Genomic DNA, 72,089 nt, shown 5'->3' on the forward strand with positions numbered 1-72,089 from the left:
CCTGCACCATCATTTTAGTAGATCATAACACCTCTTTATCTTTCTTATGTTTTTCCCCTTAATGTCATTCCTCTGCCTTTATTCCGAATTCCTTAATACTTTTACTTCCTCTATATCGTCCTCTTAAAGGAATTGTAATGAGCATATTTAAAGAGGGCACTAAATGTAATTCGGAAGTGTGTGATCATAATAAAGTCTATTACTTTATATGTGGCTTTACTGTTGAAAACCAGCATTGAATGAAGAAATCTGAAGAAGACGCTGTTTTAAATGCTATTAAAGGATTCAATGCACATACAGTCTTTTTTGTGGCATGAAAGAAAAATATGAGCAGCGGAAATTCTTTCTTGGTATTCACAAGGTCATGCCACAGCTCAATGTATCACACACTCTACCTGTATCTGTACTCATTGGTCAGTATCTAGTTTCATTCAAACTGCACAAATAGTCTCTGTTTAATGGGACAAAAGCTTCATTCATTGCAAAACTCTGAGGAATTTCATTAGTTGGAGAAGGTTCTTGATACAGCTTTTGTTGAACCTTGCTAAAGGACATGCCACATTGAGTGTGCTCACTGCTTAGAAGGCAGATTTGTGTAAATATTGTTCTATTTGGGTTTTGCCATTAAAAGTAAAGCAAGTTTTCGGGTGACATGGTGCATGGGTGCTCTGACACACTGAGCCATGGGGATGGGGACAGGGCACAAAGGATGCTTAGTGAATTCCTTATCTAGGTTGCAGACTTCTGCAGCGCAACCCTGCCTTATAGTATAAGGTTCTATAAATCTGGTCATTGCATTGTAAAACAGTAGTTCTCTAGTTTGTGCAGTTAGTTACATGGTTGACTTTTGTCCAAACACTTAAGTAACTGGAAATTATGGATTTGAAGTATTTACAGTGCTGATTCCCTTCGGGCAAGAATTGGAAGCCATAAATCATAAACAAATGCTGCTGTGTGGTATCAAAGTAAGATCCATTCTAGTACTATTTTATTTCTGTCATGAATATAAGTATGGTGAAAATGCATTTCAAGCCTGTTTTATGTCAGATTATTCTTAGTAAGAATGTCTTTTCAAGAAGCTTCTACAAATCGTATTATTTTATGCCTCACACAATAGACAACAAATAGCATAAAACTAGATCTGTTTTTCAATGTGATTTTTATTCAACTCCTTTTTTTTCAAGGAAGATTTCAAACCAAGTTAAACTGGTAACCTTTGTGGAATGCATTTTGTTAAATACTGCATGTACTGCTTTTTCCAAATTTATGTCAACTTTTGCTTCACTGAGTGGTTCTGTGTTTGAATGAAAGGTATGGCTCATGAGGTTATTCAGATCAGGATCATTTTGGGCATTCTGTTTAAGATAAACCTGTTACCGCAATCTGCTTCTTACTGATCAGGAGTTAGAATGAGTCTCAGGAAATGAAGCCATCCTCTGGCCAGCTCCACAAAAGTAGCAAACTTCCTTCTCCTCACCTCTTTCTCCTCAATATCCAGAACGATCTATTGCTTATTATCCTGCAGCTCTCTTAATTCAGGGTTGTATCGGATCATGCTCCTTGTCAGTGTCTTGGCTCAGAGTATCCAAAATCTACACATGTGCACCTTCTAGCAGGGGGCTTCAGACAATGAGAAGCCTACCTCTGCAACCTCCTAACCCCCTACCATCCTGCCCGCTACCTCCGTTCAGTACATTCCGGCCTGCTACACGTCCCCCACCTTGCTCGCCCCACCATTGGTGGACAAGCCTTCTGCCGCTCTACCCCAACCCTCTGGAACTCCATCCCACAGTCCTTCTGCCTCGCACCCTCCCTTCCGCCTCGCCCCCTCCTTCAAGACCCATCTCAAGACCCTCCTCTTCACCCTGCTTTCAATCATCCTGCCTCCACCCTCCCTGATCCCGACTTCCAGCACAGGTCCAAAACTCGGACTGTCCACTGCCTTGGGACGTCCTCCCGACATGAACGGCGCTATAGAAATGTAATTTTGTTGTTGTTGTTGCCATGGGTGGTCTTTATGCTTTGCAGTCCGTCGGTTCAGGCTGAAACATGCATCAGACCTGTCATTTGTACTTTCTTTTCTTACTTATCAAACTTGAGACATTATGTTTGAACAGTCTGCATTCAACTCCTGCTAACCAACAGATAAGAAAAGCCTATTCAGATGCTGCTGGCTTCTCACAGGGATGGCAAATGCTGACTCATTGGTACTCTGAGACATCCTTATGGGAGCAGGGGTTGAAAAATACCATCAGCTGGGTATTGTGTTATTTCAGAGCAATTCATTGAATAAGCAGTGACATCCGTCAATAGTATATATCTGTCGTTTTATAACATTATTAATCCGGCTTGATTCATGAGAATTTGGCTTTTATTGCGGTGATCTCTCAATCTTAAATAACTAGTTTTGTGCAAGTTTACCAAGTCATAATCAAGATGGGTAGAGAGACTGGCAAAGGCATATACTTCAAATACAGGTCACTGGAAAGTAAAAAGACCGTCAGAATACTTGAAGAAGAACTTGATCCTACTTAGCAAATTCTGACGCAACTTAGTCCCAAACAAAACGTTCTGCTAAACCTATATCACATAATGCTGCAGTGAAATTAATTCTGAAATACAGTGTTACATTTCGTATGCACTATGGGAATCTCGATTTAATGCATTTTGTAAAGGATAATATCACTGGGACTGTTTGTGTTCTAGAAGAAAGTATTTCACAGAGTATGACATTAAATACCTCTGTTCCTTAGGATACAAATGTCTTGGGACTCTTTTATCATATACAGGCGGGTTACAAATCCGTTATCCTTTGCAGAATATCAGAGAGAAGCAGTGTTTAATTTCAAACTACAGCAGGATACCCATTTTTCTGGAATAAAATAATAAAATAATGTATTCCCACTACAACGTTAATGGTTAATGGTTGGGACGTCCTCCTGACGTGAAAGGCGCTTTATAAATTGAATTTTGTTGTTGTTGTTGTTGTCTTCACTTGCTGTGGTTACAGTGGCTGATTGTAGCTATACTAAACTGCATTGGCAGAGGACCTGAAATAGCTGAGTTCCCATACAAAATAAAACCCAGATACCAACAAAGCACTTTGCAGACAGGGCATCAAATATAGCTTGAGAGAAGAAAGTGAAGAAAGAATGTGAAGAAAGTTTTCACTAAAGTTTTTTCGAAGGTACAAATACATATTATTTTATAAAAAGTACTAAGTAGTGGTGAAGGAGTACAGTTAGATCTATGTCCTGTCATGAGAACGTTATGTTTATCTGGTCAGGTTGAATTATGTTTGATGGATATTCATTTGATTTTAGCTCGACTGTGTTAAAGAGTTGAGAGAAACTGTGCAGAGAGTTTCTTACGGTGCTGGTGGGGGGTGGGTTGAGGAGAGGCGAGAGGTTTACCTGTAGTGACTTGTCTACCTTTAGGTGATAAAATGAATTAACCAGTCCATGCCAGCCTGGATTACACGTGGCTCAATGAACGAAGTAGGCTTGATGAACCAAAAAAGGCTTTTTCGTACACTCTTTCCATGTTCTTGTAATATCGGATTTCTAGCATCTATCTACCTATGTTTCACTGAGCACTTGACAGGCCATTTTCCTATCACTTTAGAAAGAAAATTGAAGGAAGGAGATGAGTCTTACTTTTTGTCTACTTCCTGGAATTTAGTGCAAAGATTATATCATTTTCTTACAAACAGTTTGCATCTTGAAGGGTGCAAAATATCTTCGATAAATGCATCCACTTCTTCAGTGAGCAGATGCTCCAACTCTACCAGCTAAACGTACGTTGCAATTTACACTTATGTAACGGGAGGATAAACATCTCAAAGTGCTTCACAGAGACGATAGAGAGCAGAGGATGGAAGCACAGAAAACATCTGTAAAGGTGTAGGTGGAAGCATCACAAGGGAGAAAAACAAGTGATCGTGTTTGGAAAGGTAATTCTTTATTCTCTCCTGTTTCCTCTTTCTCAGCTGAGGGGTGAGGCCGATGAGTTGCTTCAGGTTGTTTTGAAAAGCTTCTATAACCGTGGGTACATCATACAACTAAAATGGAACAACCATAGATTTCACTTGCATAAGGCTTCTGAACTGCATTGTAGTCTTCGAGCGATACAAATACTGTACAGGGCTTTGGAGTTCTTTCTTTTAACACAAATTCTACATCCTTATTGTTTCTTTCTATGTATCTGATGTGGATACCAACAAATGTGGTTTGTTGACAGAGAATGACGGCTGAGAAAAAAATCAAAAAAACAGGAATGGAAGTTTGAAGGTAACGTAATTTGAAATCCTCTGGTTTTCCTGAGGTTTGGTGTGAAGCACATCAGTGTGAGCCAGTGAGTGTTTTTGTGCTGCAAATTTGGAGTCTCACAGTCTGTGTCTTCATTAATGGCCATTAATTTATTCCCCCGGGTTCAACCAGGCATGTCTGCCTCAACAATTAATGATGGGAAAAAACATTTATATCTGTTACTAAATGTGCCCATCACTGCCCACAGCCACAGAATAAATGTCCCACTTTCTCTTTGTCTTAATAGGGACTGAACACTTAGGCGGATGTCGCATTTGTCTGAGTCTGAATTTCCATTTGAGAACTTGAAATGATGTTACCAAAATTAGCAGTGGATTCTGTGGCAGTTTCTATGTTTTTCCCAAACGGTTATTACTTCAACTCAATACAGGGACTTTCTGACATCCATCTAAGGGATCTCAAGATGTGATGATAATCTTGTTTTTTTTTACAGCCTTTTGAAATCTCAACCATGCACATCCAATCCACATGCTCTAAAAATACTGTGTGCCTCTTTTCATTTCAGAAGTTAATAAGGTCTAGATAATCTGGTCTGCATGACATAGTGAATTAAGCATTCTTTAATGTTCTTTTCTGTGTACCATAATAGGAAAGAACTGACTGAATGAATTTGCAGCCAAATTCTACTTTTCTAGAAGAGTTACACATTTTCTTCAGTTTCCGGTAATGAGTTGGCTGCTCTACAGTGGGGTAAACCCGTGGTAATCATTCTGAAGAAAGATGACAGATATATAAGAATCGCTTCAAAAATCATGTTCATTACTGCCCAGTTGTCTGCCTATATCAGCCCAATGCTGAATGTTGCAGCTCACTGGCAGCTGCCAGTCTGCATCAAACTATGTCTCTTGCCCCTGAGCTCAAGGTAATCCAAAGCACTTAGGGCAGGACATTGATGAAGATGGGTCACTAGATACCAGTGACCATCCTCTTCAACATGGAACAAGACTATCACTCAAGCAGCAGCACAAGGATTTGCTAAGCCTTTAGCAAGACTGCTGTATCTGAAGGACAGCTCCTGCACCAATGCAGTGCTCTCCTAGCACTATATTGGAGTAAGTCCTGACATGGCGCTTGAACCCACAACCTTCTGATTCAGAGATGAGAGTGCTACCAAACAGCTATGCTGACATCTACTGCAGTGAAAACCTATTGTGCCAGTCTTATCGGGCATCAGGCGGCGAAGATTCAATTCTGATTGGCCAGTAAGGTCACCAAGCCCAAAGTGCCTTACACTAGTACAAAGCCCCATTCAATTATTTGGAAAAAATGTTTTCACTTAAATTATTTTTCAATTTCGTTTGTATGTAAGGAGAGAAGTGGCTTGGAAACAGCGTCGGCAAAATGGTGAACTACCCGCCAGGGTATTTCCACTCAGTAATATGAATTATTAGCTTCAGATACAGTGCAATACATCTCACTTCAGACAGAAACAATATATAGTTATGTAGTCCAAGTTACTCCCTTTCTCAAACCAATATTAACAGGTCATTGAATGAGCACATTGCATTTCAAGGTGCTTTCAGTCATCAGTCTTCATTTCATTCAAGAAGGACAACTAACATCTCAACTAGCGCTTAAGTCATCCTAAACTGAGTGGTAACGTATGGAAGTATGGAGCAGTTGTGGATAATTTTACATTTATTTTCTTTTGCTTTACTTTATTGCTTTAGAAATAGATTTAAAATCTTCATCAATTGTCTCTGGGAGTCTTTTAATATGACAATCCAACTTCTCTTGTCAATACCTTATCAGTAATTAGAATCCTAAGGCTATTGATGTACACAGCAGAAAGGACGTGCTCAAGTCAGGCTGGAGCTGATCCCTGCAGGAACAGTTTACTGTGAATTGCTACAAAAGAGCATTTGTCAGAAAGTTAAATATTTCGCACTGGCAGTATTGAATAATAATAATCCTTCCATTGAATCTCCTTGTATGGTTATTTATGGATCTCAGTGAAGGTAACCGTAATGGAATTTCTTTGATTTAATGTCTGTGCGTACAACTGCTGCACCCGATAGTTTCCCCAGACTTCAGTAAGTAGAATTTGCATTATGTGTTATACTATTGATGGCACCACCTCTAATATTTTGACCTGTGAAATGGCTGGTAACCTGGTACTAGTTCCTGAGAACTTAACATTGTCTAGTTGCCCAGGGAGTACTGGCGAATTAGGAAAACAAAATGAGTGATATACCATAGTGCATGATCTATGTTTGTATCTTTTTATCATAGTAAACAATCATCTGCAAATGTAGTAACTGTATTTGTAGGTGAATATGGCAGCCAATTCGCACACAACCAAGTCCCACAAACAGCCATGAAGTGAGGAAAGGATATCCGTACCCACATCTCACCAGTTCTGGCCAGGCTCCATCGAATTGAAGAGCTGCTATATCATGATTCATATGATTATGTATGTTGGTATTATGTATCACCAAGGTAACTACCACTCAGTGCACTAATTATTTGGTCTGGGAATCTGACTTGTCCATCCATGTGTGGAGGCTGAACCAAGTGGCATTGCACCTAAATAACAGGCAGGAAACCTCAGAGAAAGAGAGTAATAATAATCCCTCCAAAACAAAAAAAATAATAAAATTGGTCATTTTCAATCCACGACTATTTTTGGGACACTGCTGTGCACAATTGGCTGCCGCGTTTCGCCCACATATATACAGTCAATTCACTTTACAGCATATTTTGTGAAGCTCTTTGAGACGTCTAGAAGATGTGAAAAGCGCTATATCAAATGCAAGGATTATTATTATTATTATTATTATTATTATTATTATTATTATTAGTGGTATAAATGGAGATCAAAGCCAGGAAAACAGGAACACAAACTAATTGAACTTAGAGACACTTCCTTCACGTTAGGACAAAACCACTGAATGTTTGATTCAGTAACACACGTGCTTCTTTTTATAGAAAATGGGGCAACTTTTGGGGCCAAGTTGACACTACAATGATGTCTGACTTGTGCTCAACCGAGCAGTTCTCTTTAATGTGTAAGGCTGGATTTGAATGCAGAGGTTGAATTGTAGCATTGTGTCTCATTTAAGCAAAGTATCAGAGATCGAATGCTCCCAGTGGAATGAGTTGTGGTAACGACGGAAGCAAATACAGCTATTTTATCTGAGGCACCGAGCATTATGACAACAGGAGCAGCTTAACGTCAATTGTGCTAAGTGACACAGTCATACTTTTCAGCCTTATTCCTGTATCAATTATACTGGATTTGTTTCAACAGCTCACTGCTGTGACTTGCTTTGCTCAACCTGGCTTGGTTTGGTCCAGACTTGGGTGAATACAGTACCTGAATCATAGACTGTTCCAAGCACATGCGTGAAGAATAAGCCTATTGCACACCACCAGATGCTAAGAGGTTTTACTTGAAAATGCACACTCTTTGTTTCGCAAAATGCTTTGGCTGCTGTCGGTTACCAGTACTTGAATGTCTGAGGCAGTGGATTGAGTGACTCAGAGTGCAGCAGTTGAGAGCAAGCCTCTGATCAAAATCTGCCTGTCAGTTTGCAGAGTTGTTCGCTGCACCAATGCCAACAATGATTCAGTACAATTTCACAGAACCTGTACTGTAGTATTGCTGAGCATTAAATGGGCCACATTATAAAAATGACCTTGTTATCTGTATCGTCCTTTACCATCCTACTTTGACATCAGGTTTGCAAACTCCCTGGGGGAAGGGCTGTACTTTTTCTTACACTAATAATAATTGTTTGATATAGACCCTTATCACACCATCGAGATGTCTCAAAGTGCCTCATAGGATTTACTGCAAAGTGGTGCGACTTTGTATTTTATGGATGCCTGGGTGAACAATGCATCAGAAGGCTTTCATTCCTTAATATTTATTGACTGTTAAGATCCTGGATTCCCACAAATAACCTTTTACATAACTTTGCTTGCTTCTGTTCAGCAATGCAAAGCAGCAGGTCAAAGCACAGAATATTTACAAGATTAACACTAACCCACATCGGTCTGCTCTGAGTGACATATCGTGAAACAGAAATCAAGCTGTTTGTGCCACTCTGTCATAGCTCACTGCTATCACTCTCAATGTTTAACTCACTGAGACAAATTTGTCTCTTAGAACGGTGCTACCTTTTGGAACCAGGTTTAATTCCCACTCCAACCTGAAGATTGAGAATTTCTGTAACGATACAGCTATAATAATGAATAATAATAATCATAAAAAATCTCTTATTCAATACAGTGCCTACTAAGTTGCAAAGTCTCAAATCACTCCATAAGAAATTTCTGCAAAGTGTAGTGACTGTCTATTTGCAGGAAAACACATCACCCAATTTGCGCACAGCAATGTTCTGCCGATAGCCGCGAAGTGAATGATCACTTGACTGACCAATTTTATCTGGGGAATTGTTGTCCTCGAGACTGCAATAAAACTGTTATGTTTACCGCATTGGAGAAATCTGTCTTCCACCACTACATTGGGATCTCAAAGTGACGATTTGAAGCTGGAATCCTTCATTCAGGATACTGAAAATCTACTTCCTAGAAAATCCAATCTACTTTCACAGCAAAGCTCTGTATCATATGTGTGACATACAAACAGCAACCAGAAGGAGCCCCCACTCAGCTTTATTATTCAGGAACTCGAGTTGAAATCAACATGTTTTAGACCCATTATTCCTCTACTAATGCACACTCTGTATGTACTTCACTTTTCTGTTGCGTAATATCTTATGTTAATTTATGTAACAAGAGTCAATCCGACTATGCTGGATCTATATTTTTAAACAGGATATTGGTCATTCACTTGGTGGCTGTTTGTGAGACATTGGTGTGCACAAATTAGCCAACAAATTTGTCTACAAATACATAGACACTATACTCTTCAGCAAATCCTGTGAAGTGCTGTCAAGACATTTTGATGATGTGTTGACTATATAATCAAGTGCAAGAATTATGATGTGAAATTTCTTGACGCCTAACACTTGAAGCGACTGTACAAAAGAGTATCAATGTGACGTGGCTGCAAAATCATTTTCAACACGGACAAAAAAAAATTGCATGTGGGACATTTTAAACGAGTTTCTCTTTTGCAACTGCAGGCGAACTTCACAAGCCTCCTGGGACTGAATTCCTTCGATGGATCTTCAGTGGAATTTGTGTCCAGGAGAGGAAAGCAGCTGCTCGGTGCTGAATTCACATGTGGGCTACAGGTCCAGTTCTGCTGTCACCTGCAGCTCGGCTCTGCCTCCTGTCAGCTTCCCAGGAACCCTGAAAGCCAACTGGAGCAAAACAGACTATGAAAAGGAAACCAGCTTTAGCTACATTTTTTTTTTACGATTCCCAGTGAGAATAGCACCAGATTTGTGGAGTTGTTGTGTTTTTGGCAGCGGTGTTTTGGTGCACAAGAGTAGGGTGCTAGATCAGTCTTAAAGCAATAAAGGATTTTGGTCAACAGCCAATTACAACAACAACAAATTACATTTATATAGCATATTTCACGTTGGAAGGACGTCCCAAGGTGCTGGATTAATTAAACAATTAAATAAAAATTGGTTATCTAAAAAACAATTTCTGCACTTGATATAGCGCCTATAATGCCAACCATCTCAAAGGCTTCCGCAGGGAATTGCTGTTAAGGGTAGTGATTATGGATTTGTGTGCACCTGTGCTGACAAACTTCCACTCAGCCATGTCCTACAAACAGCAACAAAGTGAATGCCCAATTTTATCTGGGGGCCTGATTGAGAATCTCCCTTCTCTTTTCGAAGCACGCCATGAGATCTTTAACAAATAGGCGTACAAGACCTTGGTTTAACGTCTCACCTGAAGGATGGACACACGGAAGCAAAGCATCACAAAGTACAATTGTATCCAATGACAGATTTTAGGAATTTACTTTATTTTCCATCACTGGTTTTCTTCTTCCCTTTTTCCTTCCACCAATGTAACATCCTTCTCCAGTATCTCATCCAAGTGACTATTCTTAATTTTGAGCTGCGACAGTGAGTTAGTTGCCTGAATCGGAATTTAATACTGTCCTAACCCGTTCTGCCATCCACTCACTCACACTTCCCGCCAGTGCTGTCGGATAGTGATGGGCAGTGGGTTCCTGGCTAATTTCCTCTCCTCACCCCTAACCCCAAGCTGCTGAGGCCAAAGGTACCATTGCCAGTTCCACACTGGCTGAGATCAGCTGACTCACCACAGAAAGGGGATTGGAGCTGAGGCACTTCGCAGACTCAAGTTACTCAATGAAAAAAACACTGAACCAGTCATTTGCTGTTTAAAACTGGAGCTTGCTTCAAAAATCTTGGCTGCAGAAACCAATTCAGAAGGGGAGGGTGGCGGTTCGATATCACTCACTGAGATTTCCTAAATATGCTCCTTCTTGTTCCTTCCTTTATTTACACTTTAAAATGTGCTAGGGTAGAAGTCTCAGTAACAGAGTGTTTGCTAGCCAAACAGAAGAGTGTGCTATAGTGAGGGGCACCTTACAGGGGCTGTGGGTTTGTAACAGCTTTTCTACAAACTGGAAATGGTTTCTTAAACTGTCCATCCTTCAGGTGAGACATTAAACTGAGGTCTCGTATGGCTATTTGCTAAAGATCCCATGGCACTCTTCGAAAAGAGAAGGGAGGTTCTTAAACTGTAGTCCTTAAACTGTAGTCCTTCTGCAAATGCAGCCACTTCACCAGATAGCTGTCAGCTTTGAAGCACTTTGAGACGTTTTGATGTTTAGGTGCTATATCAAACACAAGGATTTATTATGCTATTATTGCATCCATTTTTGTTGCACTAAAATGGGCAACAGAATCTATTGTACCATTCATGCTCTGTTATAAATCATTCCTTTTAAAAAAAGGCCTTTGTTCACCCGAACAAATAGATAATTTGGAAGCTGATTCAAAAACTCCAGGAATGAGCTGAATAACAAATAGAGCTGACATAAATTAAAAGCTGTCATGAGTCCAAAATGAAGACTATGTGAGTGAGAAAGAAGATTTTTTCAATATTCTACAGCATATCATTAGAATAAATAGCTGTCTATAATTAAAAATAAACCTAAGTGGTGCATTCAGCTCGAGCAGACACAGGGCTCCCTTCAGCAGCTGGACTGGCCTGGGAATGGATGTTAACTGGTTCACTGTTACTTAATGCTGAATGATTTCCTTAGTGCTTTAAAAATTAACTGTTGTTGTAATTTTCATTCTTTCCTGGTATGTGTTGTAAACTGTTGTAACAGAACATCAACAACAACTTGAATTTATATGGTGCCCCACATATATATTTATATGTATATATATGACCTCAGCTCGGGTCTGAAATGCTGTACACTGTCCAGCGCCTTGGGACGTCCTCCCGACATGAAAGGTGCTATACTGTTGTTGTTGTCTTGGAGCATTTTTCAGGGACGGGTTGGACATCGAGCAAGGGGTGGGTGGTGGGGAGGTGCATTTGAAGAGCTTGAATTTGAGGTGGGACTCAGACAGAAAGAGAAGGGGTGAGACAGTTAGGCTAATAGCATAACGCAAAATACTGCAGATGCTGGAAATCTTCCATAGATTTCGGTGAAATGTGCCACCCAAAACATCCGTTTGATTCATACTCTGATCACATGGCTCTGCATTTGCTGAATTTTCTGTCTTTATTTCAGATTTCCAGCATTTATTCTTGGGCTTATCATTGTGAGTTGATTTGCAAGTTCATTATTTGCAAAAACACAGAAAAGAGATTTTTTAAAGTTTAAAATCTATTGTGGCACTAATTGACGCCTTACTGGCTATGGCTATAATAATTGACCTCTAACCTAGTTACTGCTGAATTCATTAACGTCTAATTTGGTTACCACTATATTAATTGACCACTGACCTGGTTACTGCTGTATTAACACCACAAAAAACAATTTATGAATGAAACAAACTTTCCCGTATAAAGGAAATAAGAGGTCTTTGTGTAAATTGTTGTTTGTTACTTTATCCCGAGCCACATCACCATGCACAATCTAACTTTGCAATTATTTTGTTGCAAACATCACATTGTCTAATAACTCACATATGTTGTTTGCATCCAAGCTCTGTAAAATACAATGCTGGAGTGGATAGAACCTTATAGAATAAAAACGTTCATTACAGCATTACAAAATAATGGAAATAAATTGGTCATTCATCTCTTGGCTGTTTGTGGGGCACTGCTGTGTGCAAATCCGCTCCTGCAATCTCCTACAAAAAATACAGTTATGCTACACTAATGAGGCGCTTTGAGACATTTCAACATGATGGGTACTGTATCAAATGTAAGCACTACTTACATTTACTGTATCAAATTTCAAATCACGGCTATTGGCACAACACAATTTAATAATAATAATCCTTGCATTTGATATAACGCCTTATCGCATCACTAGGATGCCTCAAAGTGCTTCACAGAATATATTGCCAAGTGAATTCACTGTGTATTTTATGGGCAAAACACCTGGATATCACAAAAAAGACCTGCCTTCCGTTTCCCATGGACATTTCAGTATAGGCAGAGCTAAATACCCTGAAAATAGTTGAGAATCCAGGAGTCCATTGTGAAGCAGACTGTGGTTCCTGTAGCTATGTCATTGTGCAAGTTGGAAGAGGGCACAGTCACTGAAAGCAATGAGCCCCTTCTGAACCTATTTGCTATACAGCTTCTTTCCCTTCGGTTGCAGTGGGTCCCTCCTGACTGTATTACTCTTCTTTTCTGTGTGTTGCTGGGAATGGAAAGATTGAGTGAGACAGGAAGGAGAGTATTGGCAGAGCCTAAGAAAGGGCTGCACTGGCAGCTGTGTGCTGTGTTTGCACACACTGATAAACGTAGTGAAATGCATCCAGAAGGGCAGAGCCAAGGCTCGTCTGGCTGACTACTTTGTCGGGTGAATTGAGGGCTTCATTCACTGCAGCTTTGGATACTTTAAGCAGTGCCCTGCCAGCCAAGCCATCTGTGTCATCCCTCTGCACTGAAAGGAGCCGAAAGACCTTTCCTGGAGGTAAAGTGAGTTTAAGAATTTGCAGAGTTAACAGCAAAAAAACTGTTTAAAAACTGACCTCCCCTCAATATTCAGGGAGCTCAGGCACAGACATTGAGTGATTTAATGCGAGTGCTTTGGAACTACGTCCTCCTGTCTGCCTGGTCTGTGCAGGTATTTGGACCAGCAGTCGTCTTGTCTCTTTTGTGTTGCTTCAAGTGTTTGAGTTCTTGCACCCTGGTTAGGAGGCATTTGCTGCAGCTAATGCCCCAGGTCTGATTTGCTCTGTGAGGCTGCCCTGTGTTTGCTGGAAGTCTAAAAGTAGAGCTTACTTTAATCTGGGGCTCTCACAAGCAGAGAGTGAGGTTGTAAAACAACAGCACAGTCTGGTTCCTCTGCTGTTTCACATGGTGTGTGGTGTGAAGCATTCGAAACGCATGTGAGTCTTTCAACCAACTCAAATAAATTCCTTGAAAAACCTGGTGCAAGTGGGACTATTCAAGCCTTGACGATTGTCCTAAATTAACGTGTTGTTTTTTTTTAAAAAAAATTGCATTGAACGTGATTAAGAGACGCTAACGGAATCCTTGAATTATGTGTATGAAGTCGGTGGGGAAGCAACAGTGATTAATTATGTAAGCACCTTAGACCACTGTGGATTGCTGAGCTAAATCCAGACTTTATTTACACAGAATTAGGATATCTTTGCACTTAATGCTATTTTTGTGAAAGCTCTCCCGTTTAATTTAAGAGTATGGTTGCATTTTTACAGCTATTCAATAGATATTTCTATGTTGTGGTTATTGCTATGTTTGCACAGCTGGCAATTATAAATTATATAGACTGAGCTATTCATGTGATGCTGAAGACTGGAGTAGAATATGTGCGACTATGAAACTTACTGAGGCTTGTGCTTATTTGGTATGAAAGTCATTTCAACGCATTTTAATGCAATATTTGAATCCTTTTGATGTGTCCATTTGGCTCTGTTAGTAACACTCTCGCCACTGACTCATAAAGTTATGGGTTCAAGCACAACATGGGGATTTGAGCTCACAAATTCTTTGTTGGTTGGGAAGTGTTGAACTGTTGGACTTTTGAAACTCAGGTGAAACTTTGAACCAAGATCCTGTCTAGCTGGTTAGCTGGATATGAAAGTTGCTTTGGCAGTATTTGAAAGGAAAATGTGTCCTAGCCAAAAATCCTCCAGATAAATTAGTCATTCATCTCATGTGAGACTTTACTTGCACAAATCGTTGCTCCATTTGCCTACTAAGCCAGTCGCTCTGCTTGACAGCAATACTTGTCGAAGGCTTTGAAACGGTTCAATATGATGAGAATAGATGTTTTTTCCTCTTCTGATGTTGGAAATTGAATCATATTGATGTAGTAGAGAAGAAAAACCATTGTTAAACCTGAGCAGGGACTGCTCAATGGTGACATTGTGCAAAAGGTAGAAACATATCCCCTTATCCAGCAATGACGAGCACAAATGTTTCATATTTTTATGGTTCTGCAGAGATATGTATGCTTTTTGTATTGCTCTGTGCTCAGCACAGGATTATCCGCCAACAACTTCTGGACTGCGGCATAGACAGCCTTTCCTACACAAAGTGGTTATAATCACATTCACTAAAAACCTGTTCTTATGTTTGAGGGGGGAGGACACAGACAAATGGATAAATATTTGTGGTACTCCCTAATGTAATCAGAATACATGCTTGTATCATACTTATAGCAAGTGGGATTTCTGTCCCCAAATGAGTTCCGAGAATATAATTCTCTAGGAATAATAGCTTTGAATAATTCGTTGAAAGGTACTGATTTTGTTGCTTCCTAGATGACTGCTGGCCAATTTGAGTCTTTAACACAAAGCAGATGTTGCTGGCATAGAAACAACTTCCAGTTAATTTGAGACTTAAGTAGAACTGAGCTCCTAAACCCAATGCTATGGCAATGAACCAGCTGAGACTCAGAATGCTGACGTATAACTGCGCTCCTACACCCGAAGCTGTGGCATGATGAACCCATAAGACTCGGAATGTTATCACTGCAGCTTTGAGAGAAAGCTGTTGCCAAGAAGACTAGACAGCCCCAAATGTTGGTGAGCAGTGGTGTATTGGTGCAGCAGCCTGCCTCTGGCCTGCTCGTTACCAACTTTGAGGTGTTCCTGAGCAGCCCCCTTCATTCCACCCCCCCCAACCCACCCCAGCTGGGACTCCCAGTCAGCTGTGTGAAGCACTTTGAAATGTCCTCCTGTGTGAAAGGCACTATATCAATAGTAAATTGTTGTTGGACTATTCTACTTGTTATTAAATTGAACACAAGTGTGTGGGTGGGTGCATTGGTAATTGGATTTTCACCATTAGAAATGTTTGATAAATTTACTGACCAGCAGAACATAACCCTCAGAGTGCCCTGTACGGTCAATTTGCAGCTGTTGGTGTCTTAATCTCACTCAGTGATTGCAGCAGGATGTGAGCTGAATCCTTGCCACTGTACAAACGGGTGTTTACTCCTGAGCATTGCTGCTGAGTGACACATGGCATGGATCAACAGAGCCCTGATCATTGACCCTCAAAGGCAGAACTTAAGAGGTTGAAGCCTTTTGTCACGGATTATCTTCCTACAAAGCACATTCAGCCCCTCAGGTCTCACTGACCTAAGGTACGAACTGGACAAAGGTGTCCTGTGTTATTTCATAGCAAGCAGACTCCTTCCTGGTGTCTGTGCTACTTTTAACCATGTCCTTTAACAGCTTCAGCAAATGGAGATCTCCACTCTCCCAATGTGTAGCTTGCGTTAGCACACAGGTTCCTATAAAGAGAAGGGAGTTATCCTTTCAGCCCATTTATTGCAACTTTTCTCCTTTCTCTGTTGTGTTTTCATGACATCGTTGATCTTCTTGAATTCCAAATGTTCCTCACATGGTTTCTAGTAGTTTTTTTTTGATGGAATCACCATTGAATCTCTGAAAAAGGAAACTCCCAACATGTCGAAATGTTATCGAATTGCAAACTTTAGTGCCCTCCAAAAGATGATTGACATCTCATAATAAAATGCAATTTTAATTGGTGCTTAATAATAATTCAAAAATGGATTGACAAAATACCTGATGAACAAAATAACAACCTCCTGCAAAAAGTAGCTATTTTAGGAAGCTCAAATATATTTAGAAAATATCACCCATTCATATATAAAGTGACAGTGTTATTGGTCTGGCTGACCCATCACTGAACACCATTCAGAAATTACCTCTTTAGAGTGATTTTAAACCATACTAACATCATAATAATATTAGTTAATCCTTGCATTTGATATAGCCCCTTATCGTGTTGAGACATTCAAAGCGCTTCACAGGATATAGTGTAAAATAGTGTGACTGTGTATTTTGTGGGCCTGAAATTTCACTCAGACTTATCCTGAAAGACTATTCTGTCTTAAAATAGAAAGTTGTGCAGCGGTGTAGAAAATTCTTAAATTCAGACGTAATTTGAAAGCCGGTTCTTGTCAAGCGCTGCACAAAAAACACAGAGACACACAGTATTTGACTCCAGAGGAAAGGCGAAGGGCTCTTCACGTATTAGGTTTTCTGACAGTTTGTATCAAATGAGCGTTTATCTTTTATCAACAGCAAATAATTAACAACAAAATCACTTGTGTATAGCACCTTTCACATCGGGAGGACGTCCCAAGACTCTGAACAATCAATGTTTTGGACCGAGCTGGGGGTCGGGATTGGGGAAGGCGGAGGGCAGGGGGGAAAGGAGGGTAACCAAAGGCATGGTTGAAGAGGAGACTCTTGAAATGGGTCTTGAAGGAGGCAAGGGAGGGGCTGAGGGACTGCGGGATGGAGTTCCAGAGGGTGGGGGCAGAGTGGCAGAAGTTTGACCCGACTGCCAATGGTGAAACGGGTGAGGCGGGGGACGTGAAGCAGGCTGAAGACCGCTGAGCGGAGGGACTGGGCAGATTGGTAGGGAGTTAGGAGGTCGCAGAGGTGGGAGGGGGAGCAAGGCCATGGAGGGCTTTGAAGGTGAGGACCACGATTTTGAACTGTATCCTCTGTGATGGGAAGCCAGTGGAATAGGGCGAGGATAATAATAATAATAATTGGGGGTGAGAGGGTTGCAGAGCCTGGTGTGGGAGAGGACATGAGCTGCAGAGTTCTGGACGATCTGCAGCCTATGGAGGGAGGAATTTGGGAGGCTGACAAGCAAGGAGTTTGCGTAGTCAAGCCTGGATTTTACAGATTTGTGTATGAGGTCTCGGTGGCCTGAGGTGTGAGACAGTGGCAGAGCCAGGCTATGTTGAGGAGGTGGGGGAATGCAGAGCAGGTCATAATAATAATAATAATCCTTGCATTTGATATAGCGCTTTTCACGTCGGGAGGTCATCCCAAAGTGCTTCACAGAACACCCTGTGAAGTGAATTGACTGGATATATTTGTGGGCGAACGTGGCAGCCAATTGCGCACAGCAATGTCCCACAAACAGTCGTAGATTGAAAATGACCAATTTATTATTGTTTTTGTTTTGGAGGGATTATTATTAGGCTCTGTGTGAAGTAAGGAAACTTGCCCAAGGTTTCGCCTGGAATTGAACTCGGGTCTCTCGCTTGCGAGCTACAGGACTCCACAGGACTCCATGGCACTGATGTGGGGTAGAAAGCATAGTTGAGGGTCAAACAAGAAGCCAAGGTTCTGGACCGGCTTAATAAGGTGGAGTGTACATCCTCGGATGGTGATGCTGTCAGTGCCTGAGGTGCGGAGGCCCTAATTGGAGCCAATCAGGAGAGCCTCGGTCTTGTTGACATTCAACTGTAGAAAGTCAGCTCTCATCCAGGACTTGATGTCTGACAGACATTCTGTCAGGACAGCAGTGGTCCTAGAGTCGAGATTGGAGGCAGAGAGATAGAGTTGGGTGTAATCTGCATAAATGTGGAAATTGACCACATGTCTTTGGATGATGTCACCAAGAGGGAGCATATAGATATTGAAAAGGAGGGGACCAAGGACAGAGCCCCGAGGAACTCTGCATGAACCAGTACAGGTAGTGGAGGAGAAGCTGTTTGTGGAGATGAAGTGGAGATGGTGTGGGAGGTACTGTCTGAACCATTCAAGGTTGAGGTGAGAGGAGAGGTGGATTGAAGCGTTCTGAGACGCCATCAGGCGTGGAGGGCGCTATATAAATCCAAGTTGTTGTTGTTGATTGAGGAGGATAGAGTGGTAAATGGTATTGAAGGTAGCAGAGAGGTAAAGGTGGATGAGGAGGCAGAGCGAGCCCTGGTCACAGATGGACAAAATGTAATTAGTCACTTTGACCAAAGCTATTTCTGTGCTGTTGGTGGCACGGAAGTCCAATTGGAGGGGATTGTGAAGGGGGTGGTGGGAGAGGAAGGAGCGAAACTGGGAAGCAACAAATTTGTTCCAGGACCTAGAAAAGGCAGGTTGGAGATGGGGCCGTAGTTTGAGTGCAGGAATGGGTCCAGAGAGGTTTTTTTAAGGATAGGAGTGATGACAGCCTTTTTAAAGCCATGGGAATTGTGCCAGTGGACAGGGAGTGGTTTATGATATCTGTGAGTGGGGGGAGGGTGTAAGGAGGTGGAGCTGGGAGGTAAGGAGAGGGTAGGGATGGGGCGAGGGAACAGATGGTCGGTTTCATGTGGGTTATAGTAGTGGTTGGAGAGGAGGGGGAGACAGGTTTGAAGTTGTTGAGGGAGGAATGGGTGTGGTGGGGAGATGGGGAGGAAACAGTGGTCAGAAGGGCAAGGGCAGCTGAGTAGATCCCCTCGACTTTGGTTTCGAGGAAGTCCAGCATCTCCTCGCAATTGGCGTTGGAGGAGAGGATGGGCGAGGCATGAGAGTGTGGGCGGAATAAATAAATAAATTTAAAAAAAGCTGTTGCTTGTTATTTTAAGGTGAGTCTGTGAAAGACTGCGGCTTATCATTCCAAAATTTTAATCTGAACACATTGCACTAGGGTGCAGCATGCGCAAGAAGTGAGATGGAATTTTCCAAAGGGGAATGGCTTTGGAATTTTTGCTACAGAAACCTCTTTTCTAACCGTGGTCACTGTGCAGCAGCAACACCAGGGGCGGTGGAAAAGGAAGTGAGCCCAGCAGTCAGCACCTCACCATTCAGAGAGCACCAGAGGCTAAGGAGTCTTTGCGTAACATGATTTGCCAGTGCATTAAAAAGGAAAGCCTCTCTTAGTTAAATGGAGGAGAAATATTCTGTTACTTCTATTCTTTCTGACGTTTAAAGCTTCAGTCTCCTCTAGGAAGTCAGATCAATGTCATTCGATAAGAGATTAGTCAGATCAATATCATCCAATGAAGATAGAATCTTCTCATGGTCTGCAATGACCTTCTTACATTTTAGCTTTCAGTGAAGTCCAAATTGAGGAGGCCATTGTGGGTTATTGTTTTAACAACATTCTGGTGTTATATAAGCCGAGTGCTTTAACCCATGTGTTACACCATTGTTCCGACTTTCTTCTGCCATCATCTTGTCCCTTCCAACTCCCTGCACCAACCTGAGGGCCAACAACTTCTCAGCCTTTGAGATCTTTTCATGTGATCTGAATTGACTCCCATCACATGGTGCTTCCTTCAACTTGTTGAAGGCAGCAGGCCTGAAATTCCACCCAGTCCCAGTCTATACAACCATTTGCTTTACAATTCAATATCGCACAGTATGATAGAAAATTCTCAAATTCAGTCTTAGTTTGGAAGACGCTGTCTCACACTGCAGGCCGCCGAAACCCTCATACACACCTTCATTACATTGAGGCTCGACTATGCAAATTTACTGCTTTTCGGCCTCCCCAACTCCTCTCTTCACAGGCTGCAGGTCATCCAATCTCTGCAGCCTGTGTCCTTTCTCGCACTAGGCTCCGCGACTCTATCACCCCCATCTTTGCCCAACTCCACTGGCATCCCATCACACAGAGGATACAGTTCAAGATCCTGGTCCTCACCTTCAAAGCCCTCCAAGGTCTTGCTCCCCCCTATCTCTCCGACCTCCTAACCCCCTACCACCCTATTCGTTCCCTCCACTCAGCGGGCTCTGACCTGCTTCACGTCCCCTGCCTTGCTCGTCCTACTATCGGTGGACGGGTCTTCCGACACACTGCACCCACCCTCCGGAACTCCATCCTGCAGTCCCTCCATCTCACCCCCTTCCTCGCCACCTTCAAGACCCACCTCAAGACCCTCCTCTTCGATTGTACTTTTGATCTCCCCTACCCCACCCCAACCCTCAACTCGTGTCTGTAACTCTGTCTCTCCCGTGCCTTGGGACGTCTTTCCGACGTGAAAGGCGCTATACAAATGTAATTGTGTTGTTGTTTTCAGGAACTGCAGAAAACAGGCTTCCAAATTTAGACCAAAATTAAGAATTTTCTAAAATTCTGTGTGACCTTAAAGTTTTAAGACAAAAAGTTTTAAGACAAAATGGGATTTACAAGCTAAAATTAGGTGAAGTTATGGGCCTTTTGTTTACACCATATTCCTGAGTGATACAGGATAAATATTATAAATTGAATCCCTGAGTCTTGCTGATTATAAAGCTTACTCCATGCGTGGAAATTATTCAACCCACCTTCTACCGAGGTACCATTTCACGGGGATCTGCACCTTCCAGGATCACCCCAAAATCCATCATCCACAAACAAGCCTTGACATTGTATTTGGTGGGCCAATTTGAAAGAATGGGCTGTGCGATCTTCTACTGTGTCATACATATCTGTGATTTGACTGTAGTACCTTCACTGCCGAGCCTGATCTTATCCTCATGACATCCGAATGTGCATGTATTTTGTAGCAAGAGTGATTGGAATGTGATCGAGCAGGAACCCTAGCTGACAGTGTATGTTAAAGCCATATTTAACATGTTATCCCAGCTGAGATCAACTAATTTGTCACAGATCACTCTCCTCAAACCTATGTCCTCCTAGTCTGAATGTCTCATGGCTACACCAGGCATTGCCACTTCAATGGGGAATCTTTACTTTCTCTTTCTATTTCCACATAGTGCTGGGTTCTGCAATACCTCCGAGAGTTGTCATATCTAATTCTGTTGTTTAGCAACACTCACTGCAGCTGAAACATGGTTCCCTAAATTTGTATTCAGAAAGCATTGGCCTCTCTCTCCTTGCCCTGCTCATGATGACAAGAGACCCAGGATCCAGTCAGAGTGGAAAATGTGTCAAAATATTTGGATAGTTGTAAACATAAATAATGCTCACTATTACAGCCACAGCAACCATCTGGAAGGTTCGTAGAGAATTGTGTCCTTGGAGTTGATCTTGTGTGGTCTTGCTTGCTTCTGTTCAATACGTCACGTCCAGTAATAGAAACACCACATTAATTTTACAATGTAACTTTGCCAAACATAACTTTCATTATAAAATGGATTTTAAGGAACGAAATGACTTGCCCAGCATTTGCTGTGACCAGGAATTAAAGACATTTCCGCCTCTGAAGAGCAATGTTTTTAGATAGCCAATGTGATGTGGAACTGCTCAAGAGCTTCCACAGCAAAGATTAAGACATTTTTTCTGTTTTTACAAATAAAGGCTTGTGTAGCCCAGTGAGAGCAGAATTTATATCAGTAACAGCAACTTGCAATTATATACAGGAATGCCTTTCACACAGTTAAACATCTCAAAGCGCTTTATAGAGATGGAGTGGGAACAAGAACAAACACACAGTCATTACACTTTACAGTAAAATCTTGTGAGACACTTCGAAGACGTGATAATGTGCTATATCTAATTACTGTTAGAATAATTTAAAGTGAAAGCTGATGTGTTGACGTGCAAGACTGTTATTACAGCATTTACATAAAGTTCATTCCAGTAAAATTGAAAACTGTAATCAAGATCAGATGTTTTTTCTTCACTGCTTGGTTAAGCTATTGATAGACTGCTTCAACAAATATATATGTACATATTTTAATTAGATTCCATGGCCAAAAGACAACCACTGACTGCTGCCAATAGAGAATAACAATGTCAATGTTTAATTCTGTCAGACTAGACTTTCCCATTTTATACAGTTTTATTTTCAATTACTGTAGTGGGGGAAAGAGGTTCTTAATTAGTCTAGTTGAGGCTGGACTCTTCTTGTATATGCAGATAATTGTATAAAATGTATTTTTTTATTATTCCTCATTACTTGTTTTTCTACATTCCTCTCCAGCATTTAATGGATTTTGCTTTGTCCCTTCATTTCACAAGATCGGTTCGGATGAAGAAGGCGCTTCCTGGCAAACCGTTCCAGTTGTTAATTAAAGCTCATCTCCTCTCCCTGTGCTCCATTCCTTAGTGAGACTGTTGGAAAGTATTCCCAGTGCTGTGTTGAAGGTGCCCCTGTAATAATAATAATCCTTCCATTTGATATAGCACCACATCATGTTATTGAGACTCCTCAAAATGCTTCATAGGATATACTACCAAGTATATAAATATATAAAAGTGTGTATATATATATATACAATCGATGTAAGCCTATAGTGACTAACCAATGTTTGAGAGTAACAATGAAGTGCCAAGCTTCCCTTTAAACTCTACTCCGTACCACATGGCAGAGTACTGGAGCTTATTTTGTGGGCAACCATGGGTACATTCCTTTGCTCTGCCATTGTATGGTCTGTTGTGGCATCATATGAACCTTGGCTCTGACCTGGTTGCCCAATGCTTAATTGTAAAGCTCCTCTGATTTCTCCCAGTTTGTTTCTATCGTCTGTTGTATCAGTTGAAAATGCCACTGTGACTTATTGTTTCACTTAAGCAAAAACTCTGAGTTTCTTTTCATTGAAGTTTGTGCATACGCTACGCAACAACATGTTTTAGAAATGCTTCATCTTACAAATGCTTTGTGCTCCTTTAACAGGAGCAAATCGCAAACTGCAAGCGGGTGTTTATCAATTATAAAGTGCTTATCTGTGCTGAGAGTGAGTCATAAAACTGTATTTTGAATAAGAGGTTTAAATAAAGTTCCTGCATCACTAGAACAGTTTATAAACTCTGACAGTAGATAAAGCTTTGAATATGCTGGCTGTTATCTGTGTGTGTTGTATTGTTACCACTGGAGCTTAGCAGCGGTAAAGCTGCTGGCTTACAGCACCATAACTCCAACCCAGGCTGCTCCACACAGAGACTTGTTTATTAAAAGGCAAATCTCCCTGCCTATAGTAGGGGGAGTTTCATATAGCATGAGTGGGCACATCATACTGGTTAAGGTAATAATAATAGTAATGTTTGCATTTGATATAGCACATTATTACTCCGTTCAGACATCTCAAAGCGCTTCAAACAAAGAATATACTGCAATGTGATTTGACCGTATATTTTGTGAGCGAAACGTAGCAGCCAATTGCACACAGCAGTGTCCCACAAACAGTCATGGATTGGGTGACCAAATTAAAATTATTATTATTATTATTTTTCTTTTGGAGAGATTATTACCACCAGAAAGCGATCCACTAATCGACTAAAAACCGGGTTCCTACTCAGTAAACAGGGACGTGTGGTGTAAGGAAACTTGCCCGACATAGGGTATGGTTATATGTGAAGGAATGTGAAACCGACATGCTTCTCAGAACGCAACTCCACACACTGGCCGTCCAGCCAATCCCAGCTGATAGAAGGATGCTTAGTGGTAGCATTCTTTTGTGGGATTTCTTTGCTCAAGCATCAATTAATTCCCAAAGTATTCAAATCAATATTCATGGGTTCTTCTCAATGAAGCGGCATAATTCGATTTCAGCTTGAAATGAAGCATGACCTTTCGAATTAACAGCCCGTATCTCTGTGCTTTTTCTTTTGTGCCGGAGAATATTTTATACAGGACCAGTGAAAAGTATCTGTTCGGCACTTTGCCAGAAAAGTGCATGGGAACCCGTTTCAATTCAATCCAGGCATTCCCAGCTTTGATTCTAATGATGAGCTAAGTACCAAAACTCCAGCTAATTTTCAAGCAGGAATGTAATATGAACTACTACAGCTCCCACTGCAGTAGAAAAGAAAAAAAAGTTCAGGGGTCCTTTGGGTCTGAATTAGAAAAAAAATGCAAATATTTGGACTGAGCTCTGGTATTCATTTTATGTTTAGCAGAGCATTAGATGCATGCGGGGAAGAATTTACAAACTTAATGCCCAATTTCTGCTCAGATCAATAAAGCTCTGGTGATTTTGCCCTCCTCATTCTGGGCAGATTGGAACAAGAGGCTCAGTCACAATGCATAGAGGTGCATAGATTCTCCTCTTCTAATGACCTGCCACCTTCAAGACCCTCCTCTTCGACCGTGCTTTCAATCTCCCTGCTTTCCCCCCTGCCCTCAACCCTCCCCCACCCCGACCCCTAGCTCGGGTCCGTAATTCTGTCTGTCCAGCGCTCTGAGATGTCCTCCCAATGTGAAAGGCGCTATACAAATGTAATTTTGTTGTTGCTGAAATATCTAATCTTCATAAATACTCAGTAGACCACAGTGGGTTTTTTTCACATTGAATTGTTTCCTATGTTTCGTGCTGTGATTTCTATTTTGAATTAATGAGTGGATGGAGAGGAAAGATGCCCCTGTTCTTGGGCTGTGGTGTAATCCATTACCAGGCTCCTCTCGGGTTTGGGTCATTCAAACTGCAAAATGTTTTGCAGCCTGAATGTTAAGTAATGATATGAAAAAGGCTGAATATATTTATCGATTTTTTTTCTTGCAATCACAAAACCTAGCTGAAGTGAGACTGTAGCATCAAATGCTCTTGGCTTTATCTTGAGTATTTCCCAGTTAGAGAGAGAGAGTGCAAGACATCCTATTACTATTGCTTTGCTAATATCCTAAAATTTTTCATCATTCCGAAGACAGTAACCGTTTCTCTTTGCCTCTCCTACTCATTTCACGGACAAAATACACAGTCACCATACTTTACAGTAATAATATAATAATAATAATCCTTGCATTTGATATAGCGCTTTACACGTCTTTTCGACATCTCAAAGTGCTTCACAGAATATGCTGTAAAGTGAATTAACCGTATATTTTTTGTGGGCGAAACGCGGCAGCCAATTGCGCACAGCAGTGTCCCACAAACAATCGTGGATTGAAAATGACCAATTTATTATTGTTTTGTTTTTGGAGGGATTATTATTAGGCGTGTGGAGTAAGGAAACTTGCCCAAGGTTTCGTCCTGCCTGGAATTGAACCCAGGTGTCTCGCTTGCAAAGCGAGTGCTCTAACCACTGAGCTACAGGACTCCAGGCAGTAAAATCCTGTGAAGCGCTTTGAGATGGCTGCCCAATGTGAAAGGCGCTACATCAAGGGTTATCATTCTATTATTATTATCCAATTGCAATTGCCAATTCTTGATGACCTTTGCATGTTAATATATTATTGATTCCTATAAATGTTTACGGAGCTCTACAATGCCGGCTGCTGCCCAACCAAGCTGATTCTCTCTCTTAATAGACTATAGAACATGTGAATGTGCTGGCTTTCACTTGAGGATCTTGTTGCATGTGACCTATATTAGCATTTTTGAACCATTTTGTGAAATAGCAACCAGGAAAAATCTTAAACAAAAGTCAGTCAGATATGGACAACTGCCTGGTACCTACAAACCGAACTTGATTTTATAATCAAGGTTGTAAGTCATTTTTAACTACATTATGTCAGTCCTGTTGGTTTGGGAACATAAGACACTTTAACAGACACGTGGGATTATCTTTATGTTCAAACTTTACAAAGTAATATTTTTTGCATTTGGTACAGCGCCTTATTACTTCAAGCACTTCATAGGCATTACTGTAAAGTGTAGTGATTGTATTTTTGAGGGTGAATGTGGCAGCCAATTTGCACACAATCAGACCCCACAACCAATCGTGATGTGAATGACCAATTTTATTTGGGGAATTGTTGGCCAGGACACCGTGAGAAACTCCCTTCTCCTTTTGAGCAGTGCAATGGGATCTTTAATATCCACCCAAATAGTCAGACAGAATGGCGGGTTAATGTGTGCTCCAAAGGATAGCACCTCTGGCAATACAATCGTTTCTTAACACTGTATTAGAGGGTTAGTGTAATCTATGAACAAATGCCCCAATGTGGGTCTTAAACCCATACCCTTCTGACTCAGTGTTACAACTGAGCCAGGCTGACACCTACATGTCAGCTTTGTCTTTAGTGCCCAAAGCAAAATTAATCCTTGTATTGAGTTGAGGTTTGTCTCAGTCCACTCCCCACCTACCTTTAAAGATCATTATTCAAAATATACTTGAAAAGCTTGAGATACACTCAGCAGAATGTGTGGGTGGTGCTGTAAGTTTTGCCATTTTTGTTCATTTCTTCAGCCTCTTAAAATTAAACCCACATTTAGCTAGACTTCCCTCAAGCCTCCAGATGCTCTTGATTGCTTTTGGACGCCTCTCAAATTCATGCGGGCAGATGTGTGTGTTAACATATTTAAGTGATTAAAACCATGTCTTGCTCAGCCGCAAATATGCAGCAGCGAATGACATCACAAGCAGCCGGGTAGTGCTGAGCAAAATCTCTTGCACTTGTATGAACTTTCTGTACTCCGGAGCTGATATTACCAGTGTACTATTGTGAGGGTTTTGGTTGCAGTTAAAGAGACAAACCATCTTCTCTGGGGTGGGGCTGGGGGGGAGCAGCATCACTAAAACGTATAACACAATTACCCGTCCAAACTGATATTTCACCCAAAATAAAATGGGAAGAGTTAAGTGATAAAATTCTCATTTAATGAAAATTTCTGATGGATTTGCCGTCTGATTCAGTGTGTACTATTTTGAGGGTGAAATTGCCAGTGTTAATTAGGAGTTTAATTTGCTTGTTGTGTTAACAAACCATATGTTGTATGTGCAAAATTTGCAGGTTGGGTTAACTATTTGCTATCATATACAGGTTGATGTAATTATGAATTAATGTGAATCACTTGGGATCCTTTTCTTTGACTGTTAAATACTGTTTAAAAGCGTTAAAATACAAACCATTACACGGATAAATGTGACCCAGAGGAGCAAGCTACTCTGACCAGAGGACAGGTTGTCTTCCCCTTTTAGCTCTCTGGCATGAACCAACAACTCTTATATTCAAGTACTGTATTCCCAAACAGTTCACTACTGCTTTTGCCTCTTTCTTTATATGAAGCTCTACTTATGAGGCATTTTGTAAATTTGACAAAATCGTGCAGTTAAATGATGCAATCAGTTCTGCTAAAACCTAAACTATCAATTCAGTTTGAAAAGTTCAACAGGTACAATCATGACTGTATTTTCTGACCAAAAGTAAGACCTAAAACCTGACAAATAAATATCTGGTGAGGATTCCTATGTGACTCCCGTTACATTTTATTAAAGTCCTGGGTATTGCTTGTCTTTAACATACTTGACCCTCTGTGACAGAGTGCAAAGACAACTGGGCTCATGCAAAAGGCAGAACCAGATCCTTTTAAATGAAGCATGTGGAATGTTGATGCCTCATTACAAATCAGAATGAGGTAATTCACTCATGGTGAATTCATGTGTGTGTGAAAAGGAGGAACTCTGTACTTGGCAGTGCAGGTTTATAATAATAATAATCCTTGCATTTGATATAGCGCCTTATCATGTCATTGAGATGTCTCAAAGTGCTTCACTGGATATACTGTAAAGTGGAGTGACTTGTGTATTTTGTGGGTGAAATGCAGCAATCAATTGCGCACTGCAATGTTCCACAAACAACCATGAAGTGATTGACCAATTTTACATGGAGGATTTGTTGGCCAGGACACCGGGATAAAATCCCTACTCCCTTTGAATAGTGCTATGGGATCTTTAACATCCACCTGACCAGGCAATACATAATTCAACTCAGTTTAATATCTCATCAAAAGGACGGCACCTTCCCAATAAAAGCACACACCCCAGCACTGAAATGTCAGCTTAGGTTTTGAAGGAACTGTGGATTTTCTGTTGGTTTTGACAAAGTTATTATTTGGCTTTTGGAACAGGTGTTTGGTTAGTGTCCAAATAAAACCACTATTAACTTCAACCTGCTGATGGCGCTTTATTTGGCTCCACCCAAGGATCACACTTTGACACTCTCTCTTTTGTGCAATAAGCCATTTGGCCCACTATCAGGCAGCTCAATATCACTACCCTTTCCACTGCTCACAGAGACAATACTGAGAAGTGCAGAGCCATGCACCTGGTATGAAATTAATGTAATTGTTCTGGAAAAAACATTCGTTTTAATCTGCCACTCTTTTCCCTGATCTTCATAAATGCAAACACTCTTAAGAAACCATCTGTATGACAAAGTACATGAGGTCAATTTGAATAGTTTTGAAGAAGCAGCTTAATAATATGTGGCATATTGCACAGAATATGAACGGGTTATTGGAAAGCTTCTGTAGTTTCTCGTTTGCAGATGGATTATAATACTGAGTGCATGTGCCTGTCTCTGCATTAATTTGGGTATTCACCTGCCAGTTAAAGCTCTTGAATTTGGATCAGTATCATTCATGGATATGAATGCGGAACTTTATTATTTCCTGACACTATTATGCCGAATCCTCTTGGGTCATAAATTGCGTACTATTCTATTTGGTTAAATGGTTCTTTGTAGTCGTGCACTTTGAATCAATTGAACCTTGACAGAAAAAATATATTCTTAAGTCAGTGCCGTGATTGCTGTAATAACGCAGTGAAATGGAACTGGCTAACAGAGTACTAAATAAGAACTGTAATATATAATTCAACTGCAGCAGATCTTTTCCTGTGCAGTACACACTCTACATAATGCTTGTGCCATGCATTATGTAGACAAGCGGCTACTGTCATAACCCAATTGACCACCAGTGCTGTACAGTTAATCTGAAGGGGAAGCTGTTGTCTTAAGATATGGAACCCAAGACACAGTGTACGAGGAAATCAAATTGCTTCCACCGCACATGGATGTTTACAAAAAAAGTGAATTACATGGACTTTTATAAAAGAAATTAAAGTAATGGGAAAACAAGGAGAAGGAAAAGAGTTTTAAAATGTGTTCAACTTTTTTAAAAAATAGCTTTCATCAATGTTTTATACTTGTTAAATGCCATGTGTTTGTCTCAGTTATACAGAGTACCATAACAAAGTGGTTAGTGAGCTCGCCACGTGAGCGAGAGGACCCAGGTTCTATTCCCAGGAGTGTGAAACCATAGGCAAGTTTCCTTTCTCCACATGCCTCTGTTCACTTAGTAGTTAGTAGAAACCTGGATGTTAGTCGACTGATGGATTGCTTTCCGGGTTAATAATCCACATACACAAAAAATTAGTCATTCACACCAAGCCTGTTTGTGGGATATTGCTGTCTGCAATTGGCTGCCGTATTTCACCCACAAAATTACAATATATCCTGTGAGATGTGTTGAGAATTCTCAACGATGTTATAACCAAATGCAAGCATTATTATTATATGGCTTTACTGTACATTGGATCCAATGAGGCAGATTTTTTTTATTCTCAAGGTATCAAGCTAGAGACAAAAGGTACCATGTAAGTGAAGAACTGGAATATATACAGTGGTAAGTAACGGGCAAAGAAACAGCAAGCAAAGGGCAAGTGAGGACATTGGGAAATTAATTACAATGAATATCAGTGAATTGAAAATTTCAATCTCCGAGTAGATCCCTCAACATGAACATTAACGCGAGGGAGATTGGGAGGGAACGGGGACAGGATCTAATTTCTACCTTCTTTACAATCTCTAGCAGCATCTGTTATTCTAAAGGTATTTTATGTCTTTTAAAAAAAAACACCCAGAATCAAAATTCAAATCAAAGAGAATAATCATATTTCCTTTTCACGGTATGTTTTTGGTTTCTTTCATAGTCGAGTCATTTGGGCTTGGGAATTATCTTTTCTCTGCTCTTATAAGAGTATCTACCTTCCATTTACTGTGTGATAACCAAACAGATTACTACTGTATTTTCAAGTAAGTCCATTGAGAGATGTGAGAGATACGATTACAGTAGTTAATTTGAAAGTAGATACATAAGGGAAAAGAGATTAGAGGAGAATAGGAAAGGGAGACGGTATTAGGAGGGGATGGAGACTGATGTGGAGTATGAACACTGGCACAGACGAATTGGGCCTAATAACCTGTATTGGTGCTATACATTCTATGTAATTCTATGTAGTAAATTCAACCAATGGTCATTTTCAGAACCTTCATGTTCCTAACTGCACAATGCTGAGTTACAATGCCACCAATAAAGTTGATTACAGAAGAAGGCTTCTTCTGAATGATGTGCTTTGTAATTCTATTTATTGTGAATCTATTATTATCTATTCTATTTAAAACTACAGTGCTGAGGAATTTTCAGACTGGGTGAAAAATCACCATCACCAGTTCCTTATTTTCCATCACCTTCACAGTGCAACATAATATTTAGTGTGTTTGTAAATATTGGTTTGAATTTGACATTAAACATGTTTACTTGACCAACTGTTTAGCCTCTCGATGCCTCTTGTGAATGTTATTTTTCTCTTTACAGGTTTTCTTACTGCCCCCACAATTTAAAATCATGAATGAAACTTAAGTCGGAGTGGCTCAGTTGGTAGCACATTTGCCTCTGAGTCAAAAGGTTGTGGGTTCAAACGCCAAGTTGGGACCTGGAGCTCATGGTATAGGCTAGCACTCAAATGTAGTGCTGGGGAAGCACTGGATTGTCAAGGGTGCTGTTCTTTTGCAGTCAAGTGTAAACCAAGGTCCTGTCCGCCTTCACAAAAGCTCAACTACATAAGAATAATGCTGGACTTGTTTGATGAAAGACACATCCTCGTGATAGGATTGTGTTAGAATCACAGACATGACAACACCCAGTAGGCCATTCAGCCCATCGAGCTGTCAGCTCCTTCACTGGAGCTATTCACTCTAATTCTTATGTACGTGATTGCTCTAAACCCAGCAGCAATAGACCTGAACAGGGTAAGTTCCCTAAAGGAAACACTCAGATGACGAGTTTAGCCATTCAACATGAGTTAAACTGGTTACTTTCCCTCACTCTCCCGCAATCCCTCGACCTTGCTCCCCTTTGTCAAGTCCCGCCTGAAAACCTTCCTCTTCAACTGTGCATACGGCCACCTCCCACCTCTCCCGGCTCGGAGTCAGGCTCCGCACTGTTAAGCGCTCTGAGACACTACCCTGCGTGGAGATTGCTATAGAAGTCCAAATTGTTGTTGTGGTACTTTATTTTTCGGAGCCTAGGAAACATGCATGTTTTAATGTTACAGTGGAATCATTAGAGGAATCTGCTCTGCTCTGATTGTTTTTCCAATATTGATAAAGACAGTTTCAGTTTGAATGAGGAACAACGGAAAGTCACAGGAAAGGGAGAGGGAATGGATTTTCAATAGGTGTCAAGAAAGCTTTACAGAGTCTTGGTCTGTAAGAAAGCTGAAGCTAGTGAAGGGTAATTAGACATGCCCAGGGACCCATAATATTTATTCTGTTCAATAGAAGACTCATTTGTTACCAGACCAGCTTAACTGTAAACGACTGCTGCTCAGAGTTTCCTAAGAGATGCCAGATGGTTTAAATTTTTTAAAAGATTGTTTGATGTCATTAACTAATTCATAAAAAAAGCTTAACAAACCTGCTGGGACCAGCCATCAGCAATCGAGCTCGAAATTTGTTACAAAGTATGGTTGTAAATGACTCGCAAATTCAGGCTACCTTTGCGATAGATGGAATAGACATGCAGGAGAGCTTCTGTACCAGTTACAATCTGCCTTATTGAAGTAAATGTGAGCAATGGGGGAAATTCAGTCTCTCCAGGCCATTGAATGTGTTCCAACCCAAGTGGCTCCAACTCACTGAATGTGAAAGCGCAAAATATAAATACTATCGTGTTGGTGAAAATGTTAATATCATTTATCAATCCTGTACATTTATTAATAGGTTACAGGAGAGTCACAATAAAAAAATTGTGATAGATTAACTCATAGCTTTAAGAGTGCTGTCCCCTTTGAACATCCATTCAGAATTGCCTTTCTCTGTAGCTGCAGTCTGCCACTTCAATTTTCTGCTGCCGCAGAGCGCATGGTATTCCACTTAATCCTGTTTAAACTGAGTAAGTAGGACATCTAGAGAAACTTGGGATTATTAAATGTAACTGTTGTTTCTCTCGAACAGTATCATTTTAAAACATCTGCTATTTACTGGTAACAGTGGACTTGAGGATGTGCATGCATTGTGACTTTTATTGTAGCAGTCGTTGCTTTTATCAGTATTTTACACAGTCCGTGGCCCAGTCATGTACCTGTATCTCAGTATATTCAGATTTTGTGGGTGTTTTGCCCACAAAATATACAGTCAATTCACTTCACAATATAACCTGTGAAGCACTTTGAGTTGCCTCAGCAACGTATGTCAAAGGCAAGGAGTATTATTATTAACTGCCTTTAGTTTGTGTAGCTCTTTTGCTTAATTGCAACAATCTTCCCACAAGAAATCCTCTTAAAGGCGATCATGGAGGCTCATTAGTACTTTGCCTTATGCCACTAGTATACATTTCAATGTCTGTGCTCAGATCTTAACAGATCCAAGTTAAGAGTATGTGAGACGCACATGATATCTGTATAGCAAATGCTAAGAAATTTCGATATGTACAAAAGCAGAAGAACTTCCATTATTTTTCTCCTTTGGTCGGTGTTTGTAGTCTTGCTTTGTGTCACAATGTTGGTGGAGTACGAAATAATGATAATTTGCATTTATATAGCCCATTCACATAAAAGCAAATGCCTTCAAGTCCTTTGCAAAATTCAATGAAAGTAAATGTTGTTATACAGGCAAACGCGACAGCTAATCTGTGCCCGCAGCGTTCAATGAACAACAATGAGATGAATAGTCAATTATTTTTAATTTGTGGCTCAATTTGTGTTAGGTGGGAAATATAAATCAAGTTGTATTGGAGAAATGCTCCACATTTCTTTGAAATAGCATACTTTCACGTCAAAGTGCTTCACGGGATTTACTGTAGTGTGGTGACTGTATTTTGTATGCAAAAACCACAGCCAATTTACTCACAGCATTGTCCCATAAATAGATAAGAATATGGCTGAGCAAAAAGAAGAAACTAGAAGAGGAAAAATGAAGAGCGCTGAGCTTTTGCAAAGTCATGTACTGCAGGATGCACAAACCTTACGGCCCTTATCCCTCCTGGAAAATGTATAGCAATCCACTTGACGAATACATTTACATAATTATGACATTATTACAGTTCACCTTGTGCTCTATGCTTCAGTCCAATTATTCAAATTATGTAAATTTTTACAAACGCAGAGAACGGTTTGCTAATAACTCTTTCCTAGAACCACTGAATATTTGGGCACAAAACAAGGCAATTCAAACCACTTTCAGTGGACTCAAAATTCTACCTGGTTTTAATCCACAAGACCATTTTGTCTTGAAGTTTAAGAGGAAGCAGAATTGTGGAAAATTCTTAAATTCATTCTGAAATTCTAGAAACAATTTTTTGAAAAAATGCCTAAAATATGCTTCCAGATTAGGCTGGATATTCTGAAATGAGAAAACAATTGAGTAAATGTATAGGGTCTCCACAAAGTCCCGTTACACAAATGTTTTTTTTACACAGTGCATTGACGGACAACTGAAACGTGTGGAAGAATGACAATAATTGTATTTGGAACTACTTAATTGTATTCAGTACAAGTGTTTAAATGTATTTAGACGTCCGGAGGATCGGTGTCAGTGCTGTCATTTCCAGGGCAGATAATGATCTGTCACCATGTCCAGTATGACATTTTCCGTAATATGGATGGAGGGACATGGAAGGTACTGGTATCAATGTGATACTTGTGTCAAATAGCTCCAAATTGTAAACGGCTCTTAAGAGTGAAGAAAAATACATATTGTATAGTGTAAGTTGAAATAATGTACAGGATTCCTTTCTTTGGAGTCTAACTTTACATAATTTTAAGCTTTTATAAAGTAGAAATTCCTGCCTGTGTTTCAGTATTTCCTAAAATAAAAGAATAACACAGACTGAAACCATTGCAGAAAAATTGCCCATGATAGCACAAACGCTTACATTTTTTTGATTTTTTTTAATCTATTTTCCTTCCAGTGAGAAAATTGAAAATGCAGTCAGTGGAAATGCCACATTTGAGACGAGACTTGCAGAGTTTGAAATGTTATCTGCCAACCTAACATCTCGGTTAATGCCCTTTCAACTTTCTGACTGGGAAAATAGATTAAAAAAAGAGAACAAAACAAAATTGTCCTATTTGCAATCCATTAAGTATTTTTAAATAATCTCCCTCTTTCATATCTTCTCATTTTGAGGTTGAAGGGAAGGTTTTCCTATTAATATGGTTTCCTTTTCACAGATTGCCTTATTTCCGTTCTGCCATTCATTGCATTGTAACATTCTCAATTTATAGCATTCATTTGAACCCATGCTACAAAGCTCATGAAGGTACTCATTTGTAGTTGCTGAAAAACTATGTTTCTCACAGACATCATCCTCTCCACTGCAAGCTACATCAGACTCAGGGAACCATCCCAAAGCCACGCCTTCCCTCAAAGATAAGTAGAACATCTGTACATCTTACCATGTCACAGGACGTGGAGTCCTGTAGCTCAGTGGTTCGAGCACTCACTTTGCAAGTGAGAGACCTGAGTTCAATTCCAGGCAGGGCGAAACCTTGGGCAAGTTTCCTTACTCCACACAGAGCCTAATAATAATCCCTCCAAAACCAAAAACAATTATTAAATTGGCCATTTTCAATCTACGACTGTTTGTGGGACATTGCTGTACGCAATTGGCTGCCGCGTTCGCCCACAAATATACAGTCAATTCACTTTACAGTGTGTTCTGTGAAGCGCTTTGGGACGTCCTCCCGACGTGAAAAGCGCTATATCAAATGCAAGGATTATTATTATTCCATGAGGCCTCAGTGTGTGAGGCTGGCTGCACACTGACAACTTGTGGGCTTTTTTTTCCCAAGACCTTGAAGTCACCTGATGCTGGATTGAGAGGAATCAGACAGTAATTAGAGTGAGGAGACCTTAATTCCATCAACCTGAAGTCATATATTCCCAGCCAGGTCCCAGAGGCACAAGAAAAGTACACTAGTACAATGCTTCAGCCGACCAGTTCCCATGAAGCCTATTACTGCTTTAAAAACATAGAATGAGAGTTTGGTTTGATTTCAAATTATGTTTGGATGGTACGCTCTGGATTGAGGAATTTGAAGGCAAGGACTTTCCATGAAAAATTTGGCATGAAAGGCTGCCCAGTAATGCTTCTAAAGTGAAAGGAGAGCACATTTCCTGTTTTGACAGACAGATGGGTGGAATTAATTCTTGTTCACTCTGAATCTTTTCAGTTCACCCTGAATAACCTATTTTCCTTCCGTGCACATAAACTTCACACTACAATGCAACGGTAAAGAATGCTCATGTGTTACAGCAAGATACATAGTCTAACAATGTAAAGCAATAGATGTTGTGATAATAATAATAATCCTTGCATTTGATATCGCGCTTTTCAGGTCGGGAGGACGTCCCAAAGCGCTTCACAGAACACACTGTAAAGTGAATTGACTCTATATTTGTGGGCGAACGCGGCAGCCAATTGCGCACAGCAATGTCCCACAAACAGTCGTAGATTGAAAATGACCAATTTATTATTGTTTTTGGTTTTGGAGGGATTATTATTAGGCGTGTGGAGTAAGGAAACTTGCCCAAGGTTTTGCCCTGCCTGGAATTGAACTCAGGTCTCTCACTTGCAAAGCGAGTGCTCTAACCACTGAGCTACAGGACTCCACCTGTGATGCAGGAAAATAGTGGCAGGTCCCATCTTTTGACTTTGACTTTTGACTTTGGATCTTTCTGTTTTAACCTATATTCCCCTCTATTCTTTGCATAGATTGACCAGCCACAATGGCTTCCTAGGTATCGCCCCTGGTTCCCTGAACCAGGTGTGTTAGCCTGGCTCAGGTAGTAGTACTCTCACCTTTGAGTCAGAAGGGTAGTACTCTCACCTTTGAGTTATGGGTTTAAGATGCATGTCGGGAATTTCAACTCATAGTCTAGGCTGATACTCCAGTGCAGAGCTGGCATTATGTTGCATTGTTGAAGGTGCTTCAAGTAAGATGTTAAACCAAGGTCCTGTCTGCCTGCTCAGGTGGATGTTAAAGAACTCACAGCAGTACACTATTTGAAACGAGAAGAGTTTCTCCCAGTGTCTTGGACAATAATCTTCCAGATAAAATTGGTCATTTACTTCATAGCTGTTTGTGAGACATTACACTATGTGAAAATTGGCTACCATGTTCAGCTACAAAATACAGTTATTACATTTTATAGTATATCTTGTGTAGTGCTTTCAGCCATCCTCCCAACATGAAAGGTGTGATATCAAATGTAAGGATTAATAGTAAAAGAACTGTCACTCACTGGCAATGTTTGGCAAGGTTGCTCCATCCACACAGGTGGAGGAAGGGAAGAGAAGTGGTCATTTATTTTCCATCTATCCTTTAGTTTGCTTTTAAAATAATTTTCTTTGAAATAGAAAGTGCTGGCGTTCTCATTTGGGGGAATGTTCTGAAAGCATTTGCGGTCATACAGTGTGGACGTGCTGAATTAATGCACACATAATTAAGTAACCAGGTGGCTGAAATAGCTCTCAACAATATCTCAGTTTGTAAAGTTATTGTCTAGAAACTCAGAAATTCTGTTTGGAGCTCCAAGCAGCCAGGTGAAGCGCTTTGACTTGAAAGCATGAGAGCAAATTGGTCAGGTGAAAATGCTTCAGGCAGTAGAGTGTCAGCTCTGTATTGTGCCCACTTAGAATTTATTCTGAATTGTTAGAAGGTAGGATCAGTCAGTTTTGCACATTTTTCCCCTTTACAGCATAATCTATTTTAAGCCATTGATAATCCTGAGGGTAATATTCATGAGCAGCTAACTAATGCAAATATATTTGGGATATCACACACGGAGAAATGATTGCATTAGGCAGTAACACAGTGCACTGGAGTAGGAAATAAGTTTGGACTGGGTTAAGGTCCTTGAAAGACCTTAAAAAACACTTGTTATAAGCATCTCATTGAAGTCAATGACTGTGAAGTTACTGGAAAATTTCCAGCAGAAATAGGGCTCTTAGCTGAAATGACTCCTGTTAAGAGTTGACTAATTGATGTGAAAGCAATGAAAGCGTTTTAGTCCGCTTACACCAGTTCCTTTTAAGTGATGTACCGAGAGACAGCACAGTATATTCAGAAAAGGCAAAGTAAACATTGCCTGATAGTCATGGTAAATGATAACTAAATGCTGAATCACTGGTAACAGCTTATTATAATAATAATTCTTGCATTTGATATAGCGCCTTATCACGTAGCAAAAGTGTACGTTTGGGTAATGAAGAAATGAAAAATGATTAGAAATTAACCATGAGTGTGTGAAATAGTTTGACATCTCTTCCAAGTAGATTCTCATGCAAGGAACAAGAAGGAAGTCCAGAAATGGGATTGGGTGCAGTGGGATTCAGGATTGATTGTTATAAGCAAGGATAGCTGGAGGAAATGCAACTTTGGCCAAGCTAAACATTTTGAATGTTGACCTTTCTTATATTAATTGCAGATTTGACTGGGATTACCACAGGAGAACAATGGCTCAGACCAATACTCAGCAAAGGTTCAAGGAGAAGGTATGAATCTAAGGCAAAAGCTCATCTTTATTATTGTTTGTGGCCCCCAAAAGTATGAAAGCTGTATGGAAGCTTTATGTCTTATGCAATGCACAAATTTGCAATTCTATACAGAATGCTAAATTGACAAGAGGGTTGAAAATTCGATATTTGCAAACAAGAAATTGCTATAATTACAGTGCACTCTGATTTGCAGATTAAACTTTGGGACTCGCTCCAAAATTTGATTAAATTACTGAGGAAAAATTCTGATTGTGTTTATTTCTCAATCAAGAAATAGCCCAGAAGTAGATAGCCCAATGTGATCTGAAACTCTAATTTTCAAATATCATATTTTGATCCCCAATTGTTCTATTTTTTTCCTAAACATAATAAAGATTCTCTTGTGATTGTGCAAGATGTCTGCAGTGTGACGCTGTGTTTCTGAGTTCTGGAGCACAATTATAGTGGGTGACATAAGTTAGATCTGAGTTTGCCCTGGATTGGGAGGTGCTGAGCCAAGTCCAAGCATTTATCTGCAGAAGGGAAGGAAATGAATCTTGGACAGTCAGCCACTACTCATCTCCAGTTAGACACCTTCTGGAGAGAGGTCAACATTGCCATTGGCAGCAATTTGGATGTAGGTTTAAGACTAAAATGAAAGATGAAAAGAGGGTGCATGGCCTTGTGAGGAGGGACATATTTTCAAATGAAATGAGTATTGACTGTTTAGGTGGGTCAGGGTCCATCTCATGACCTTCAGCTTTGACCATTTCTTTGGTCATCTTTTTCCCTTCCCACTTTGACCTCCACCCCTCCCAAATCAAAAACCCAGCTTGTGTGCAAACCTTGGACTGTCCAGCACCTTGGAAATGTATATAATATATGCAATTTGGTGTTATTGTTATGATTGTTGTTCTTAAAGAGTCTGTTTCCTTTTGCAGATCAGTGCCATTCGAACAGTGGTGCCAAACAGAAGTAACAATGAAATAGTTCTAGTGTTGCAACACTTTGAAAACAACGTGGACAAAGCAGTTCAGGCCTTCGTGGATGGTAAGGAGATATAATTCTAGTTGGCCTTACACGTTTGTGCTTTTGCATAAAGGAATAATGCAGGCTGTTTTCTTTAGTGTCAGTGAGCCTTGCAACTGGTGTAAAAGCATTCTGCCAAGACTCCCACGTATTCAGTTCAGTATTTCCTTATTTTAAAGATGACTTTAAGATATGGCACAAATGTCACACCTGCCACCTTGCATCTGCTGACATCGAAAATCAGCAAATAATCTACAATGAAGTAAGAGCCCAGAGGCTTTTGAGGCGAGACATTAACATAATCCTCGCTCAGAGAGGAGTCCTCCATGTCCCCTGGATATTGGTGGGATCCTCGGTTGGCCTCAGAGACATCCCTCCCTGCCCTAACCCCCCACCCCTCCCCCGGTCGTCCTATCCTCTACAGCAATGCTCTGTGGGGCAGTTACGTTATGTTAGGAATTGCTCCTGTTCATTAGTGCATTTTCTGTTCTTGTTCAGGAAGTGCAGTCGTGGTTTTGAGAGAGTGGAACATACCAGGCAAAAAGAAGGTAAGTCTTAAAGCTCACCTCCTTGGATACGTTCTGAGCCAACTGACTGGTTGGCTGCATGAATAATCCGACACTTCCTCTGCCCAGCACAACAAGAAGAGGAAAAGCAAACCCAAACCGGATAGCGAGTCAGGGAAGGACGAGCGGGGACATGGTGACCGACCAGAAACTGCAGTCGAACTCCCCAGGCCCAAAGGTGGGCTGAATGGTTATCATGGCAATGGGTCGGCTAACGACGGCTCCTCGGTGGAATCCCTCAACGAGACACTGGAGACTGTTTCCAACCCGGAGAAGGAAACCCTGGAGCTAGCGTTGCACCGGCTACAAATAACACAGAGAAATAACACAGGTTAGTTGCTCCCTCCCAGGGTACGGTTTCTTTCCACACTGCTAGTTCTTTTAAAAAAAAGAACAAATTTTGTAGCACGTTTCACATCAAGAAGTTCCCCCAAGACGCTGGACATTTAAGGATTTGGACCCGAACTGGGGGGTTGGGATCAGGAGGGATGGAAGGTGAGGCTAAGGTGGTGGGGGTGTGGTACAAGAAACCCAACAATACTAGCTCATTTGAAAAATAATGACATGGAGCTTCACTTCAAAACAAAACGAGCTTCAGAACTGCATTGTGAAGAAACGGTACTTTGTTGGTTGTGTTTTCTCCCTTCTCCTGCCCCAAAGACACAGGCACAGGCAGGGGTAATGCTTCAAGGGTGTCTACTGACCTCCAAGATTTTGTCCAAATACCTTGATGGTTCAATGAGAGTTCTAGGTTATCTGGCCTTGGAGGTGCAGTGGGGAGGGCATCATCTCTGAGCCCAGTCCTATTTCATCTGATGTATCTTTTGGAGAGAGGCTATTTTTCAATAATCAGGTAGGTAGGGTTGTAGGGAGTCTCAAAACACATTTACTGTGCTGGATGGACACCTGAGATAGGGGTGGGAGCCGAGAGGGAGGGGAACGATGACTGAAAGTGCGGTCAAAGAGGTACGTTTTAAGACATGCCTTGAAAGTGCGGAGGGAACAAATCAGAAGGACTCCAGGATGGAGTTCCAGAGACGAGGGCAGAATGTCTGCAAGCCCATCCATTGATGAGAATAGGGTGGGAAACACGAAGCAGGCTGGTGCTCGCACCTGATAACAATAGCTTGTTAAGCACTTCGAGATGTTCCATTGTGGTAACGAGCTATAAAAATGCAAATTCTTTTTGATCTTTAAAAAAATACGAAATTGAGATTCCGCAAATAAGAATTAATAGCTATTGATTCTGGCTCTTTTTAGGAAACCGGCATTAAAATTGTTAACTTTTCAATGTTCATGCAGTCGGCCTCAGTCCTGAAGGTGAGAAGCCGCCCTCAGGACCAGTGATTCAGTCATTGATCGAAGCTCCGAAACCTCAGCCAGTCACTCCAGCTAACAAGCCAAAGGCAAGAGCACCATTTGGGTTCCATGCATCCACCACGTTCTCTCCAGCCACACCAGGAGACTCGACGTCAAACAAGAAGCGAGGTAACAGAATCACTTCTTGTCAAAAAGGAATGAATTTATTCTAATACAGGTATAAACCCGAGTTTGAGGGGGTCATCCCACTCAGCTCCTCTTAACCCTGCAAGCCAAAGCCCTAGCTGGACAAGAGGCCAGACAGACATCTGTTACACACAGCTTGCCAGACAGTGCTATCAATAGCAAGCTATGTGGTTTTAGCTGGTTAGACTCCAGCAATTACCCCATCGCACACTCTGGGGTCCCCAAGCCTTGGCTTTTGCCAACCTGCGCCTAATACTTTCCGGAATTAGGTAAGCAGGATGTGTACTTCCAGGGAGAGAGTGCAAATTCCATTCCAACAATCTATCAGTGGAATTTCCATGGATGGGTGAGAAGCTTGGAATTCTCAGTTTGGTTTGGATACATGGTGATGGGTTTCCGCATGTGACACCCGGCTGACCAAAAAAAAAAAGTTCAATAGTCAATAATCCATTGCCCCCTTCCCATTAATGTTCTCTCAAATCATTTGTTAACGCTTCCAACAGGGGCAGTATTATTGTAAAAGTTCATGATCGCCCCAGCTATGACCAAGGCAGTGAATGTATGGAACCTGGTTTGAGGTTGGTCACCAGGAATGTTTTCCTTGTGGTTTCTAAATAATATGGGATCATTCACCTCTGCCAGAATAGGCTGACCTTTCATCCCGAGGTCCCGTCTACCTGTTCTGGTGGCCGTTAATGATCCTATGTCGCTATTCGAAAAGAGGAGTTTCTCCCAGTGTCCTGGCTAATAATCCCCCAAATAAAATTGGTCACTCACTCCATAACTGTTTGTAGGGCATTGCATGGCTGCCGTGTTTCCCCCACAAAATACACAGTCAAACCACTTTACGGTATATCCTGTAAAGCACTTTGAGATGTCTCAAAGGCATGATAAGGAGCTATATCAAATGCAAGGATTATTATTATTATACCAAAAAAGCTGAGCGCAGCTGCATTTTAGAATGCAGTGCCAAGAGTTTTGAGAGTACGGTCATGGGAGGAATGAAATGCTGAGGGAAACGAGGCAAATAAATCCCAGGGGATTAACTGCTAACTTTCTGTCTCCATGTGCGGCCCAGACTCTGTCGCCCTGAGTATTTATGGTAGTTTCTTCAGTGGTCCGTTTCTTAAAGGGGCCATTGGTGTCAAGAATTCTGTATTTGCAAGGCAGAAACTCCAGTACATGAATGAAGAGTTTGTCAGAAGTGATGACACTCTTCCCTTCACAAGGTGGGTTTTCCAAAATTTATATCAGTCCCACTCATTAATATCACTCTGGATTGCAAAAAGTGAATCTTTCATTCCACAGCACTGACATCCTTCAAATGCACCAAGAAATTGGAACAGCGTAGAGCCAAGAATAATCAACAGCTGGAATGGGTTATCAAAAAGAGTAGTTCAAGCCAGGGTTTTGGATTTAACAAACTGCTTGCTGCTGCAATAGGAAGGTGGCAAGGCTGATATTCTGGCGAAATGGTTTTCTTTGCCCGAATCTTGCTGGGAAGCGAGTTTGGTTTCTTTGTCGTTAAAAAGAGCAGTTTCATGAGGCTCCGTTTGCAAAAGTCTTCACTCTGACAGTTGTTCTCACAAGATCACAGGATCACAAGATGGGTTCGGCTAAAGAAGGCCCTTCGGCCCATTGGATCTCATCCCTGCAACAAACCACCCCCAAACCCCCCTATCTTTCCATCAGAGCATCAAGCTGCTTTTTAAATTAGTCCAGTGTTGTGGGTTCAATCACTGTTCGATTTGTTAATTACTCTCTGTGTAATGAAAGATTTCCTTGTGTCTGTCCTGAAATTTCCCTTTCAAGTCTCAACTCTATTTGGACCTTGCCAATAAACCTCAGCAAATAAGAGAGGCTGCAAAAATGCTGGTGTAGCAAACAGAAATATTACACATAACATGGAGAAATGAGTGTTACTCCCTCCTCTCACTTTGGAGTGCGTTTTGAGATTAACAGACTTAGTAGGGGTGGGGGCCAGAGTAAAAGCTTTACTATTCATATAGCCTGTGTGTAATGAGAAGCCATTCCACTCTCCAGCTTCCACAACCCTCAATCAGAAAATTCACCAAGAACTTTTAAAAGGCAACTTATAAATACAGTGTGGGAGGGAGTAAAACTGGCAAACTCCTGAGAGATCTCAGTAAGCTGTGCAGCACTAATCTCCCCATGTCTCACAACAGGTCCTTACATTGAAAAGTCGATGAAAGACCTGCAGAGATGTACAGTCTCGCTGGCCAGGTATCAGCTCCTGATCAAAGAGGAAATGGATGCTTCGGTGAAGAAGATTAAGGTTACCTTTGGTGAGCTCCAGACCTGGTAAGTGCTTTATGGTCTGAGATGTAAACAAGGAAAAGCCATGCCTGGTTTATTTAAAAGCCTTGTAATTTAGAGATTGCTGGTCTCTGTTCTCATAAAGGTGGTTAATATACTTCAACTATCTACAGCGTAATATTATTAAACTGGATTTAATATTAATGATCTTAAATTGGTCCGTAATTAACATCAAGTTACTTTTATTTTAAAATTCAATGAATACTTTAATCATAGTTATTTTCGATTAGTTAATTCCATCACAAGAATTCATGCCACTAAGGAAATCCTCAAACAGTTTTTCTTCAATTTATTGGAATAATTAATCATTTAAGTTTAATCTAATTTTGTTGATTTTTCCCACTGGGCGAGAATGATAAGTGGTTGAGATTTCGCTTTCAGCAGTGCGAACAATATTAATAATTATCCGTATATTTGATTTAACACCTTAGCTCATTGTTGAAATGTGTTCCAAATACTTCACAGGATTTTACTGTAATATTTGGCAAACACAGTAGCCAATTTGCAAACCGCAATCTCCCACAAACAGCCATGAAGTGAATGGCCAGTTTTATCGGGATTATTAGCTCGCACAATGGGAGAAACTCCTGGTGATTGGTAAATCCAATTATTATAGGGCGAGCACTTTCTTTTACATTTCCTACCTGTGCCCATCTGAAGACTAGTAACATTCTCAGACTTGGCCATGACAAAGAGAGTGCAGAAGCAGTGATGCGTCACTTCTGCCGCACAGTTAGCAGCTTCCTGTTTTACCTCATCGCTGAAGGTGCAGCATAAATTCAATTTTAAGGGCATCAATTCCACTCCAAGCCCCTTTCTCTAAAATAGCTCCAGGAGATGATTTCAAAATGCAACCCATGCTGTTGGCTCCAGTGCACTCACATTAAATGTAAACGTTCTTTCAATGGTAATAACGCTCTCAGAGCTTTAATAACATCAGAAATTAACTGTTGTTGGGCGTTGGTTGGTGTTTATACGTCAGAGCTCCTTGAAACTCTGGAACATTCTTCCTCTATCCCTCCGCCTTGCCCCTTTCTTCGCCATCTTCAGGTCGCGCCTGAAGACCTTCCTATTCGACCGTGCCTACGGTCACCTCCCCTTCCCCCCAGCTTGGCGATGTGCTCCAGCACTGTCAAGCGCTCTGAGATGCTACCCTACGTGAGGAGCACTATATAAATGCAAGTTGTTGTTGGTGTTAAACCGTGGAATTTTCATACCTCCATTCTCTGGAGTGCACAGAACTTGAAAAATTCTTAAATGCAGTGTCAATTTTGAAGGTATTTTTGTAAGGGTTTTTTTAATGTCTACAGAAAACTGTCTTCACACTGTAGACTGAATTTAAGAGTTTGCCAAATTTTGCACCCTCTGAGCCAGGCTGATTCACAGCTCCTTCTTTTCCAGTTATGTTCTTACAAAACCTACTAATACAAGCAGCAGCTACACAGCACCTCAGCTATTCCAAGAATTCACTTAGACATAAGTATTGGCCTTTCCTTACTTTCAGATCAATCAGACAGCTGGAAGTGGATGAAGGTATAATTTCAAGCTAGCATTTGAGTGTGTTTGCTTGTCCTGTCGACTTTATCACATTCGTACCTGCCTTTCTACCAGCTGTGCTTTTTGACACAAGTGGCTGATAATGGCTGGCTTCAGCATACCAACAGATACCTGGGCAGCAATTACACCTGGGTCTAGATTTGCTCTATTTATGTAGAGAATTTGGCACCTTCTTAAATACAGTCTTAATTTTGAAGCCATTTTTCCTGTAAACTTATTTTCAAGATATACAGAAAAATGAGTTGAAACTTAAGACTGAATTAGACAATTTGCCAAATTCTGGTTGTTTTGAAATGCTACATTAATAGAGAACATCTAGACTTAGGTGGAATTTCTTCCCAGCAATCTTTTGCTAGTAGGATCACCGGGTGAAGTACAAAGCTGTAACTCTGAAGTTGGTTTTCTGTTCTTAAAAGAAGGCTTCAAACATTCAAGAATTCTGAACCCTCCAACAATAGAGTAAAGGAGGAATTTCTCCCCATAGAACCATAGAAATTTGTGGCACAGAAAAATGCCATTCAGCCCTTCGTGGCTATACTGGCTACCTCAAGAACAATCCTTTCAGTCCCATTTATGTGCCCTTTCCCCATACCCTGAAGCTGACTCTTTTTAAGGTATTTATCTAGTTTCTTCTTGAAGGCTAATATGGATTCTGCCTCAACCATAATCTCCTGGCAGTGCATTCCATATCCTGAGCTATTCTGTGGTGAATACATTTCTTCCAACATTCCCATTTGTTCATTTACTAACAATCAATGACTGTTTGTGGGACACTGCTATGCGCAATTAACTGCCGTGTTTCGCCCACAAAATATACGGTCAATTCACTTTACAGTACATTCTGTGAAGCACTTTGAGACATCTCGTGATAAGGCACTATATCAAATGCAAGGATTATTATTATCTTATACTGGTTACCCACTCACCAATCAGAGGAAATAATTTCTTCCTCTTAATTGTATCAAGACCACTAATAATTTTAAAGCCATGGTTGTTAATGCCAATGACCTATTGTGATGATGTCAATTGCAGCATCACTTTTTGTAGCCTGTGTCCTCCCCCGCACCAGGCTCCGTGACCCTATCACCCCATCCTCGCTCAACTGCACTGGCTTCCCATCACACAGAGGATACAGTTTAAGATCCTGATCCTCGCCTACAAAACCCTCCATGGTCTTGCTCCCCCCTACCTCTGCGACCTCCTAACCCCCTATCATCCTGCTCGCTCCCTCCACTCAGCGGGCTCCGGCCTGCTTCACATCCCCCATCTAGCTCCCAACACTATTAGCGGACAAGCCTTCTGCCACTCTGCCCCCACCCTCTGAAACTCCATTCCACAGTCCCTCCGCCTCGCCCCCTCCCTTGCCTCATTCAAGACCCATCTCAAGACCTTCCTCTTCGATCATGCTTTCGATATCCCTACTCCCCCCCACCGCCCCGCCCTCCACCTTCCTCGATCTCGACTCCCAGCTAGGGTCTGAAACTCTGTCTATCCAGCGCCTTGGGATATCCTCCCGACATGAAAGGCGCTATACAAATGCAGTTTTGTTGTTGTTGTTGTTATGTTTGCACACCTGGCAGATGGTGAGACAAGTTTCAGTTTCAGTTCTCCCCAAAGTTCAGAATAGTGACTTACAACCTCCCTCCAGATCTCAGGGCACAGTCCTTAAATTCATCATCAAATTCTTCATTAATAAAGTGACCGTTAAGAGATATGGATTCTTCTGCCAGGAAAGGAATGACCCAGGTATCAATATTCATGATTCAAGTCTGTATTATCAGCCATGCAGGAACTGTCTGAGAGTAATGAATGTTTGCTGTCCATTGATCTCCCAACTGGGAGAAGCATCCAGTATTAACTGGCAATCCCTGCCCATGCCTATGCCAACACATGCTCCTCAAATGTTCTTACAGAATAAGCTGTATCATTGAGTCTAATGAAGTTATTGTTGTATACCTTGTGAAAAAAAAAGCTGTTTTAAAAATAAAGCCTTTAACCAGCATCACCTGGCCTCCCATCCCCCATTCCGCCCAAAACCTCAAGACTGTAATACAGTGAGCCCTCTCTCTTCCTTCCTCATGCAATCTACAGTCTTTAAAAACCCAAGTGTCTCATCCAACCATTATTTCTCTATTTATCGTCTCACTTTCTCTTCTAATCTTTCAAACACAATTAATGTGCTGGACACTGAACCTTGTCCCTTCACAGTTAAAAAAAAAACTATTTTGGTTAGAACAACCTCTCACCCTTCTATCCATTGTATAAAGAGTTTCATCGGATATTAAAAGATTAATTGTGAGAAGTGTGTTACTTCAGCAGTTAAAATCCAATGCAGGTCTGTCCTATTGGTTTCAGTCTACCTGTTCTTTGATTCCCTACAACTCTTGCGACAGGATTTGGAGGAATGCAGTTTGTATGTAATATTACGAATACAAGACAAGTCTCTAAGGGTGACCGACATCTTCAGCAAGGAGACAGAAACTACAAAGCTTGACAACACTCAGCTGCCTGATTTTGAAATATCTACAATAAAGGCCAGTGCAGACAGAAGCACACTTGATATTGCTCAGCAATTTTGTTGGTAAATTTTGCTTGAGGCACACTGTCATCCTGCCAAGTCCTTTGTTACATTCCTAGACTCAACGCCACAAGAATTTATCTTGATCAAACACTTGAATCTTCATTTACTGGAACAAATCTAGAATGATTTGTGAAGCAAGTCATAACGCACCCACTTAAGGATAATTTGGGAAGTCCACTGATCATTGGACATTGTTTGGATAACAGTGCATAATGGAGTTCTGGTCTATGTAATTGGGTGAGATGGAGTAGGTAGTTATATGCGGCTTCATAAGTAGTTATATACAGTTATGCTGTTCCCCCACCATAACAATAGCTTCACCAACATGAGCAATCACACAATTTAATATTCATCCCGCTGGAGTCTGAGGTACAAAGAGTTCAGCTTCGGGAGAGGAAGCAGCATTCCTCCTAGATCACGGCAAGCTTCAGAGATTCTTCAACTTGTAGTAAATAGTGAAATTTCAAGTCACCGCCTGGCTGGGCTGGTTTGTAAAATTAAACCCACTACCAATCTCCTTGTGGTTTTATTTAGCTGTGCGTTTGATTCCTGTAAAGGTCAGGATGGAAATCTTCTCTGTTGATTGAGTAGTGGGAAGTTAGCTGGCCACTGGCAGAACAGAGCTTCAGTGTGACCAGCAGAGAGGAATATAATGTTGTAGCACATGTTCTGGGGAAAAGCTCTGGGGAAATTCAGGGATAATTTGGAAGCTGATATTTTTAAGAACTGCGAGAAAGGGACAAAATTGTTTCCCAGGATAACATTAGGTGGGATTTCTGGCCTCAGAGTGATTTGTTGCACAACTAGGGGGATGTTTTTTTCCACCTTAATAAAATATTTAAGACAAATTAAAGTTTTTTTTGTTTCAGGGAAATTGAGCTTAGTTCTTAATGTAATCCTGATTCACTATTAGAGGTTCCATACATATCCATATTTAATAGCACACGCTCAATAGAAATAATGTTGCTATTGGTAACTGATTGCCTCTCAAACAATTATCTTGACTGAACGCAAACCTGCTCTTCATTCTTTAAAATCCAGACGGTTGGCTGTGGAGGTAAACCTGCTACATTGGCTGTTCTCACTGACCCCCTTTTGTACGAAGAGTCACAGGGAGACTCACATCTGCCAGAGGAACTGATAACCTGCTCTGAGATATCGGTTATAAATTCTCCACATTGACAACAGCATACAAAGGGTTAATTGTGTTATGTTTCTCTGCGGGCAGTGCAGGGCAATGGGGCTGAGTCGGCTCAATGAGTTCAAAGATGTCACTAAAACTCTAGACTCATGAGGTTTCCAACTTAAGCTTGATTCATTTGAATGCGCAATGAGCACATAACATCCTGTAGCTCAGTGGTTAGAGCACTCGCCTCGCATTTGAGAGACCTGGATTCGATTCCTGGCAGGGCGAAATGTTGGGCAAGTTTCCTTACTCCACACACCTGTTTTACCTAGCAGTAACTTTGTCGATTGGCGGATCGCTTTTCTGGGGATAATAATTCCTTCAGAAAAATAATAAAAATAAATGGGACACTGGTGTGCACAATTGGCTGCTGCGTTTCGCCCACAAAATATACAGTCAGTACATTCTGTGAAGCACTTTGAGACATCTCAAAGACGTGATAAGGCTCTATATCAAATGCAAGGATTATAATTATTATAGACTGCTATCTGTGAGTGAGTTACAAAGCACAAATTCTGTCGATCCTACATAAATCATCATAAGAAAGTTTGAATTTGGTTTATTGATGTCACCAGAGCCTGTCACTGATTCCCTGCCAGACATTTGTTGTTCATTCCAATGAATAAAATGTGTTCTTTCAAAGGAAATTCATGTTTAGCTTTTCCTTTGGACTTGTTGAGTGGTACTTGCAGATTCGGCGTGGTGGAATTAGGATGTACTGTAAAGTAACATCTGGTAATGTTGAGATATTTTTACATAGTGATTTGCTGGTAAATATCTTCCTCAGTATTGACTTAGTATTCCTAATACTGTCAATTTATAAAAAATACATGGAAAAATGTAGGCTGCTTAGTCTGATTCAGAGATTCTACACGTTGGCAAAACTACATGATCGAGCACGTACTGAGTAACTCAACATGTGGATGCAATTAGTTAATCTTTATACTGGTCAAAATGTAAAATCTCTCATTTCTTTGCATCTTTGTAACATGCAGTCACTCAGTAGCATTGATCCACAGTGAGCTTTGATGGGTTTACTTGTTCAGATGTGTTGCCAGCAAATCGTGATCGAGTGTGGGTGGCTGAGATAAATGCCAGTTTCTGATGCATAAACCTTACAGATAAATTCTGCACTAATGAGATACTTCTAGAAAAACTTGTGCTATATGGATAGTTTGCAATTGATTCTAATTTCCTTTTCTTTCTCTACAGTATCATGGACCGAGAGGTAGCATTAATGTCAGAACTGGATAAAATCAAAAAGGAAGCCTGTAAGTAATGTAAAATATTTCTTTTTAAAAGTGCACTTTAGCATATGCTACCTGAGTGGAGATACACTTTCCCCAGTGTTTATTCCTATCAAAATTTATTTGACTAATTGAATATTTATTAGCACACCACTGCTTGGATGCAACTGTTATCATTTGGAGTATTCAAATAAAACTTTGTGTCGAATATACAGTATATACTTTCTACTCTTCCGATTTCTATTTCTCTCTCCTGGCTCCTCCTGTCCCACCATTGGTGGCTGAGCCTTCAGCCTGCCCTCTAGTGAGTTAGTCAAAAGTCCTTCTCTTTGTGCCTTCCCTCCCTCTCTACATTTAAAATCTTCTTAAAAACGTATCTCCTTGGCCACGCGTTTAGTCAACATTCTTAAATCCTCCTTTTCCCTGTTTGGCATTCCTCTATATCTGTAAAGTGCTTTGAAATATTTCAGGAGGTTATACATCAGTTGCATAACATAACAACAACAAGAAATTGCATTTACATAGCACCTTTGACATCAGGTGCTGGATATCAAGGCGCTGGATCTCAAGGATTTGTATCCAAACTGGGGATTAGAATCAAGAGGATTGGAGGGCAAGGGATGTAGGAATGGGAGGGTGACCAAAGGCACAGTCAAAGAGGAGAGTCTTGTGACGGGCCTTGAAGGAGGCAAAGGAGGGAGCAAGTTGAAGGGATTCCGGAATGAAGTTTCAGAGGGTGGGGACTGAAAAGCTGAAAGTCTGGCCGCCGAACTCAGAGTAAAACAATTTTAGTCAGTGCTTTACTTATGTTTCCCTACGTGTGATGCCATTAAGTTCCCATTTGCAGAGGCATTCGCTAAAATATTTATCCGGACAGCAACTGGGTGATCACTGCAAATACTATTTTATGCTGATTGGTAGAAACTGCCATTTCTTTTCACCACAATTCCATTGGCATTTATACATTCTATACATTGTATCTGTCAAGGAGGCAGCATCAAAAGGTATTATTTGTGTATTGTGCAATCTGTATGCACCCACTCTTTGGTGATGGAAAGCTTGTCAGGTAATAACAATGTTGTAACCCTCTTGTAAGAAGCTCCAGGCATTGAAGAACTACATTCATATAAAGCTCTGATTATCACGTTTTTTTAACGTACCTACGTCAGTTAACTCAGTAGTCAGTCACCTGTAGATTTGCTGAGGATAGTATCAATAAAGCAAAAGCGAAGACTCCAGTCTTAGCTGTTCCTATAAACCAGCAGCAGTCTTATTAGAATTTGCCAGGTACCAACCTGTTGCAGAATGAACCTTGCTTTAAACAAACCTTCCCCTTAAGGTTATTTGGCATTGCTCTAAACCCGCCAGCCTTCCTAACACCCCATTTTCAAGTGATGTTCCACGACTCTTCGGCGAGTGTTCTGTACAATTTCTGAATTAACTTGGACGTGGTGCATTGATGTGACACAAGAGCTGCCTAACTCTTCTTTGGCTTCTAACTTAAAGAAGTGAACGTGCTGACATCCTCGGACTGTAAAATGTTGTGTTTGCTGAGACGTTCTGTACTGCGGCACTGTTCCAGTCACTGGCTGGGCAGACGTGTCAAAGAGTTATTTATTTAGAGCAAATGAAGCTCTCTTTCATTAGCTGTGCTTCTTAAACAAATAAGTAGCCATTCAAGCTGCTTTATTGAACAGTGCTGCAGAAAGTCGCTGGCAACCACACGCTGTGTCCTCAGTTGCCCTGGTCGAGTTTCAAAGGTTCATTCTGCCACTGTTCTCCACTGTTTCCACACATTGTGGCACTAAGTTTTATTTTCCTTAAATAATTGTTTTGGATCCTACGTTCCTATAACTGTGCTCCATGCCTTTCCTCAATGAAATCTGTTCTTACCACATTTGTGTTGAATTTTTTTTGTAACCTGTTCAAATGTACAGTCTGACTGCAAGAAATGCTCATTAAAGCTACAATAATTTTACTGCTGAATCCCCCAGTCTGCTGTGCAAAGCTCCCTGAGATGCCCTCCCAATGTGAAAGTGCTATTGTAAAAGTAAACTGCATTGTATTTTAAGAAAAGGAATAATAATCCTTGCATTTGACATTCAGATGTCTCAAAGCGCTTCACAGAATATATTGTAAAATGGATTGACTGTGTACTTTGTGGCCGAAACGTGGCAGGTACTTTTGGAGCAGCACAAACAGTCGTGAATTGAGCGACCAATTTTTTTTGAAGGATTTTACCCCCAGAAAGTGATCCGCCAATCGACTAGCAACCGGATTCCTATTTACTGCTAGGTAAACAGAAGCCTGTGGAGTAAAAAAAATTGCCTAAGGTTTCACCCTGCCCAGGAATTCAACCCGTGAGAGCGATAACCACTATGCTACTTGTGGGACTCCACAACTGTGTAAATCTGTATAAATTCTATGAAATGAAGACCAAATCAATGCCATGTGTTTGGGACCAGCCAACTGAACTACAATGATCTTTTCGAGTCCTGTGCTTTCCTCTGTTTCATCCTTTGCCTTGCATGCACTTTCTTTTAAAGTCTGGAAAAATTTCCTGGAAAATGAATTCCGGTACCTCAGAGAAAGCCAAAACCAAAGCTCTAAACAGTGAGCTGTAACAGAATAGATGAAGTGAGATACCATTATTAGTTTGCATCAGCTGCAACAGAGCAAGTTCAAAAGCATATTTAATCAAAAAAATACTCAACAGCAGATTGCTTTCAGTGTTTTAGGTTTGATCCTGTCAAGTTCTGTATTCTTTTGGCAGTAGTCTTGTCATTTTTCATTCCAATTCATGGTCAATGATACATACATTATGGAGACATAGAAGACTCCCATGGAGAAGATCTAACGGCCGTTCCATGTTTCCCACCTCAAAGGACAAAAGCAGCTCAGCAGATCTGTGGCACTACTCCACATAAAGGATGCTTTATAAATGCAAAGTGTTGTTTAAGCTTTGGCGGAGATATTGAGGCGCATTTCATCATGGCAGCCACAGCTTAGATGAAGTGGGCTTTAATGTAACATGAAGGCTGCCACAATGGAGGTCGAACTGATTAGTTTTTAAGATAAGTTTTCCGATCTTTACTGAGACATTCTGTACTGTGGCACTATTCCAGTCACTGGCTGGGCAGATGTGTTAAATACAGTCTTAAAGAAGAGTTTTCCAATCTTCTCAGCTGACGGTTAATGTTCTCTGAACATTTTGTGTATTAAAGAACCTATATTGCTAATATAGGTTATGTTTAAACCTCATAAAGAACTTCGCAGGCAATTGCTGTCAAGTGTGGTGATTGTTTTTGGAGGCAAACGTGTCACCTATTTGCACCAGGAAGATCCATGGGGGGAATGACTGATTAGTGTGAAAGATTTTTGGCCTTTTTCGAATTGGATCATGTGATCCTTTATGTCCACCTTAATGCACAACCTTGTTTTAATGTCTCATCCAAAACCTCGAACAGTACAACATTGGCTCAGCAACACACTGGAGCATCAGCATAGATGGACTAAAACTAGGCAGAACCCAGAGGTCTGGTGTAATACACAAAAGCACTGACCATGTATTTATCATCTAAAATACTGACTGTGTTAGATATATCTGTATTACAATGTTATTTCATACACTTATTACAAATCTCTCAGTATAACAGATATTTTGTAGCTCCCTTATAAGCACAGAAAACAGTACAGGCCTTTATAAGTCTCACCAGTGATCATTGCATTCTGTTCAGATGTGGTACAGAACTGGCAATTGTGATTCACCATTATGCAATGGGAGAATTGAATGTTTATTCATAGAAAAATAGGAATGTGGGACTACTCCATTTGCAAATCTTCCTCAATTACTCCAGTGTTGTACAGATTGTTAGGAACATGCTGCAACCTCATAATCGTCCATAAAGCATTTCCCTCAAGGCAGGAAATTCTGAGACTCCCTGTACAGACACACGCTGGCAGATAATCAAGTAACATTACACTATGTCCCATTTATTGAATGAATTTAAATTTCATGAACCCAATAACCCTGAACTGAATCGTTCTCTGCTGAAGTTGCTGATGTGTCCCACATTCAGCCCATGTTATCACTGTATGCATTTCAATAGGTTTAGCAATAGAGCAGGAATCCTCACAGGGGAGAAGAGGCATCTTACAACAGTCTTGAAAATTCAGGGATTAAAATCTGAGATTTTTACAGCAGATTGGGTAACACATTTGACAATTATTGCTTCTGTTATGAAAGATTAAATTTTTCACCCACATGAGAGCAAATCTATTCCAAACGTCCAAGTGCTCTGAAATTTGACATCCCGCGTTCTTGAAAGGAACTGGAATCTGAACTGTCTGGGAGCATTTCTGATTGTGCTGATTCCTGTCTTTGAGTAAGTGAACTCTGTCACACAATGTCCCACTGCTGTTTCATCTAGCCAGCAGTGTATGGATTTATAGCATTGAAGGTGGGTCTTGTTTCAAAAGATATGTTGATGCAAGAAATCCCTTCAGTATATGAGGATTATATCAGTCAGGTTTTGACAGCTGAGACCCGAGTGTAGTGATCCTAGTAAATTAGCAGATATAATAATTCTTGCATTTGATACAGTGCCTTATCACGTTGTTGAAATGTCTCAAAGTGCTTCACAGAATGGACTGTAAAGTGAATTGACTGTGTATTTTGTGGGCAGATCACGGCAGGCAATTGGGTACAGCAGTGCCCCTCAATCAGTAGTGGATTGAGTGACTAAATTATCATTTTTTTTTGAAGAGATTACTACACCTGAAAAGCGATCTGTCAATTGACTAATGACTGAGTTCCTACTTACTGCTAGGCAAATAGAGGCATGTAGAGTAAGGAAATTTTCCTAAGGTTTCACGCTGGCCGGGAATTGAACCGGGATCCTCTCGCTTGCGAGTGCTCTAATTTATATGCTGCAGGACTCCACATGGCTTCTTGTATCATGACTGAACTGGGCAAAATTTCCACAGAGTCTCATGAACCAATTGTAGAATATCAACGCACATAAACAGTCATCAAGTCATCGCTGATGTTTTTTCTCAATGTCTAGTCTGGAACCCACTCTCCTGCTCATCTGAGATTTTTGGTCTATCATCGCTTGCATTCAACGATCCAAGACACGATCCTGTGTATAGGCACTTTCTGCGTACAAGTTGTTGTTGTGGTTGTATTCTCACGTGCACACCAGCACTGGTCTTATCTGATTTCCGTAGCACAAGAAATGCATCTTGTCGATGTATGTTGAGGGGCATCTATGACCAACCTGCTGATAGTAGCTGAGCAGGAAGTTAAAATAGCTCAGAGAGTCTTGGCTGAAGAGAATTGGGTTTCTCGTTTGATTTGTGACCCGGTTCTGTTAATCGTGTTCTCAGAGGTGCTCCGCAGCATCCTGTAAAGGGGGAATGTGGGCAATACTGCCAGGAACTAGACTGGGTGAGAGTGATATCCCACTCACTACAAACCTCACCCCAATTCAATCTCAACAGGGTAATGTAAAGAAGGTTCTGTTGTGTTCTCTTCCCCCAGTGGAGATCCTGGACTCACGACAGAGGAGAGCTGAGGAGCTGAAGAGGCTGACAGATGTTGCTATCCAGATGTCGGAATCGCAGCTTGCTGAACTTCGAGCGGAGATTAAGGTCAGTGATGGAGGAGTAGCTACTCTGCGTAGACAGATCCCAGCCCACTTTGATGTACAGTATCAATTGGGGGAAGGAGAGCATTATGCCTCCACCCCCACCAGCTGCTTTGCTGACACAGCTCCCTTTCACAACTGTTTTTGTGTAAAGGCACAGTCTGAGTTAGCACTATTTACATTTTGTGACCCAACTCAGAAAATCATTTCTACACCTCTGCCATTCAAAAATCTGGCCTCCTTCGCTCCCTTTCTCTTTCCCTTTCTCCCTAACACTTTCTAACGTGGCTGTCAATTTTCTGATCTCTTCCCAGCACTTTGTAAGCGATCGCAAATACGACGAGGAGCTGGGCAGATCAGCTCGGTTCACAGGCAGCCCTGAGAGCCTGGGGGCCCAGATCCAACAGTTTGGAGAAGGTGAGGAAATTAATCTGAGCTCCGATTCTCTGCAAAACTCTCCACGCTCCTCTACAGCAATAACCACAATCATGGTTACTTCTTGTGGAGTGTCCGATGTGATAAGGTGGAATAGATAAAAATAATAATCATAAGCCTTGCATTTGATATAGCGCTTTTTCACATCATCAAGACGTCTCAAAGAGCTTTGTAGGATTTACTGTAAAATGGATTGACTGTATTTTTGAGGGCGAAACGTAAATGTGAAATGAAACACTTTGGGACATGGAATTAGGCTGATCTGCGTTTGGGATACCAATGACCAAGATTTGGGATACCAAATGCAGATCACACCCACACTGTTAAATTGAGGCACATTTTGGACAACAGCCATTATTCACCTATGAGACCTGTCACTACGTGACAATCTGAGTGTGGGGAAATCATAGCCTAACCACATACACGCACACTTTCCAGCTGGGTGTCTCTGGATGTTGGTCACGAGCAGCAACCTTTTGCTGATTTCCTCCTTCCCTAATCCAGGGGCACTGATGCCAACTAATTACTGCCTTACCTAAGATCAGCTAACTTGGTTCAAACTGGGCATCAAACAAGGGACCTAGTGAGCGACGGGCTAAAAGTATAGCAGGAGAGATGGATCTTATATTGGGTTTTGAAGGCAGAATTTTGAAGTGAGCTCCAGAGAGCAGGGACAGACTGGCTGAATCAATTTTAATTTAAAGTAGGTCAACGAGGTCGCTTTAAATTCAATATTGGAAAACATTTTTAAGAGAGTATTTCTGAAGACAATGCAATAAACTGGCATGTGTAAAAGAAATTGGGGAATGTGAGTTCACCCCCTCAAAAACACACCTCAGTGTGGGTCACACATACCTTAATAGAGTAATTTGAACCCTCTGTTGCCATCTGGAGGGAAGTATTAGCAAAGACACATCTATCAGAGTGCTGATGTGCAGATTAGCAGATATCATCGCTCATATATAAAAACAATCCTTGCATTTGATATAGAATCTATAATGCTGAAACTTCTCAAAATGTTTCACAGGTCATTGCTGGCAAATGTTGTAATTATGGGCAAATCCAGCAGCCAACTTGCACATAACAATGCCCTACAGGAGTGTGTTTGCTGTTGTGTTAAACTTTTGTAGAGGCATTGGGAAGTGCTTGTCTCTTCACCGAGAGTGATGTCAGAAGATTCCCTCCCACTGTCTAAACCTGCAAGGCATCAGCATCCCAGTTCCATAAAGGAACGCTATTACGGATACCAAATAGGTGAAGAGTTCAAATTCCAGTCAGTCTCAACTGTGTAGTTTTCTGAGACCTGAGCGATTAAAACATTAGATACAGCACAGAAATGAGCAATTCTATCCAACTAGTTTGCATCAGTAAAACCTTCAGGAAAGATTCATATGTTCACGTCACACTGGGTAAAAAAAATACATTTATATACAAGTAATCGTCAAAACAAATCTTAAGTGCCTGGAAACTGTGAGTAAAGATCCTATGCAACATTATCTGTGGCTCATCAGTGGAGGTTCTGTGTTATTTCAGACTTACAACAGAGTTGGTAAGTTCGGGCCTTTTACATCTTGTTGCTCAAAATTTCTTTTTTTCAGTTTCACATCCTAAGAATAATTACTCCACGAGAGCTCAGTGCATCGCTGCTCAGTCTTCTTCAAGCCTGAAACCTGAAGGCAGTGTTAACACTGCTTCTTCAGTGCCAACCTCTCTTAATGTGTTGTCATTTGTTAGTCAAAAAGGAGCAAATGCCAAAATCCAGAAGGTTTCTGCGGATAAACAGGTAAAAACATATTTATCATGCTTTGGGGTTAACACAGAATCTCCAGGGATTTCTTATATTGGAGTGAAGCCAGACCATTTTTACGCCTTTGATGATTTCATCTTCAACAAGCAAGGTGGTCCGAGCTGGACAAATAGCAGAAAGTTTGCCAGGCAGTGCTTTCAATGGCAATCTATGTGGTTTTAGTTAGTTAAATTACAGCAGGAACTCAACATATACTCTGTGGTCCCCAAGATCTGAGGTATTGTCAACTTCTACCTAATACTCTCCAGAAATAGGCAAGCAGGATGGGTCCCTCCAGGGAGAGAATACACATTCCATTTCAAACATGGGAATTTCCATGTATAGGTCACTTACATGGAACTCTCAGACTGGTTTGGACACTCTTAAAGCATGGTAATAGGTGTCTGTGTGTGTCCGGACATCCAACTCACCAAAAATAAAGCCGTTGTCAATAGAAGTGGAAATCCGTTGGATGTTCAAATGAGACACATTCATTATTTTTGGTTTGTTCTCCCTTGTAGAGTTATCAGCGTGGTGCCTCTTCCCTACAACGGAGAGGATTCAACCCCAAAGCCCAAGGTCTTTGGTTAAATGGAGCAAACATCCCAAGAAATTCAGACGATGGTAGAATTCGGAGCCGGAAGGGACCTCCCCAGGATGGCAACAGAAACCATTATCAGAATAGAAACGCTAAGGCTAGGAACCAGGGGTCATCACACGACCCAGCTCAACCTTTGCAAACAGATTCCAGGAGTGTCCTGCCATCTGCTGAAAGCTGCATTCAGTCAGCACACTCTGAACTAGCTACCACTGTCTCTGTGGACCTCACTGAGAGGGTTACTCAGTACAGGTCATGCCCTATAAAACAAGACACGCCTGTTGATACCAAAGCACTGCCTATATCTAACAGAATGACTGTGGTAGCCTAAAATGATTTCATTGTTTGCCTTTTCTTTCCAGCAACTTGTGGCAGATTAAGTGTTTAATAGAAACAAACGTTAATTAATATAATTTGTATAAGGAGCTATTATCTCTCATTCTAAGTCAACAGGGCAGAATAACTGCTGTTTCAGATGAGTTAGCGTATTTTCAGATGCTCTTTTTTTAAATGATCCAAATTTCTATTGTTACTGAAATTCACACCATTGAAATGATTGGGAGGGGAAATTGTATGCTGCTGATCACAGAATGGATGGTGAACTTAATTGAGCGTGTTTGGTGGTGGTGGGATGAGGAGAACTTTTACACCATACTTAAAATGTCACCTCTTTAATGCTCAGATCCTGTCAAATCAAATCAGTGATGCAGTCTCCTGTCTTAACTCAAGCCCCAATCATTGGGTTGAGCAAAGTCAAATACAGGTTTGATGACCCATATAATTAAAAATGTTTGCATTAAAAGATGAAGATTTTGTTGACGTAGTAGAGGTCTAGCAAAGCTAAGATGACCATATTGGATTCAGGACTCCAGGTTATTACCATTTTAACAGCTGGTACAATGCTGACATTGCCTGTCAATTACTTTTAAAGAATCACAATGATAGATAATGAATGATATTCTAGAGAAGTATTTCAGTGACTCTAAGTTATAAAGCTATTTATCAAGCAAGGACTGCAGTGAATTTGAGTTTTGGGTTGCTTTGGACTGGATTGATAGCTCTTCACATCCATTTGACTGACCTGAAAAGCCATTCAACGCAGTGATTCCTTTGCATTTCCGAATGGCACAATCAACTCATAGTAAAATAGTTCTCAGAGGCTCAAAAGCTCTCTTTTCAATCCTTGGTTTGAGGTTTCCCAGGATATAAATTTCCTTTTTCTGCAAAATCTATTCTGACGATGGTGTTCAAGCTTGACTGCGGCACATTCCTTCTCAACATTGAATGTAATGTGATGAAATATTGCTTACTTGCTTGGAGAATTCTGCAGAGGAAATTCTTGTTCAATGATGTTCTTATTACACACGGAACGGTTAATGAGTACAACTTTCGAGATTAGACTCAGACCACAATGTTTAAATTACATGGGATTAGAACCACATTATATTCCTTCGTTCTTAGCATTATTTGAAGTCTTGTGTTTGTCAAAGATGTTTACTCTATCCATGTGTGAATTCTGTACCACACATGTGTTTTTTTTAAAAAAGCATCCACAACTCTCCTTTCCCCTCCCACAATTTATTCTGATTTGGAAACTATAAAATAATTATTTTATTTTATTGTACTGCATCAATATAACAAACACAGAAAGGACCAACAAATTCAGATGCTAGACTCTTTATGCCTGAACAGTTTACACAATATGCTGGTGTCCAGATTCATTGAAGAATTTTGGATACCAGTGATTATTTTGTATCAGTTTATTAAGCACAGTTTTAATCAGATAAAGTATCCCAACCCCTTTTTTGAATGATTAGTCGCAAATCTCCTATCATTTGTTAAACTCTCTCCATATCTTTAAAACATTTGTGTGAAAAGTGAATCTTTTTTGTGGTTGGGCCATTGCTAATATAAATGTAGATTGATGTATCTTTTGTGCCCGTCACACCACAAATTGTGCCTTTCTGTAATCTAAAGCTCATGATTTGTAAGCAAATGGACCAAAGTTTCTTCAGAAATCCTAATTAGAGCTGGCTGATGAGGTACAAATAATGTTTTAATAGAAGTCGGATTTGCTCTGTTTATGGCAGGCCTCCATAACTGCAACTAGGAGACTGTGCGTTGCAGGATCCTTTGCTACATTACACATTGGCCACTTTAAGTTTCTGAATGTCCACTTCACCTTACATTCAGAATCCAGTCTGAAGGGTTCGCTCAAAGCTATAATAGATTGCAGGAAGAGGAGCAGGCCACTCAGCCCCTCAAGCCTGTTCCGCCATTCTATTAGATCATGGTTGATCTGTACCTCAACTCCAATTATCCAGCATCACTTGTCTGTATCCAACCTTTCTTGTTTTTATAGGATTGCTTTTTGTATTCTGGCTTTATGTCTGATCTGAAGTCCGAGCAGTCTGATTAGGCATGATAGTAGCATGCTGGTGTACCTAATGTAGTGTTTGTTTAGTGCTCTAATGAAAAGGTGTGCAATAACTGGAGGTGCAATGATTACATTGAAGTCTTTACCATTCAGAGAAGCGCAAAGCTAAAGTGACAATATATAGAACCACACATTTCCCCACTCAATGTCCATTTGCTTTCAGCAGAATTTAATACTGGGGTTTACCGTGTGCCATGTATAAACACATTTGTATTATGCATCGTGTAAACTCTTTTGTGGTCAGCCAGCCATCTGACATGCGGAAACTCATTGGCAAACATAAGAATATCCTAATCAGAACTGAGAGTTCCACGCAATTATGCCACTTACGCACATAAACCTTTTTCTTAAAAGAGTCAACCACAAGTAAATTAAGAATTAGATTATCAGCAAATTATGTGAGCTTTCAAACCAACAGATATATTTTCAGAATTCATAGCACATGTTCTAAACAATAGCACAGTGACCCGTGGAATCACCACTGCTAATAACTTTGATTATATGTATGAACACAGTGAAGCAGACACATCAATTTCAGAAGTCGTCTAAATGAACAATGAGATCCAAAGAGCACAATGTGCCCGTATTGTTAGTTTGGCATTGCATCCTACCTCTAACGCAGCACCGAAGAAAGAGCTGTCCACAAGCAAGCTATACAGTAGAACTCGGTAGTTACCATCACTGAGAAGTCACAAAAATTTTACTAATTTGTTTCTAAGGGCAGCTGATATCATCTACCTTATCTTCCTTCCACTTAAAAAATGGGAAGGAAAGCAAATCAGAAAATATTCCTATTTTCAATTTAAATTTAATGGTGAAATGAGTAGCTTCTTGGTTTTGCAGATATGTTTTCTTCGACATACAATAATTTCTGAAAAGGTTAAATCTACTCTATGTTTATAATAATGGTGGATATTTTTGCAATTGAATCAATGGCTCATTAAGTTATCATTGCACCTCCTACAAGCACGGCAAACTGACCTGATGTTTGCCTGTAAACTGTCTTTCAATGTGTTCACTGTCTGATTCACTTAGTACAATAGAATAATTAAAGAAATGTTTTATTCATTCTAAACCTTGTGTTTGTCTTTTCTTTATTAAATTCCCCATTCTTTACTGTATTGATTATTGATTGGGTAAAGTGAAAAATCTGTAACAGCAGGGAATTATATTGATTCTCATTGCTTTAGCAATGAAATTCCTGGTTTGATATCATTATAGATGTGAAAGCCACTAACATTATAGAAGATATATTATTGATAACGCTAAAGCCAGTGGCTAAAGAAATGGGAGGTCTCGTGCTCTGTCCTTTCCATTTTAGTTTTACTCTTTTTTTCTTGTTCTTTTTTTCTTTTTATTCTTCCTCAGTTGGAATGGCCGCCCGATGTGAAAGGCGCTGTACAAATATAATTTTGTTGTTGTATTTTCGCTCAATGTGAAGGTCAATGTTTTATGTGAAATAGCATGTCACTGACTACCATGTCCAATCAGCACGACATCATTCTACATTGTATAGAATTTTATTATTCCGGATCATCATCCCAGGTGCCTGCCAACATGCAGAAACACATCGCCCTTCATTAAGAGCACCCAAGCGAGACTGAGTGCTCCACTGAGTACTAAACTTGGAAATTCCTGTGTATTGGAATGGAATGTGCACTCTCTCCCTGGAGGGAACACATCCTGCTTACCTAATTCTGGAGAGTATTAGGAGCATGTTAGCAAGAACCAAGGCACCAGAGTGTGGGTTGGGGTGCTGCTGGAGTCTAACCAGCTAAAACCGCGTAGCTTGCCATTGATATCACTGTCTGGTAAGCTTTCGTACTCCTTGCCCAGCTGGGACCATCCATTTAGGGCTTTGGCTTGCAGAGTTAACAGGAGCTGACAATTCCCTGCCCCCCATGTCCTGCCAATGAGCCAGTCTGAGCTGTGCCTCCATCAGCAATGCCCTGGAATACTGTGTACCCATCCGGCTCAGGAACCGGACCATCGGGACCGCCAAAGAGGGCGGGTTCGACTCTGAAAATCCATTGCCAAGCGCGGCACTGTGAAGGCAAAGAGACGCCATTTACCTCCCAACCCCAAGGCTCAGTGCTCTTCCGTATCCAGCGCCGACTCTGGATTAGGGCTCTGAGTCATAAATAGAATTCAAAACCAAATACACTCAATCCAACAAACTTCTCCAGTGCCGTCAGCACCAGGAGCGGTGATGAGTTCACTGTTATATATATATATATGTGTGTGTGTGTGTCCGGATTTGTTTTTACTAAATATGGTCACCCTTAGACTGAGACATTACTCGAGGTGCAGCGTTTGAATAAATAAATGATTATTATTGCTCCAGATGATGGATGTGTATAATAAGTTATTACTGTACAGCAATAATATCACTGTTGTTACTCCCGGTGAAGGGTGTGAATAATAAGCATTACTGTACAGCAATAATATCACCGTTATTACTCCTGGTGAAGAGTGTGAATAATAAGTTATTACTGTAGAGCAATAATATCACCGTTATTACTCCTGGTGAAGAGTGTGAATAATAAGTTATTACTGTACAGCAATAATATCACCGTTATTACTCCTGGTGAAGAGTGTGAATAGTAAGTTATTACTGTACAGCAATAATATCACTGTTGTTACTCCTGGTGAAGGGTGAATAATAAGTCATTACTGTACAGCAATAATATCACCGTTATTACTCCAGCCGCCGTGTGGCGCTGTGGGGGGAGGTCGGCGCTTGTTGTCGGCCTGAGGCTCCGGGAGTGAAGTGAGCGGTGTCGGGGAGAGAGAGAGAGAGAGACGGAGACCCTCCGGTCGGTCACTCCCCCAACCCCAGCGGCCCTCTCAGCGCCGTCACCGGGGCCTCACCGTAGCTCCGGGTCCACTGGAAACCGTTAGACCGGGTGAGAGAGAGAGAGGGAGAGGGAGGGAGGGAGAGTGAGAGAGTAAGAGAAGGAGGGAATGTGAGAGAGAGAGGGACGGAGAGAGATAGTGAGAGGGAGGAAGGAGGGAGGGTGTGAATGTGAGTGAGAGAAGGAGGGAATGTGAGAGAGAGGGACGGAGAGAGAGAGATAGTGAGAGGGAGGGAGGGTGTGAATGTGAGTGAGAAGGAGGGAATGTGAGAGGGAGAGGGACGGAGAGAGAGAGAGATAGTGAGAGGGAGGGAGTCAATGTGAGTGAGAGAAGGAGGGAATGTGAGAGAGAGGGACAGAGAGAGGAGAGTCAGTGAGAGTGTGGGGGGGGGGGGGGGGGGGGGTTAGAGTGAAAGTGAGGAAGAGGGGGAGGGAGGGAAGGTGAGAGAGAGGGACAGAGAGAGAGAGAGAGTCAGTGAGGGAGGGAGGGAGGGAGGGAGTGAGGGAGGGACTGTTCCTGGTCTCCACTCACACCCTCCACCACTAACACTCAGGAGACTGGCGCTGAGCGGCGCTGACCATCGCCCCAGCCCGTGGGTCAGGCTGCACATGGCCGCTGGCTGTAAGGTGCAGGACTCCACGGGCAAGTGGTGATTGTTATAATAATAATAATAATATAATAATAATCCTGGCATTTAATACAACGCCTTCCACCTCGGGAAGGTGCCTCAAAGCGCTTCCCAGGATTTACCGCGAAGTGTAAGCCACTGCGTATTCTGTTTAGGCGAACGCAGCCACTTGGGCGCACAGCATTGCGCCATGAACAGCCACGAAGGGACATGTACCACATTGTCTTGTGAAATGACCCATTAAGGCATTCAGTAATAATCCTTACTTTTGAAGATCTTTCGCTCTAATCCACCCGGTAGAAAGATGCCCATGTTTTGGGTTTATTTGCCCCATGAGTTGCCACCATTCCATCTGATCAAAGGCACCATTCTGATACATTTATTCATATATGTTCTCGCCACACAATACGATCCACCTCCCGTGGGAAGAGAAGATAAGGGTAATTCCATCTAAGTCCCAGTTCAGGCCCGAGGTTAAATTGTCAAATTCAATATTGTTAACCCAAGAAAAACCCAAAGTAGTCACAATGATAGGAATGACTGCTTTCCTCACCTGCTGAAACCAATAGAAATATCCCGTTATGGCTAAGTAAATTAACATACAAGTTGAATTGATTTTTGTAGAAGGTAGAGTAATACTTAATAAATAATAATCCTTGCATTTGATATAGTGCCTTACCATGTCTTTGAGACGTCTCAAAGCACTTCACAGAATATACTGTAAAGTGATTTGACTGTATATTTTTTGCTGCAAATTATTATGTTGCTAAGAGGAGTACATTACTAAAAGATGTTTTTGCTTTTTGCAGTTAGAATCTCAGTGATGAAGTAACTGGCTGTAACCACACACCATGGACGAGTGTGAGGATCAAGATATCTCTGAGACCCTCAGACTGAACGTGGGAGGGTGTTTCTATACAGCCAGACGGAATTCTCTCTGCCGTTTTAAAAACTCAATGCTCAGTGCTATGTTTAGTGGACGCTTTCCTTTGAAATTAGATGAATCAGGTAATGAATGGGGTGGGATATGAGTCTTTCATAGCTGCTGATTGTACCACTACATGTAATTGATTTTCAATGTTTTCTGATGACAGCAGCATTTAGACTTCAAAACAACCATTCAGTTTGTGTGTAAAATGCATAAATGTACTATGAAGAGCATGAGTGTATTGTTACTTCTTCCAGGAATAGGTGCTTAAGGTCTGAATTATTTGAGTTAAGATCAAACCACAAGAACACAATAATTAGATTAGTTCCACTGTGACTGGGACAGCTACACATATCTTCCAACTTCATATACAGTTTTGTGCCTGCTTTAATTGTAGTTGCATTTTTGATGGGAAGAATTTTTTTTGTACAACTTTTGTAGATGTACAGTACAATTATTTCATGTGGGTTTCCCAAAGCCAATGGAGTCAGAGCCTCTGATATAAATCACGGTATTATGGCCAGACAGGCATTTGGGTACTGCAATAGGTAGTACTTGCTTTACTGTGCAACAATTGAAAAGATATATTGTCCAACAATTGAAAAAAAACCTTCTGTTTTGGTTTGATTCACAAGCCAGATTCTTAGTGTTAATTGAAGACTTTGGCTGTTGAAACCATCTTATTCATATGAAATATTTAATGTAAAATGTAATCTCTTAACGCAGGAGCGTGCCTTATTGAACGGGATGGCAGGCTCTTCAAGTATCTCTTGGATTATCTTCACGGGGAACTGTGCATACCTAAGGAAGAGACGACCCGTGTGGCCCTGCAGGAAGAAGCAGATTACTTTGGTATTCCTTATCCCTACAGCTTAACCGATCACTTGTCCAGTGAGATGGAAACACATTGTTCAAGATCCAACATTGAAATTAAAAAGGTTTGACAATTTATCTGTTGCGATGTCAAAAAGCTCGGGGAGGTGGGTGGGGGGGGGAGGGTTTAGCCCCAAATTAGAAATGGAACGTTACAATGCTGGGCAGTGAATGATAATCAATCTCAAAACAAGTGTCATTGTTAAACAACAAAAGCAGAGTCTGGTGAAAAAGAAAGAGGTATGGTATTGTTCCTTTTTTTTGGTATTCTTCAATCCCACATTGTTGGTCATGTTATACGTAATGTCATCCACCTCTTTGTTGGAAACTAGGAAGTACTTTACTGTTAACCTGAGTGTTTTATTCAGGAGTCCGTCGCACAAGTATTGCCAGCGCTGCTTAGTATAATAATAATACTTGCATTTTGATATAGTGCATTTTCTCGTCGAGACATCCCAAATAACTTCACAGATATATTGTGAAGTGGAGTAAGTGTGTATTTTGTGGGCGTAACTCGGCAGCTAATTGAAACTAAGTGACTGATCAACAGGGAATATGCAGAGGATTCTTGCTGTAGTGTTCAGTATTTTATGACAAAGTCCAGCTTTGATCATTCCAGTGCGATGGGATTGTGTTTCTTTACAAATATTTCCTTTAACTACTCCACGAATATAGGCACTTACGGATCTATGCGATTCCTACGGATTGATTTGCACAAAACCCACGGTGTGGATCTTGCACTACCTCAACACCTGTGGTGCGAGCTGTGAGAGCAAAATCCTAGGAGTATTCGCATCAAAGAGCGAAGGGGTCGAAGCTATTGAAAAGCAACTGGGAGGCAGAATGAAAAGCCGAAGCATCTTCAAGAGGTAAATTCTCCAGCACCATGTAAGGGTTGCATCTATAATGTTTCTTCTGTATTTACAAAGTACAGGGTGTCCACAGAGTCTTCTTACCTCCCTGTTATCAAACAGCAATATGAGACTACTAAGGTCTTGAAACAAGCTGTCAGAGATGCATTTTACCTCGTCACTCCATCCATGTTACAGAAGATGTCGCTCCGAACATGGTGATGGATCATTGTCTGCCATGAAAATGATGGCGTTCACACTGATTCTCTGGATGTCTGAATACAGTTAAACACTTGTACTGAGTACAATTAAGTACTTCTAAATACACTTCTCATCATTCTTAACACATGTTTCAGTTGTTGGTCAGTGCACTGTGTAAAAAAAAAGTAACAGGTCTTGTGAACACCCTGTACACTAACTAAATCTGGGGCCAGTGCATACTGATGATACCAGCTTTGCTCTTTAAAGTCCAGCCTTGTACTCCTGAATCTAAACTTCTGGTTTGATGATTTTAGATTGTAACAGTAATTTTGAGGTGCCTTTTTAGAGTCAGTCCACAAAGCTGTATCCCTGTGTATGACTTACACTGTGACCTAGGATCTCTTGATATTGACACTGGATGCACAAAGGGAAAATTGTTCCAGTTTCCCAGCAGTTGCAGTCGTCAGTGGGGGGAGGTTGAAGCACAACATAACCTAGAGAATTCTGCCTTGTGTGGTGGAATTGTGCAAGAATTTGTTTGGAAAAGTTCATATGTCTGGAAAATGATCACTCATTGCAGTCCAATTGTACTTTATCAGAAAGAAAAAAATTGTCAGTGTGGCTTAGTAGGTAACATTCTCACCCAGCTCTGGGTCAGAAGATTGTGGATCTCAGCACCGCGCTAGGGATTTCCAGCATTCAATACTGAGGAAGCTCTGCATTGTTGAATACTGGACCTTTGGATAGGATGTGAAACAAGCTCCATATGTCCGGTTGCATGTTAAAAATTCCATGAGGTATTTTGAAGGAAGAGCAGAGGGCGTTCTTGTGTCCTGGCCAATATTGCGCCCTCACCCAAATGTACTAAATCGGTGAATCGGTCATTCATCAGCCATTTTGGCATACGTAACAGTTCTTGAGTACTTTAAAGCTATTCATTAGGGAAAGTGCTTGGTGATAAGATGTGATATCAAATACAGGTGCCATTATTTAGTGAACAAAGTTGACATTTACACAAAAACAGATGACAGAATTTAATCGCATAATGTCTTGTTGTCTCATGTCACGTGAGCTGTTTGCTGTAACCCGTAAAAGTGAAAGTTCTGTCATTGAATGCTGTTAACCTGATGGAGATGCAAGGACAGGTGATTGCTATTGATTTATGTCGAAGTCCATCTGCCTAACAAGACAGGAAAACAAATAGACCTTGTCTGTCCCATTTGTCTACAAATATGCTGTCACCAAACTTGACAGTAAAATTTTGTGAGGTGCTTTGTGACATTTCGACGACATCTATGATAAGCGCTATGTCAAAATTCAGAGATTTATTGCTGCATTATTATAGACAGGTATACAAGCCATCCCAATCCTTAACGCTGCTATTGCCCAGCCTGTTACGCGCGCTGAATTTCCTCCCGTTTATTGATGTTTTACTTTTCTTTGTTTGCAGGGAAGCTGGAAACAATGTGCAGTACATCTGGAGTTATTACTCAGCTGGTGAACTGAAAAAAATGATGGATGCCTTTGACTCCTGGGAGGGACGAGGTACTTAGATTTAAAATTTGCATTTGAAAATGAATTGTAAAGCTGAGATCCATGTTCGGCCACGTTTTGAATGGTTCCAGTTAATGTACTAAAAGAAATGTACTAAGTGACTCCTGCAGTTGTTTCCCCTGATAGAGGCTTAACAATAATTGGATCGTTTACTTCCCTCATCAATTGTATCTTTCTTAAAATCTGTTCATGGGTACAAGTATGTGGGGCTTTGATTATTGATAGAGAAACAATTAGCATTTATCACTGCCTTTTTGCCTCAGCACTAATCTTGCTGTATCTGCTCTATCGTCCGTATAAAGTGTTTATTGCAGCAAAATAGGGAGAGTAGGTTTGAGAGTTTTTTTTTCATGTTCAATCCCAAAGGAAAGACGCTCTTAAAGTTTTATATTTTGGTCTCCCGAGAATTTCTGAGTCAATTTATAAGTGCTCAATTTAAATGTCATAAGCAGCAATGCATATGTTCTTACTAGAGCTCTGTCAAGAGCTCCGCCTAATAGCTTTTGCATTGTATGTTAATCAGCTTTCCGCATAGCACTTATCACAGCCCCGTACTGCAGCTCGAATAAAATTACATTTGTATAGCACCTTTCACAGCGTGAGGACGTCCCAAGGTGCTGGTCAGTCAGTGTTTGGGACCCGGGCTGGGGGTCCGGATTGGGGAGGGTGGAGGGCAGGTGGGGACGAAGGGTGATCGAAAGCATGGTCGAAAAGGAGGTTCTTGAGATGGGTCATGAAGAAGGCAAGGGAGGGGGCGAGGCGGAAGGACTGCGGGCTGGAGTTTAGAGGGTGAGGGAGGGTGGCTGAAGGCCTGCCTACCAATAGTGGGGCGGGCCTGGTGGGGACGTGAAGAAGGCCGAAGCCCGCTGAGCAAAGGGAGCGGGCAGGTTGGTAGGGGGTCAGGAGTTTCCAGAGGTAGGGGGGAGCAAGGCCATGGAGAGCTTTGAAGGTGAGGACCAAGATCTTGAACTGTAGCCTTTGTGGGATGGGAAGCCAGTTGAGTCGGGTGAGAATGGGGTGATAGGGTCACGGAGCCTGGTGCGTGAGGGGACACAGCCTGCAGGGTTATGGATGATCTGCAGCCTATGGAGGGAAAAGTTGGGGTGTTTGCATAGACAAGCCTGGATGTTATGAATGTGTGTATGAGGGTTTCCGCGGCCTGCGGTGTGAGATAGTGGCGGATCCGGGGGATGCTGTGGAGGTGGGGGAAGGCAGAGCAGTACATGGCACGGATGTGGGGTAGAAAGGATTGTTGAGGGTCAAACAAAATGCCGAGGTTCTGGACTGGCTTAGTAAGATGGAGTGTGCATCCGTGCCTTCAGCTCTCCTCTCGACTCTCTACCCCCTCCTCGCTCCCTCCCTTCCCTCCCCTCACCATTTCCCCCCTGCTCGGGTCCTGACCCAACTGTACAGCGCCTTGGGACGTCCTCCCGACGTGAAAGGCGCTCAATAAATGGAATCTTGTTGTTGTTGTTGTTGTTGTTGTTGTTGGATGGTGATGCTGTCAGCGCCTGAGGTGAGGAGGCGCTGATGGGAGCCAATCAGGAGGGCCTCAGTCTTGTTGACGTTCAACTGAAGAAAATTAGCTTTCATCCAGGACTTGGTATCCAGCTATAATAGGGAAGGGACATGGAAGAAGTACATCTCCTCGGGACTAATTCATTTCCAGATTAATTCTGCATAGCAACCAAAACTGCATAGAAAAATTCTACTAAAAAGAGTGCAAAGTAAATTCATCTTTGTTGCCTTCAGGGAAATGTGTAACGTTTGGGTTAATTCAGGATATTAGAAAGCATGGAATGAGAATAGACCATTGGGCCCATTCAGTCAGTTTCTTCTGCAACACATGTCTAACCTGATCTGTGCAGAGTTTCTTAACCTGTTGCTTTATTTAGCAAGACATTCTTACGCACAAGAACCATCCTGCTATACATGCATCCCGTTTTCTCTATACTTATCATAAATCAGAATCTCATTCCAAACTGGATAGTCATCAATCTCTGTTTAAAGATATAAAAATTGCTAGCTGCTTTACCTGTTCATTCCTCACCAATTGCATTGCTCTTTCAGATTAATTTATGTAGTAGCACTCACTTCAATGAAGAATTTTTTTTAGTTAGACTGCCCTGTGTGTTTTCTATTTCAACCTCAGCAAGATGGGAAATGAGTTGCAGCAATACCTGGCTCTCTCCTGATAATAACATTATCATCTGGAAGACGTGAAAAGCGTTACATCAAATGCAAGGATTATTATTATTATAATCCTTGCATTTGATACAGCACTTTTCATGTCTTCCAGATGTCTTAAAGTGCTTCACAGAATATACTGTAAAGTGAATTGACTGTATATTTTGTGGGCGAAACGCAGCAGCCAATTGCGCGCAGGAGTGTCCCACAAACAGTCGCTTATTGAAGTGACCAATTTATCATTTATTTTTTCATGTGGGATTATTATCAGATGTGTGGAATAAGGAAACTTGTCCAAGGTTTCACCCTGCCGGGAATCAAACCCAGGTCTCTCGCTTGTGAGGCGAGTGCTCTAATCACTGAGCTGTAGGACATGATGGCATGTTGTGACAGACCTGAGTTGAGAGATAGGGTATTTCTCAGGGAAGACTTTTCGTGTTTTAAATGTAATGAAGGAATACATCATCGATTGTTCACAGAACATTAGAATGGATGGTGCAAGTTGAAAGCAAGCCACTTCATAGGTTGTCGCTTAAATCTGTGTCACGATTGAATTATAATGCAATTTAAAATTGGGGAAGAGATTTTCGTAAATGTTTCATACAATGGAGCTGCTCCATAGAGGCATTTTATCAGAATTATAATAATAGGTAATTGTAGAAACAAAGCAAAAGAGATGTACAGGGAATAAAAACGCACCCTGGTGAAAATCATATATCACTTTTTGTATATGTATTTTGATATGTATTTACAATTATTTATATCTGGGGGAGGTGATCGATCTAAATACTGTGACAGAAACCGTTCATAGCCATCACTGGAACCAGCCTGCATTCTGTGTAATAATCATTTGCTTTTAAAACAATGAATAATTCCATTTATTTTTCATATTTTGAACTTCGTGTCTTGATGAGTAGTTTCAAGAGTACACACGACAGAAAGAGCCGGGGGATACAATTTATGTCTTTTTGTCACAAGTTGACAACAGGCCATGTTCATGTGTCTGGAGTATGTGAATACAGTGCCTTATTTCGCCCACAGGTGTTAGTTACTGGAGAGTACCTCAGGAACTTATAGAGTGCTG

The 72,089-nt window shown here is 41.1% G+C and overlaps 2 protein-coding genes across 3 annotated transcripts in view; both read left to right on the forward strand.

The window, feature by feature from the left end:
• The first annotated feature begins 13,279 nt into the window (after positions 1–13,279).
• Positions 13,280–58,483, forward strand: LOC103182948 (spermatogenesis-associated serine-rich protein 2). The gene is made up of 13 exons (XM_042336229.1): positions 13,280–13,335; positions 37,966–38,032; positions 38,956–39,064; positions 39,542–39,591; positions 39,679–39,940; positions 40,912–41,097; positions 42,194–42,319; positions 43,302–43,437; positions 49,989–50,047; positions 55,566–55,675; positions 55,986–56,088; positions 57,841–57,889; positions 58,414–58,483. Exons 2-13 carry the CDS (start codon positions 37,994–37,996, stop codon positions 58,481–58,483), a joined length of 1,299 nt encoding a protein of 432 aa, XP_042192163.1. The 5' UTR covers positions 13,280–13,335; positions 37,966–37,993.
• Positions 58,484–63,647: 5,164 nt separating this feature from the next.
• The window catches only part of LOC103182899 (BTB/POZ domain-containing protein KCTD18), an 11,973-nt gene continuing 3,531 nt past the window's right edge, over positions 63,648–72,089 (forward strand). The window contains exons 1-6 of one of the 2 annotated variants that reach the window (XM_007900079.2): positions 63,648–63,833; positions 65,221–65,419; positions 66,066–66,277; positions 66,888–67,081; positions 68,715–68,809; positions 72,047–72,089. The exon at positions 72,047–72,089 is cut by the window's right edge and continues 60 nt beyond it. In XM_007900079.2, the coding sequence (XP_007898270.1) occupies positions 65,263–65,419; positions 66,066–66,277; positions 66,888–67,081; positions 68,715–68,809; positions 72,047–72,089 (701 nt within the window). In that variant the 5' untranslated portion in view covers positions 63,648–63,833; positions 65,221–65,262. The remainder of the gene's footprint in view (positions 63,834–65,220; positions 65,420–66,065; positions 66,278–66,887; positions 67,082–68,714; positions 68,810–72,046) is intronic. The other variant, XM_007900080.2, reaches the window with a different exon arrangement.

The sequence above is a fragment of the Callorhinchus milii genome, unplaced genomic scaffold (genome assembly GCF_018977255.1).
Source record: "Callorhinchus milii isolate IMCB2004 unplaced genomic scaffold, IMCB_Cmil_1.0 Scaffold6, whole genome shotgun sequence".
NCBI classification, from domain to species: Eukaryota; Metazoa; Chordata; class Chondrichthyes; order Chimaeriformes; family Callorhinchidae; genus Callorhinchus; species Callorhinchus milii.

Coding starts and splice junctions, on each gene's coding strand:
- LOC103182948 (XM_042336229.1), top strand. CDS start 37,994: ATGGCTCAGACCAATACTCAGCAAAGGTTCAAGGAGAAG. Junction 43,438..49,988: donor TTTGGTGAGCTCCAGACCTG/GTAAGTGCTTTA, acceptor CTTTCTCTACAG/TATCATGGACCGAGAGGTAG. Junction 55,676..55,985: donor AACTTCGAGCGGAGATTAAG/GTCAGTGATGGA, acceptor ATCTCTTCCCAG/CACTTTGTAAGCGATCGCAA.